Source organism: Nyctereutes procyonoides, unplaced genomic scaffold (genome assembly GCF_905146905.1).
Source record: "Nyctereutes procyonoides isolate TBG_1078 unplaced genomic scaffold, NYPRO_anot_genome, whole genome shotgun sequence".
In the NCBI taxonomy this organism is placed as follows: Eukaryota; Metazoa; Chordata; class Mammalia; order Carnivora; family Canidae; genus Nyctereutes; species Nyctereutes procyonoides.
Genome location: NW_026575051.1, coordinates 17,611,605 through 17,683,693, shown reverse-complemented (window position 1 = coordinate 17,683,693; position 72,089 = coordinate 17,611,605). Strand labels below are relative to the sequence as shown.

At 35.4% G+C, this 72,089-nt stretch overlaps 1 protein-coding gene across 1 annotated transcript; it reads left to right on the top strand.

The window, feature by feature from the left end:
- The first annotated feature begins 12,394 nt into the window (after nt 1-12,394).
- On the top strand, nt 12,395-56,838 carry CRISP1 (cysteine rich secretory protein 1). The gene is made up of 10 exons (XM_055330419.1): nt 12,395-12,481; nt 18,350-18,446; nt 21,265-21,303; nt 30,313-30,380; nt 36,820-36,948; nt 46,001-46,091; nt 47,201-47,355; nt 50,312-50,409; nt 52,533-52,621; nt 56,711-56,838. The coding sequence occupies exons 1-10, from the start codon at nt 12,395-12,397 to the stop codon at nt 56,836-56,838; spliced, it is 981 nt and encodes a 326-aa protein (XP_055186394.1).
- The last annotated feature ends 15,251 nt before the right edge of the window (nt 56,839-72,089 follow it).

The following is a 72,089-nucleotide window of genomic DNA, read 5'->3' as shown; positions in this document are numbered from 1 at the left end:
CATTAGGATGGCAAAGAAATAAAAACACTCCCTCAAGAAAATTCTTCATTTTTAATTTAACAGTCTTAACATCCCTTACAATAAAAAGAAAGAAAACACATTCTACTGTGGGCACACCATATTGCCAGTTATTGCTCAGTATGCCAACTACTCCCCTCAGCAACCCAGAGGGTTGGTACATATATGAATTCATACATCCACAGGTGATAGATAGAGCTGCTGTTTTGTGTGTGTGTGTGTGTGTGTGTGTGAAGATAGATAGATGATAGATAGATAGATAGATAGATAGATAGATAGATAGATAGATGATAGATAATTTAAAATCTGCCCGAGACATTAGGTCACACAGGTACTGCAAAAACACAGAAATTCTTTTGATGTTAAAAAAGCATTTTCAGAACCTTATTAATTTCATGATTTGTGTTCCTTATGGTAGATTTTGTTGTTAACATATAAGCAAACAAATGATATCTAACCTACAATCTTAATAAGGAAAACAAATTGCAAAACATGTCCTCATAATACTATATGAACTATGTCATCACAAAATTAAAGAATATCAATTGCATTCAGTAGTCATTTTCATAATTGATTACTTAATAATCATTTATAATGTTCTTGTCGAATGCCTGCCTTGACAGAATATTGTCACTTCTAATATAACAGATTGAGTCAGATTTGGTTGGTTTCTTAATTATCCTTTACTTATATCTTTGGGATTTTTTTTTCCCTTTCCTTGACTATAAGCATTGAATATTGGCATAAACTCCAAAGCTATCTGACCTTACATTTGTACTGGGTAGCTACAGAATAATTTAGTGGTAGAATTGGAAATATAATTTTGTGAGCTAAGCAGAAGGCTGAATCTCTTCTCAAATCCGCATTAATCTCATTTACCAGTAGAAAGAAATAAAGCTGTGGAAGATAAAGCATTGTCTCTACCATATTTAGTTGTAGTCGTCAGCCTGCCTCTGATCCCCCTCTGTCTCACACAAGCTAAGAATGTTTTGTATTTGGTTCCTAGAAGATACTGCAAGGCTGTTTCAAATAGACCTACTTGTGATTCCTTGTTCTGACAAGGACCAGAACAACAGCCGTGGTGTCCTTCTCATCATCAGTATCACTGTCAGGGAAAGAAGAGTGCCAGCACTGAGCAGGCTGCTCAGGCCTCTCTTGGCATCAGCAGCCGTGGTGCTGACAGCTTCTTGGCTCACTGAACATTTCCAACATACCACACAATCCAGACCCTGAGGGCCTAAATGGGCTGCACTTAATGTTTTTCTTCTTATTTAGCATTAAGTAGAGTCATGTATGCACAAATGATTTAACAAATGTTCTGTAACCATTTAATCTATTGCAATAAATACATTCTTTAATGAAAAAATAGTGCTCCAATGGTCATCTATCAGCTGACTTTCTTTCCCTAGAAATATTTTCTAGATGGAATAGTAGTGGCCCAGTTAGCATGGAGGGCCCTGCCGGTAACAACGGATGGCCCTAGTTAGGCAGAAGGCTGAGATGCATGGCTATTTCAAGTAGATGACTGTGGAGATCTTAGATATTAGAAAACCCAAGTACATGGCCATTTTACTTGACATTGAAATAAATCCTTGAGATATGCTCTTCTTTTCCTCTTAGCTCTGGTCTTCATAGAATAGCTCATACCAATGCAGGCTTTTAAACAATATATTTAAATACAATTTAATTGACATATAGTGTATTATTAGTTTCAGAGGTAGAATTTAGTGATTTATCAGTTGCATATAGCACCCAGTGCTCATTATTACATCAAGTGCCCTCCCTAATTCCCATCACCCAGTTAACCCATCCTCCCATCCACCCCCCTGCAGTGACTCTCAGTTGGTTTCCTACAGTTAAGAGTCTCTTATGGTTTGTCTTCCTCTCTGGTTTTATCTTATTTTATTTTTCCAATGCAGGCTTTTCAGAGCATCGATATATTAAGGGGTGTTAGTCTGGATTAGGAGGAATTACTTCACTGATATAGGAAATCTTGACATATAATCTTAGTGGTTTATTTTTTTTATTTTTTGTTCTACCAGGCAGAGTCAAAGCTTTATTAAGGGTGTTTTAAATTGAGGGTTGTTTAGTGTATAATAACATTGTGAATCCTTGGCTCTTTCATGATAAAATCAACTCCATCCATTTAATCTTGAATGAGCTGAAGATTCCTTAGGCAAGTGAGGGATCATGCATTTGAGTGACTATATTTCCTTGTTTTTGAGATTACTAATGTGTTCTTTTTCAAATTTCCAACAGTTCTTGATACATATCCAACTGTTTTTGTTTCATAGCCTTCTGTTTATTTTTAGAATGCTAGTCATATTTTTGAGAAGCTTATTTAGCTTTATTTTAATTCTTTTTTAGATTACTCTTTTATTTATGTTACCTCAGGAGTAATTTCTTATTGGGATCCTTTCCATTAAATTAATTTTTCTTATGACAGCCATATTTTGGGAAGAAATTTCTTGGCCGGCTGGTTGTTTTCTCTCCACACTTACTCCTCCATGTTTGTTTGCTCTGCACTTGTTTTCTCCAGAGCCCCAGAGTTCTTATATGAAAACCAGCTTTTATATTTCTGATTCTGTGTTGTCATTTTACAGAAATACAAACAATCCATTTCCAGAGTTAGTAAGTCATTTGGCCCAGTTCATGATTGTGGTATTGTTACTGCCCTTCCTTGACATTCCAGAGATGTTGCTTATCATAGGTTACCCATCCTAACTAGAGTCAAAACTACTTCCAGTCTCCACTTACAAACCCATGTTCTGTGCCTTTATAGTGGTGGAACATTGTTAAATCTGCTCCTTGTAGGAGTTGAACACAAAGCTGCTGCACATTTTTATGATGTCCTGTAAGCTTGCCTCTTTGAGTTGCTATTTTTTGTTTTTTTCATACTATTTCTGTCCCCCAGATAAAGTTAACTGCTTTTGACCACAAGTGTGCTTTTTAAAATGTGTACTAATAATGTTTCATCTTCATGTGTGTTTTTTAGTATTGGGATTCAGTGCATTATCTCAAACATATTTATCAGAAGACCTTTCAAACGTATTTTCTAAAATATATATTTATGTAACCTTGGGCAGGTTTATAATCAATTATGTTCACTACAAAATCCAAAGGTCAGAAAAAATACAGAATATATTAGGTCTCAAATAAAAGCAGGATATGTATTTGAGCATGAGGTTCTAGACACAAGTGTGGAGAGACCTAGATTACTTTTAAGAGTGGTATACAGAATATTTTATAGTTTTAATATATTTATATTAAGTCAAAACATACCTATTAAGATCTATTAATATATAAATTATATTAGTCTTCAACAAAATACATGCTCAGAATGTTATCAATATATACAATTGACTTTATCTTGTACAAATCTTACTCCATAAAATATCTTAAAGTATCATCAATCAGTATTTGACACAAAAGGTTTTTTTAAAAATCTAATATTTCATTAAATGACCTTATTGCCTCAGTACAAAAATATACTTAAATTGGTAATATGAATATTCAGAATAAACATAGCATAAATCAAATTTCTTATTAGTTTATTCAATTTAAAACTGCAGAAACAAAATGAGGAAATATACATGCTATTCAGAAATGGATAGAATAATTTTTTCCTCCATTGGAAAGAAATTATTTCTTACAAATATTTATGTATTAATTTTACCAATGCTAGTAACACTAGCATTATGCCCAAATTTAGCATTGTGTCAAAATTTAATTGTGCCCAAACTCTCAAAAATTTATGTGCTAGTCTTCCTATGAAAATGGGGGCAATATATAAAAAATAAATAAACTTGAACCATTCTTTCACTTAGTCAAAAGTATTTGGGAGCAAATACTACTCTGTAGAGAGCATGGCTAAGTTCTATGTGGAACACAAAATAAATCACACTTTTTATCTCTTATTTTTATTTACACCACATCGTCTTCTTTGAGGGATTTTCTAGCCCATAGTGCATCTGAACCTGGAATATTATCTTTCAATGACTAGGGTTCTATCAAGATTTACTAAATTATGTCATAAAGATTCATTCTTACAGTGTGTTTTAAGTCAGATGACAAATGTAAAGAACAAGAATTTGAACATGTAAGAAAAAATATATACTTTATGGAGAGAAGAAAGCCATGAAAATAATTACATTATATCTGATATTTTAAAAATAGTTTTCTAATAGTGAACATAAGAAACAGGCTTTTACATTAGAAACGACAAATACCAACCATTTGCTTCAACGTGGATGGAACTGGAGGGTATTATGCTGAGTGAAACAAGTCAATCGGAGAAGGACAAACATGATATGGTCTCATTCATTGGGGGAATATAAAAAAATAGTGAAAGGGAATAAAGGGGAAAGGAGATAAATGAGTGGGAAAGATCAGAAAGGAAGACAGAACATGAGAGACTCCCAACTCTGGGAAACGAACAAGGGGTGGTGGAAAGGGAGGTGGGCAGGGGGTGGGGGTGACTGGATGAAGGGCACTGAGGGGGGCACTTGATGGGATGAGCACTGGGTGATACGCTATATGTTGGCAAATTGAATTTAAATTTAAAAAATACATAAATTAAAAAAAAAATAGGGTATCCCTGGGTGGCACATTGGTTTAGCGCCTGCCTTTGGCCCAGGGCGTGATCCTGGGGACCCGGGATCGAGTCCCACGTCGGGCTCCCGGTGCATGGAGCCTGCTTCTCCCTCTGCCTGTGTCTCTGCCTCTCTCTTTCTCTCTCTCTATCTCTCTGTGACTATCATAAATAAAAATAAATAAATAAATAAATGTACAGATTTTTTTTAAATTAAAAAATAAAAAATAAAAATAAATAAAATTAACTTTGGTAATATTAGCTTAAGGCCTGGGTGTTCAGTAGATTTCAATAAATACTTGTTGACTTCTGGATGAATATATAAGTAAAATCCTAATTAGTTTTTCTGTATAATTTCATGTTCAAATAAATAATTTGATTTATTTTGGTCAAATATTCCAGGTATTTGTAAGCATGAAATAAAACTAGACCAATGATTACTAGCTAATAAATAAGACTTAGTTTGGAAATAAAAAAAAAAGAAACAGGCTTTTATATATATAAAAGCCAGTGGTAAGAAATTGTCAGGCATTCAATAAATGCTTTTTGAATTTAACAGACTACATTCTGCAATATTCCATTTTGGGGATTCTTAGTATTCTATTTTAGGACAATCAGCCACCAGGTCCTCACTTCCCTTCTCTTTTCTCTCTTCTAAACTTCTGTGCTCTATCCTTAATAACAACTTTGAAGTATGTATATAACTTAAAGATATATACTGTGTTTTGTTTCCGTTTTTTTTTATTATATGGCATCTGCCATCACTCCATATTTGTGTAAGGCAGTGTCCTCCTAAGATTGACTCTGACAGTTTTTGGGTTTTTTTTTTTTTTCAAGTAAGTTCTAAGCCTAATTCAGGGCTTGAACTCACCACCCTGTAATCAAGAGTTGAATGCTATACCAAATGTGTCCCTGAAAGGGACTTTTTTATGTCAATATTTCTCCTGGTTGCCCCAAATTTTATCCTTTTCATTATCTGTTTACTTAAAAACAAGACATATATTTATAAAGGGGGTTGTGTTGAGATTTCTAAGCATATTAGAAGTCTGTTCTTTTCTTGAAAATACGAAGGTATACACATCTGCATTTAGTTTTACCTCCTTGCTTTCATTATCCCAAACTTTCACATATCAATAAAGCTGGTTCCCATTCTAAAATGAAAGGTAAATGTGGATGGCAAGAAATAAAAGACACCATTGAGTTGATCATAGCATTTTGTTGGCTACTAAAGGCTATACTATTTTGTGGAGTTGTTTTAAAAAAAAGAAGAGGACTCAGAAGTCAAATGGAATTCATTTTTAATGCTTTACAAGATTATATCTTTTTATAAATATTTATCTTTCTCAAACAACACTCATAATAAATACTTCCTATACCCAACCTCTTATTAATTCATTATCCTGCCATTTCTTTCCCTTTTATTGTCATGCTGAAGGAAGAGCTAAAATTACATGCAAATGTGTCACTGCAGTAACCAAATTTCAAATACCGTGTTGGGAGATAATGTGATTTGATTAGTACACTAATAGTGAAACCTAAATCAAAAGACAGTAGAAGCTTTCTGTGCAATCTGATCCATACAATGATGTGAAAAGTTGGTGCTCACTAGTCAATCTGGGCACTATTAATAACCAATGTTACTACGTAGAGGTTAAATATTTTAGGTGTTAATGCGCTTTATAAACTTGCTTTAAAATAGGGAGAATAGGACAGCCTGGGTGGTTCAGTGGTTAAGCTCCGCCTTTAGCCCAGGGCCTGGTCCTGAAGACCCAGGATCAAGTCCCACATCAGGCTCCCTGCATGGAGCCTGCTTTTCCCTCTGCCTGTGTCTCTGCCTCTCTCTCTCTCTCCTCTCTGTGTATTCTCATGAATAAATAAATAAAATATTTTTAAAAATAAATAAAATAGGAGAATAAATCTCATTAGGTGAAAGAAATCCAACATGTTTGCAGTGAACAAAATTAACTATGCATTTCTGGACACCTGGGTGGCTCAGCAGTTGAGTGTCTGCCATCAGCCTAGGACTGATCCTGGAGTCCTGGGATCGGGTCTTGCATCGGGCTCCCTGCAGGGAGCCTGCTTCTCTCTCTGCCTGTGTCTCTGCCTCTGTGTGTCTGTGTGTCTCTCATGAATAAATAAAAACTTTTTAAAAAATTAACTACGCACTTCCTATATTATATGTTTTGATGTCTATGTCAATTCTTAATTTATTAGTGGAAAGCATGGCTCTTTGACTTTCATGAAAATATTGGTATCTAGACCAAAAAGCCTAATTTGAGAAAAATTTCCATAAGATCAGATCAGTGTCATGCCCTGGAAAGATCATGAGCAGAGAAATACAAAACTCTGGATTAGAATCCTAGTTCAAAATTTACACAGCTATGTTTTTGGATAAGAACATAACCTCTTTGTCTTCTGTAAAGTGAACACACTCCAGGGTTGTTGTTAAATGGCTAGGTGAGCATTTGGCAGTAAAGATACAAAACGAGAGATGACATCATAGTCACTATTATCTTAAAAACTACTTTAACAGTATATGTTATTTCTTTATTCCTTCATTCAAAATTCAGACAATGAGGTATTCTGAATATATATTTTGTTCACAAAACGTTTTGCAAAGTGCTTGCATATTCAAGACTGAAGACTAAAACCTTTACATTGTAGGTATATTCATAAAGACAGGTTTGTTTTTGCTCTCTGTTTCGTTTTTAGACAAAAGGGAGAATGGGAACAAGGGGTGGAGCAAATGGAGAGGAAGAGAGAATCTTAAGCAGACTCTATGCTGAATGAAGAGTCCCACACAGGGCTCAATCTCATCACCCTGAGATCATGACCTGAGCCGAAATCATGAGATTAACACTTAACTGAGCCACTCAGGTGCCCCTAAGACAGGTTCTTAACACTAAATGTAAACTAATGAGTCTTCATCTTACCATCTAAGTTCAGACATGGTGAACATGTTTTTTGAGTTACCTATAATGAAGAGTAAGAAACATATTAGAAAGTTGGTAAATAAGAAAATCCTTCTGAATAGATAGGCAAAGTTTGGTTGATTACAAGAACAAATGTCATGTAATTTTTTTTCTTAAGGCTTTCTTAAAAATAAGTCTACAATGTCATCTGTGGACTTACTCATTAGATATGAGTAGATTAGTTTCAGTTCTTTTACTTTATTAAAAAATAAATATCTATAGCAAATTATGGATGTTTTTACTAGTGAATTGAATCCATTTAGCAAGCATAATCTCACATTTTATGAAAAGTACTTTAGAATGGATTCCCCTAAAATAAGTGATCTTATTATAACCATACCTATATGTCTATAAGTAGAAACAAGTTTCACTTATCAAAATAATGGCACAGATCCACCAGATGTAAAAGGACCAAATAAAATATAAAATTAAGAATTTAATATTCTGTTTAGAATAAACTTCAACTTCATCAAGTCAAATGGCTCCTCTTTATCCGTAAATCCTCTTAAAAGATGGCTTACACATAACATAGGTGTTAAATACAGCCTATTCTTTTGGTTATTTACTTTTAGGGTTAGATATATTCATTGGCCTAAGAAGCCTTGACACCTTATTGGTTAGTGAAGAACAGAAATTTTAGAGGGATATTTTAGCCTAAGCCAAGGTTAGCATGCCTTGGCTTCTATTACTCAAAGAACTGCCAAATCTATTTGGGGATATGACCTGCCATTGTGTCATCACCTCACATCTGCTAGATGCTGACAATAACCCATTTTGGGGCTAATATCCTGACAAACAGCACTCTCTCATGATTTATTTTTGGCATGTTTGAAAGTATTCATGAACATTGCCAGGAAAATAAGTTATTCCTAAAGGAATTCCTAGAATTAAAATTAATTATTTCCTTGGTTATGATTATCATATACTGATAGAAAGTTATGAAGCAAGAAATTTTGTGGGCAAAATAAGCTCTTAATCAAATCAATTACATATTCATAAAGTATTAGCCATATTTTCATAATGTGCCCTTGAAATCATAAGAAAAGCTCAGAATTTTATAAGAAGCAAGGAATACATTCTCATGAATGTATTTTATGTAGAGTGTTTAATAATTATAAATAAAAAGTGACTCTTTGCTATTCTTTATTTAGACTCTGCATGAGAAAGAGAGATTCTGCTGGAATTTTGCTAATTATGGATCCTGATATGACTAAAACCTGGTTCTTAGGGATCCCTGGGTGGCGCAGCGGTTTGGCGCCTGCCTTTGGCCCAGGGCGCGATCCTGGAGACCCGGGATCGAATCCCACGTCGGGCTCCCGGTGCATGGAGCCTGCTTCTTCTGCCTGTGTCTCTGCCTCTCTCTCTCTCATTCTATGTGACTATCATCAACAAATAAAAAATTAAAAAAAAAATTAAAATAAAAAAAAAAACCTGGTTCTTAGAGACAAAGGAGACAGAAATTTCCAACATCTAATTGGCTGTTTCAATTGTTCATGTTTTAAAACCAGGAATATAAAGTCTCATTGTGTTAAGTGAAAAGCAGAGTAATTTACAATTACCTATAAAAATAAAGACATATAAATGTCAGAAGTACTTCCTTAAAAATCTGTGATTTGAAGACCATTAAGTGAGAATCCTTATAAAAAACTAAAATAGATTATAAAGGATGAAATTATATACCTTAAAGTATTTGAAAATTAGGTCAAAATTTCCCCTTCCACTTAAATACTTCCTATAATTACATGACGTTTTAGGCAAATTATATCATGACAATATTCTTGAAATCAAAACATGATTTTGTTGGATGTATTTCACTAACACTAAATACTCATTTCCCCATACTTCTCAGCCCTCATTCATCTCTAGCCATTACAAATATAAATACAAAATGAATTACTTCTGATCCTAAGAATATAAACATTATAGTAAGCAATACTCCAACTGTTTCTTCCAAAGGCAAAGTGATTCAAGAATTCACACATTGCAAATGATAAGCTTAAATTATTGTCTTTACCATTTTGTGCGCATGTGTGTTTCATTTAATATTCTCATGTATAACACTATGGGGTAATATTATATACATTTTATGAATTAGGAAATTGAAGATAAAATCTGTTGCCACTGGCCATGATGGCCATAGTGATTAAGATCATGGAAGACTCCTAACTCTGGGAAACGAACTAGGGGTGGTGGAAGGGGAGGAGGGCGGGGGGTGGGGGTGACTGGGTGGTGGACACTGAGGGGGGCACTTGATGGGATGAGCACTGGGTGTTGTTCTGTATGTTGGCAAATTGAACACCAATAAAAAATAAATTTATTATTAAAAAATCTTTAGAAAATAAAAAAATAAAAGATTACTGTAAAAACAAAACAAAACAAAAAATTTATGTGTTAGTCTCCAGAGTTGAGAAATCACTGTTCCTGGCTTAGAAGGTCAAACTTTAACATTTTAACTACTGCGTTTTTAATAATAAAATCATAGAAATGAAAAAAAAAGAATTTATGTGTTGACGAAAAACTTTCAAGTCCTTTCTTTGCCACTTACTTCTTACATGATCTTGGCCAAGATATTTAATATTTTATATTCTCAAATTCTTCATCTGAAAAATGGAAATTATTTTAGGACCTCCTTGTAGAATTGTAGTGAGAATCAAGTGACATTACATGTTAAGTTCTTAAACATTTACTTATGGAGATGGAGAACTATTTTTCTTATCACAAACTCCCAAATTTGACAACTTTTAATCTTTATATAAAATACATATATAATTTAATATATATTTATTTTATTTTATATAAGTAAATATTTATTTTAATAATATATATAACTTAATATATATTTTATTTATTTAATCTTTATATTTAATATAACTTATATTGTATATAAACAAAATATTATAATATATATTTAGGTAAGAACATTGAGAAAATCAGTTTTTTATATTTTTTAAGATTTTATTTACTTGAGCAAGAGAGAACACAGGCAGGGGGAGGGGCAGAGACAAAGTGAGAAGCAGACTTCCCACTGAGCGAGGACCCAGACATGGGGCTGTTTTCCAGGACCCAGAGATGATGACCTGAGCTGAAGGCAGACACTTAAACTGACAGAATTACCCAGGAACCCCAGAGAAAATCAGGGGCGTTTCAGATGGGACATTTTCATATCACAGAGAATCAAATACAATCAAGTTTGCCAGCATGGCACAAAGATATAAATTCCTTACATGAATAACATTTTTCTTTGCTTCTTCTTCTTCTCCTTCTTCTTCTACTCTAATGTGGACAAAACACTTAACTACTCTTGTCCTAGGAATAAAACTCTGCAGAAATACAAATTATGGGTCCCATAGTAAGTTCTTTTAAAAATATTTATTTTTTATACTTTTATCAATCTTAAAAGAAGCACATTTTGAGGTAGGAAGATGGAGATGTGAGAAGAGGTCCATTGTTAGGATTCCTTTGTTCAGATTTCAGGAGTCTGAACAAAATTTATATGTAAGAATATCATGAATGATAAAGGTGATCTTTCTAAAGTGATTGTCTAAAGCTGTCAATTGCCTGAGTAAACCTTTCAGTGTTTTAATTTCTTCAATAATTAGATTTAAACTTTTTAGCATTTGGCTATTTTGACTTGCCCTCAGTTGATATTTATTTATTTATTTATTTATTTATTTATTTATTTATTCATGAGAGACACACACAGAGAGAGGCAGAGACACAGGCAGAGGGAGAAGCAGGCTCCATGCAGGAAGCCCAATGTGGGACTCAATTCCAGGCCTCATTCTGGGACTCCTGGACCACTCCCTGGGCCGAAGACAGGCGCCAAACTGCGGAGCCACCAAGGGATACCACACTCTGTTGATTTTTCAGGCCTATCCTCATCTTGGCTGAAGTTAAAAGTTCAATCGAGCTATGTTCAATTTCTCAAATGATCCATACACATTTCTCCCACCATTGCCAGCCAATGAAAAAGTCCCTATTGCAGACCTGGGGATGATCGTTTTCCAGGAGAATATAACCTGTTGGAAGAGTCATTAGTAAAGAAATTATTTGGAAGGTAAAGCTTCCTGCTTTCTAGACAGAGGCTCAATGAAGACAAGCGAACCTGAGAAACGGAAAGAGAAGGAGAAAAGGCATCAGAGCTTCTGGATCTAGCCATATATGATGTCAAAACCATCCCATCTGACTTCCAATCTGCAGACAATGAATATATTTCTTTCATTTGCAATTATACTTTATTTCACACATATTTTCATTGTTTCTAATTCTCCCCATCTATCCTTAAGATGAGGACCCTAAATTTAGTATGAATAAGAATCCCTGGAGAAGCTTGTTATTGACAGAAACCTGTCTATGTCTTCACTCCTAGAATTCCTGATGTAACTATTTCAGGAAAGAACTCAGGAATTTGGATTTTTAAAGCCAATATCCTATGTGTTTCTTATACATCTGAAGGTTTTTATGCCTTAAGGAAAGCTAGTTTTAAGGATTAAGAAATTACCTGTTTTGGTAGTGTTTGAGAAACATCAACAATGCTGCCTAGTGCCAATATTAGGTCTCTTTATCCTGAAAGAATACATGCAATGAATCAGTGGCTTTAGTCAATCGGATTGCTGAAAATATGAAATCAATGACTATTTTTACAGAGGTATCCTCTGATCAATGACCATTAGTGGTCTTCACCTAAACTTCCATACCAGTGCACACGAGTAAATGATCATTGAAATTAATGACTTCATATTGTATGACGTTCAGGACAGCTGTTGTAGAATTTTCCAAAGTGAACTTGTACTTCTCACTGCTGATAGCTGCCATGGCCTATGTCAGTGTACCATCTGCTCTGTGCTCATGCCCCAGCAGCTGCCATTCTTGCTTTGGCACCATCTGCCTGGCTATCTTGGTATCCCATCTGTACCACTCTTTGGTGCTGCTAAAATTACAGCACATTTCCCCTCTACTCCTAAACAGAGGAATCCCTGAGTCATTTCTCTGTTTAGACTCAGGAAAGCCCTTTGTAGAACATGTAGAGGGCTCCCTTTAAATATCCTTTTTTCTCTCACACTTAAAAGGTTTGTACTATTAATGATGTTTTTAAATTCAGAGAGGAACTCAGTCTGGTTTGCCATAGTAGAAATGCAAAGCTCAACAAATGCAAGTATAAAAATACTTGAATGATGATGCCTGTGCTTAAAATAATAATAAAAATAATTAATAATTTTAAAAACTCAAAATATCTTACTATATATAAAAGAAGATAATAAGCTCTTAGAGATTTTTGCAGTTTATAGGTATAAACCAATATGGTGACTATAAGCTTATCACATATTTGATCAACAAACAAATATGCCTACTAGTCTTATTGCTGCTATCAGTGAGAAATATAATATTTTTAAAATGTAAATTTATAGCCTGGTCTGGAAAACACAAATATATATAAATATTTGATATACAAGAAATAGAATAATTGATGAAAGCCTTTATTTAGAAGAGCAAAACCTCTCCAGCCCTTCTTCAGTGCTCTTCTTTGTCTCTACAGCCAGATCCCCCCACACACAGTGAAAATGAGAGATTTATAGATTGGAGAAATTGAACAAAAAAGCTTGGGATTCAGGAATGCAAAATGAAGCACAGAGCAAGAATAAATTATAAGAAAAAAATAAAAAGATGTTACACAGTAATCTCTATGTACTAAGTCAGAATTCTAAATTCTAATCTTCCTCTTTGTTTCTAGAATACCAGCAGCCAATTCTATCACTTACTCTTTAAATTAAAAATTTTTCCCTTGGGGAGGGAGGATTGTCATATTTTGACATTTGTGGTGTTTAAATATTTTTGAGAGAAAATTATGGTTCTTATACAAATGTAATTACGTCAAATCAGTAACAAATCTGGGCTTACAAAAACAGATTCAAAAAGATTATTATAAGGAAGAGGGAGAGATTTTTGCAATGGGGGAGAGACTAGAACAAAGGCAACTGAATTACTCTGAAGTGGAGAGCTGTAGGATTTTTAAGGTCCAAGGTGAGCTAGAAGAAAAGTAATGGACAAGATTAGAGGGAGGTCATATGTTGCCTCAGTTTGCTAATTGTTTTTTTCCAAAATAAAAATAAACTTCTCAAATCTTTATAACAGAAAGTAATTTTATAATGTGGAGCAATGCACCCTGTCACAATTAGGCTCCTATGTCTCACAGAGACAGAGAGCTAAGTATGTTAACTCCTTCGAAATAATTAAAAATATTTCTGGTAAGAAAAGGAATCTTCATTATCTAGGCATATTACATAGAAGGTGAATAATAATCTTTCCTAATGGAGAGGAAGGCATTTACCAATAAAACAAAGAAGGAAGCCCATTGAAACCAAGAAAACTTTGTAAAAACATTAATCTATGTCATGGCTTCTTCTCCAATTCAACTGTGATAAAATAGTTTTGCCTTCTTTGTATATTTCTGTCAGTGTTGCTCCTCATATAAACTTCACTAACAATATTATTTATAACTTTTAATCAAAATAACCTTACTTCTATTGTACAGAGAGGAACATGGAAGGTATAAAGAAGAATTGAGTGTCATACACAAACATGTTGAGAGATTAACTGAACACATGTAATTGTGAATGTTAAATTTTATCTGAGCACTGTTTTCCTAGAACAACAGTCAAGGAACCCCCCAAACTGTGTGTTCCGAGAAAAGCCTCATCACAAAGGACCATCCTGCTCTCACATATTTAGAGATATGACAATTTTCCTTCCTTCTTCATGACTCTCATACACTGATGACTCCTTTGTTTACCTGCTTCTAAAACCCCAGACTCATCCTTTTCTTTGAGATGTTCCCCATCCCTCTTTCCTTATTGTAATAGACTGAATAAAATTATTTCTTTAATTGTTCTGTGCCCTTCTCTTTCACATAGCACACTTTGTACAGTCATGCACATCCCTTTTATAAGAATTTACTAATAATTTTTGGAGGTAGGGACACATTCCATAATCACACAATGAAAATCAATGCTTTTCTTGATTCTAGACATATAGACTCACAGATGTGCAAATACATCCAGAGCTTATAGCTTCAGTGCTACAACTTCAGCCAGAGGTCACAAGTAAACAAACACAAAACCTCACACATTCCTTCACTAGAAGGCATGTAATTATTCATCTATCTGAGCTTGCAAAATGACAAATAAATGAAAATTACTAACAAACTGGATTCTCCATCATCTCTCACCCAGTAGACAACAGATTTCTATTCTCCATCAACCAAGAACACCAAATGATCAGAAGAGAAAATTTAATTCTCAATTATTGTTACCACCCACCAATGTGGAATAATTTACTGACTGTGCATGAATCAGAAACAAAAATCAAGGGAGCCTGGGTGGCTCAGTCGATTAAGCATCTGCCTTCAGCTCAGGTTATAATCTTGGGATCCTGGGGTAGAGCCCTTCGTAGGACTCCCTGCTCAGCTGGGAGTCTGCTTCTCCCTTTCCCTCAGTCCCTCCCCACTGTGCTTTCTACTCTCTCTCATGCTCTCTCAAATAAATAAACAAAATCTTAAGAAAGAAAAAGAAAGAAGAAAGAAAGAAAGAAGAAAGAAAGAAAGAAAGAAAGAAAGAAAGAAAGAAAGAAAGAGAAGAAAAGAAAGAAAAAGAAGAAAAGAAAGAAAGAAAGAGAGAGAGAGAAAGAAGAGAAGAGAGAAGAGAAAGAAGAGAAGAGAAGAGAAAGAAGAGAAGAGAAGAGAAGAGAAGAGAAGAGAAGAGAAGAGAAGAGAGAAGGGAAGGGAAGGGAAGGGAAGGGAAGGGAAGGGAAGGGAAGGGAAGGGAAGGGAAGGGAAAGAAGAGAAGAGGAAGAGAAGAGAAGAGAAGAGAAGAGAAGAGAAGAGAAGAGAAGAGAAGAGAAGAGAAGAGAGAGAAGGGAAGGGAAGGGAAGGGAAGGGAAGGGAAGGGAAGGGAAGGGAAGGGAAGGGAAGGGAAGGGAAGGGAAGGGAAAGAAGAGAAGAGAGAAGAGAGAGAGGAGAGGAGAGGAGAGGAGAGGAGAGGAGAGGAGAGGAGAGGAGAGAGAAGAGAAGAGAAAGAAGAGAAGAGAAGAGAAGAGAAGAGAAGAGAAGAGAAGAGAAGAGAAGAGAAGAGAAGAGAGGAGGAAAACAGCAAGAGTAAAAAGTCATAAGCATTAAAATTTCATTGTTGATTGGAATTCACTTTGGAAACCAAGAGAAGCCATACCTGGACTTAAGCATCCCATAAGATATCCTTCGCCATCAACACAGTTTACCTAACTCTGACAGGTAAATTGCTCAGTAGCTCAGGGTGACCTCCAAAATAAAAGCCCCTCTGAAGTGTGATTACTCTATGGTCCTTTAAGGACTGCTAACCTCCGCCCTCACATACTATGCTTCCAGTCAGCATTTGCATGGCTTCATTCTCAAATATGAGCTGACAGCCATAGATCAGCAAATATTTTGGCATAAAATAAAAGGTACCAAAGTCAAAAACAGGAAAAGTAATTATACAGTAAAAAGAGCCAATTAAGTTTACAGGTTTTTTTTTTAATGGAGAAAAATGACTATATGTTAAGTAAACATGCTCCTTGTGTTATCTCATCCACCCCCTACCAGAAGCAGCTAGGAAATGATTTACTCAACAAACAAAAGCAGGGATTTCCAAATGAGGTTTAAGAAGTTACAAAAGCAAATTGGAGCAAAGAGGTAGGCAGGTCCAAATTTTGAAGGAAGTAATTTATTAACTAATGATATAAAATATATCATAAAATCTATGAAGACACACTGGGGGATTCCACTGGGACACAATAGTGTAGGAAGTGTATTCAGAAGTTTTGACATTATTGAGTCAAATACATTACAGGTTTACTTCATGATTTCGTAGTGCACATCCTGAGAAAAACCAAATGCTTAAAACAAGGCACAATTTACCTCTAAGTCATTTTTTTTGTAGAAGTTAGAGCCCGTATATTCATCTAGATTCTAGATTTTTAAAATGTAGGAGTACTGATACTTGTGCTATGTAATCCATGTGGGAATGATCTTTCCACTTGCCAGGCTTAGTTAGTAAAGGCTGATGGAAGACGGGCCTCGGGAGAAGTACAAGGGAGCAAAAAGCAATTCTGTAAAGGCCAAACACAAGAGATGAATTAGGAAAGGACTCAATCTGTTTAATTGAAAGTGCAGAAAAACTGGAAGGTTTTTTTTCTTACATTTCTAGTTAAAATCAAATGTCACTACTCTTAGAAGGTTATCATTTACAGTTTGAACTTTTCTGGCAGAACACAAAGAAAAAAATGTAATTCTTTTGAGTGTTTTCAGTTATCTGAAATCAGATGGGTTTATTAAAAAAAAGAATTTATAGCATTGAGCATTAATATCTGCCTTAAGAAACTAAATTTTTTTTAGTTTTTTTTAAAGGATTTAATTTCTTTATTCATGAGAGACACACAGAGAGAGAGGCAGAGACACAGGCAGAGAGAGAAGCAGGCCCCCTGCGGGGAGCCCAATGTGGGACTCAAAACCAGGATCCTGGAATCATGACCTGAGCCGAAGGCAGATGCTCAACCCCTGAGCCACCCAGGCATCCCATTTTTTTTTTAGTTCTAACATTATGAATTGCCACGTTTAGTTTTCAAGAACTGCTGAAAAATAATCAGATAATCTGTCATTGGTAGGAAAACATGTATGTTAGTTTCATGTTTGCTAAAGCGCCATCATTGACTAGAAGGGTGCCCCTCTCATATAGTTATTTTTTCCTAACGAGACAACTTCGGGACTGTGGGGAAATGCTAAAAATTCAACATGATGTATTTTCAAGCAGAACACTCTGTGGAGCATATATTCCAATTTCTTTATTTTAAAAATAAGGAAACCAAAGTCTATTGAGGCCAACCAACTAATTAGTTATAATTAGTCATAAATAGGTATTTGCTTGTGGCTACCAGTCTGAAAACCTTTAAAATATATTAGTAGCTCACATTAATGGTTCAGTCCACTAAAATTAAATTATTTAGAGAAATGAAATCTGGAGATGAAGGGGGTTTCCATTTATATTTTGTCACCTGTGTCTGCTAAGATTTAAAAACAACTTTAAATCTTCCATCTACTGTTAGGATAATTTCATTACAAATCAAAACTTTAATAACAGTATAAGTCGGACATATTAGGAAAAAGAACACTCTTATATTTAACATAACTGAGTTCTCAGTACATTGTCCCTACTCATTTCTCTTTTTGCTGTTGAATAGTATAAACTTCATCCTGAAATATCATAAGTCTGACCACACACATATAGGAACAAATTTAAATAGTGTATTCCCTACATACAGAAAACAGCTCAACATGAGGATATAGGAGGAATTTTCAAGCTCACTATTTAGGATGCTCTCACAATGTCCTGGTGACCTATTTCTAGTTCATGTTCTTCAACATGGATTATCACCTATCTTATTGACTTCTTGTGTAGCATCCTTCTTTTTGTTATCATTATTGTATCTGTTTCCTGAAGCCATGAAATCACTGTAATGTACTCTCCATTCTCAAAGGGTGGCTATTTGGTGCACAACCATGTCTTCATCATTTCGTAGGCTACCTGGTATGGAATTGTCACTCAGTGTTCATTAAATGAATGAATGCATCATGTTGGAAGGAAAGCACCAAATTCTGTTTCTACATAGTAAATGCACATGTTATGTTTCCCAATTCATGATATTTAATCATCATTTCAAACTGAAGTTTCCTGTATTTTTCTTGCTATCTTTCTTCTTTCAGGTTGTAGGCCCTCTCATGGATATTAGATTTATGGTAATGATGACAATCAGAATAACTAATACTTACTTAATGCTTGAAACTCATCACAGTGCTTCAGGTATGTTAAAATAATCACTAGAGAAACCCTGAGAGATGGGCATTGTGATTACGTGTTTATGGAAATGAGGACATTGGAGCACAGAGATGTTGAGTGATAATCATCCTAGTAAGAAGCAGCCACAGGATTTGGACCCAGCCATCCTCACTCCATAATTGACTTCTCATCCATTCTACCCTACAGGCTTTAAGCACTTGGACCTACTTCAGGCAACCCTTTAATTTCAGGTTGAACTCTACCTTTAACTCTTCTTCTCTCTACACTTTAGGTCCTATTTCAGTCCTTGTTCCACATGAGTGAAATATATCTGTATGCAGTGTGAGTCATAGTAAAAGAATGGATGTTGACATATGTCTATGCAAACATGTGGATGTTGTTGGGAACACAAACTAAGGTTTACACAGACTACCTAAAGCACAATTTGGGAATTGATTTGAAGCAGAACATAATTCCCTTCAAAATCCAAGAACAGGAAATGTGATTGGATCTCACAGGGAACTAAAGTTAAGAAAGTAAAACACACATGTTTGCATAATTCCGGTATCCGCAGTTTTTCTTGAATTGGGCTTCAGGTTGAGTTGGCCAAGGTTAGGGTGTTTATTCCTTCATCTCCCTCTCTGAAGGATTTTCACACCTGGCTGTGTTCCTACACCCAAGAGTACAACTCCCTGTCAGGCAGCCCTTTTCCAAAGGCTCTCTTTCTCCCTTTCTGACTTCCTATAACTCCACTTTTCCCTAATCCATTCAAGCTCAGTGTGATAAATTTACTTACCATTACTGGCTATTGCATTGTCCATAGTGGTCTCTTTACAGCCTACCCAGACCTTCAGAAATTCTCTTTATTAAGCTCTCTTCAAATTACTCTACTTGGAAATGCCTTTTGCTTCCTGTTGGCCCCCTGACTGATACAAATTAACTATATCTCAATCTCTATAGTAATATTTTAGAGAGATCTATACAATTTTGGCACTTTGCATTGCTTAGGAAGTTTTTCAGTGGGTTATGGGTACATTTCATCTATCTGTCCTTCCTCTGCCATTTAAGTTAAAGACATAATGTTAAGGACTTAACTTCTGAGAAAGAAGCCACAGACTTTTATACCTTTAACTTCCTACTGATGTCTATCTGAAAACTGGAGAGAAATTACAAACCTTTAAGTTGGAGACAGAAAAACTGGATATAGAATTAGAAAGAGCATGGAATTAGGGGTTTGCTGCAGTTACTTCCAAAATGGCTCCAGCAATCCTGTTACCTACATCTTTGTGTGATCTTGACTGAATCAGGGCTAGTCTCTGAGACCAATAGAATACCATACTTTTTTTTTTTTTTTTTTTTTTTTTTTAGGAAGGAAACCGAGACATGATTCTTGTCAGCAAAGACCCAACAGTTTGAGAGAACAACTTTTTAAAGGTCACAGTTTGAGTATTTTTTTTAAGATTTTATTTATTTATTCATGAGAGATACAGAGAGATACACGCTGAGGGAGAAGCAGGCTCCATGCAAGGAGCTGGATGTAGGACTCGATCCCGGGACTCCAGGATCACGCCCTGGTCCAAGGGCAGGTGCCAAACTGCTGAGGCACCCACGATGTGTATGAGCCACCCAATACCATAGTGTGTGACTTCCAAGCCCATCATACGAATTATTTCAGCTTCCCCCTGAAGCTGTAAGGGCTTTCTTTTTCTTTCTTTTTCTTTTTCTTTTTTTTTTAAATTTATTTTTATTTTTATTTTTTTTATTCGTGAGAGACACACAGAGAGAGAGGCAGAGACAGAGGCAGAGGGAGAAGCAGGCTCCATGCAGGGAGCCCGACGTGGGACTCCATCCCTGGTCTTTAGGATCAGGCCCTGGGCTGAAGGCGGCGCTAAACCGTTGGTTGAGCCACCGGGCTGCCCCTGTAAGGACTTTCGCCAATCCATAGAACTACCAAAGGTTCCCACCAACAATCAGAAGCAACCTGAAAGTCATATGAATGAGTCAACTTGGAAGCAGGGAAGCCACCAGAGAGATAAATGCCTACAACCTGTAGATAATTGCATCTGACTATAATCAATGGGACACCCCAAGCTAAAACTGTTCAGTGATTCTGTTCTCAAATTTCAGATCCCCCAAAACTGCGAGGGGTCATATTTATTGTTTTAAGCCACTTACCTTTGTGATAATTTATTATAAGGGTAAAGAACTAAAATGAAGCTGAATAGAAGAGTGTATGCAAACTTTCATTCCAGATTACGGAATTGAGGGAGGCCGAATATATGACTCCAAAATGTGTTTTGTCATGTGGTTTTGAGCTGAAGGCAATTAAGACCCAGCAGACTCTGGAAAACATTTTGTCTCTCTTAACTGCCTAAAGGAATTTAGATAGGGGACCTCTAGCAGGAAAACAGCTATTACCATAGATAACTTTTTATATCAGAAAGACTTATTTGCATGGGCAGGGCAAACATCTGTTTACCAAATATTGCTTTTGTGTTGTTTCCGTGACTTTTCTTCCCCTTTGAAGCCCCAGACACCTACCTCCTTGCCATTAGCTCCAGATGGCATCTAAAACCTCAATTGCCTATGAGGCTCATATTTTTATGGGACTCAGTACACAGAAATTTGTTTTTCTCCTGTTAATCTGTCTTATGTCAACTTAGTTATTAGACTAACTAAAGAAACAGGGGAAGAAGGGAAAAGTTTTCCACCCCTAAGAAGCTAAATTATTGGACAAGAAGAAGGGGAAAGTTCAAAGGCTGTGACATCCAAGAGGTTGCTTAGAATAAAATTCAAAAAATTAACTTGAGTTTATTCTGTATGACACATATTTGGATTTCAGAGTCTAGAGAATTTCAAGTGGTGGGGCCCAAGATTCCAGGTAAGTCTAGAGTTGTTGAGGCCTTGCAACAGAAAAGACTTTGAAGCATAAGTACAATTTTCCTGAGTGATGTGAAAAAGGAATTAGCCTCATAAGATTTCAGCCATGGTAGAAGAGAAAAGAGAGGAAATCTGGGGCCAGTGGAAAATGAGAGTGAAACCTCTGAATTGGAAATGGTGTGTGTGTGTGTGTGTGTGTGTGTGTGTGTGCGCGCGCGCACGCGCGCGCACATGCATGACAGCATAAATCCCACACAGGAGATATTACCAGGTAGACTCTTGCCCTTAGGGTGTTATAGCCATAATATATGTAACTGTTCTTGTACAGGCATCATTTTCAAATCATGTTTAACACATAGATCTTGGTTTCTTCCTTCTCTGTGGTTATCTGTTTTATGTTTTCTAAGTAAATAATTGATTTTTTAAAGTTTTTCTTAAATGCATATATTTTCACAAACATCATGTGCTTACAAACACATTAGTCTTCATCTATCTCTTGAGAGTTTTCTGGGATAGTTCCAATTAAAAATATTCCATCATGTTGTTATATCATATGTTAGACCAATGTGTCTTGATTTTTTGTTTTAGAAAAAAAGTCATTGCAGATCATTTCTTACTATGCTAAGAAGCTTAAACAGAAAAAGAACAATGTATGAAAATAGGAGAGATGTGAACAGAAGCAGCCAACTGGCATCCATGCTTGGGGCTCACATGCAAATCAAGTTATTCTTTGCTTTCCAACACTTCCCAAATTCCTTTAAAACCATATTTGAAGCTGGTTAGCAACTCTATATGAAGACATCAGTGATATAAATATGGGCAGCATTGTGTTGGGTAGAGCAATGCCAGGAATTGACAGGACCAGCAGATAAAACCAAAGCAATTAAGTTTCCATAAACACTTGCTATTGAATCAACAGTCTTCTTTATAAACAACAGCACAGCAAGAAGTCAATGACAAATTATACATTTCCAATACATAGACCATACTGGTTTGATGAAGCAACAGAATCCTTTTCAATTTTTCTTTTTAAGATGTGGGAGGAAAAAAAGTTGCTCAGACATTTGTGAGCTTTACTTCAGAAGTCATGTGAAGTTTTCTGTCTGCAAAATGTTAAATCTCTCACCAACAGCAACAGAAATATTCCTATGAAACAGTGAGCAATTTTTGAGTGATATTTAATCCTCCTTTCCCACAGACCATTTTCCAGGTACTCATTATGAACTCTTTGATGAGACCAGAAAATTCTGTCTCCAGGGCCTCCAACTTCTGTTATTTTTTATTTCATATCTCCCACCTCAACACATAATACAAAATAGCATATGATTATACACTTTTTACCTTATTTTGTTCCCTGTAGATATTCAACTGACCTTTCTCAGGAAGGATCCGAGGAAAACTTTATTATTAAATAACAATGTCTTCTTTCTTCCAGAGAACAAAGAAAAAATCTGCAATGGGGAAAAGGAGAGAAAAAGAAAAAGATGCTGGTTAGTCATGTAGATAGAGACTTCAACATAAAATGGCCACGCACTCATAAATGCAGACATTTCCCAAATTTTTAGAATAATAAATCAAAAACATCTGATGATACTTAATTTTAGAGTGGCTTTTCTACTATCATAGCTGATTTCTGTTTGTGCCATTCTTTTTTGCTGTTAAGGTCCTATTTGTTTATTGTCATCTTGCTCAAATAACATCTGGAGTATTTCATATTTTACTATTTAGTATGTAGTATAATATGATTTAGTATATCCAGATTTTTCAGTTAGTTGTTTCCACATAACTTCTGGACAGATTTCTGATACAATGCTCCCATATTACAGGCAGTTTTCCTATTGAACAAGAAGTTCCCGAGAAAAATAGATTATCTTTTCATTTCTAGAACCTCAAAGTGCCTAGCATTCATAATACATTTGCCATAAACACACTGACGGTACTGTATGCAGGGACTGGAGTGCAAACTTCATAGGATTGTGCAGTTTAAATTTGGTTGTTCAATGTGTCTCCAATGTCTACAAGAAGGCACAGTTCCTAGTAATACCTCAATAAATATTTATTGAATGATTACATGCATGCATGTAATAAAGCTGATAAATTGTTTCTCTTATCTGGGCCACGGGGCCACTTTCCCTTTCAGTGTTCTGGTTATCTGATTGCGGCTTCACTGAATCATGCAGTTAATCTTTACAACTTGTTCAACATGTGGAAGTTTAAGACTGGTGGGGTCCATTGATGATGTGGTCTAGATCCTAAACTTGAAATGCATACACAATCATGACTTGCAATCTTCACAGTCTTTAGATTTGTTCTCATTACTATGCACTCATGTTCTTTTTCTGCTGTAAATTCCTGGATCTCTTATAAGCATTTTCTTTGCACTGACTTCCTCATAGAGCAAATCTTTCCTGCAGGGTATTGTTTAAAAGCAAGAGCACACCATACAGCCAAATATCTGGTTCTCATTCAGGACACTGAATTTTACACACTGTATGAACTTGGTAAGTTGTATACTGTCTTCAAGTGTCAGTTTACTTATTTGAAAAGTGAGGTTAATGACAAATGAGTATGTAATCACATTGTCACAATGTAAAATAAGAGAGCATACGTGGTCTTATTTTAACACCATCCATTAAATCTAAAAGTAAATGCTTGTTATTTCCATGCTTTTAGTAAGGGATTAATAATCCTACACATACATACAAAGGTAAGGTAATATTAGTAATTCAGATTATTCCCATAAATTTCTTGTAGTAGACTGAAGAAAAACTATTTTTCATGTAGGGCCAATTACCATGTAGTTACACAGATCCTAATGTATCAAGGTAGGTCTCTTCTATTTGAGAAACTAAATGACACTGCTGCCAAAATAACCCGCCAGTCAAACTCAAACAAGCAATGACCCTCTGTCTCTCTTCTAAAGGTAGGCTGTTTTCAAATTTTACCTTGGGGAGCCACCAGGTATTTCATGAGTTGTCATAAATCAGGTAAGTGTATAAATGAATCTGTTTATGTATTCCGTTGTATTACCTTGGTCCATGTCCATACTTGTGCCTCTAGTACTTGGTCTTAATTACTACAGTATTATAGTAAATCTTGATATCTTACAGTAGAAGTCTCCAACATTCTCACCAGTGTTGAATCAAGTTTCTAGAAGAAAATAGTTTCATGACTCATGACTTTGAGATGATGGAAATTTTTTAAATAGGATCTCTCTTACTCTCTCTCTTTCTCCCATATGTACACACACACACATGCACACACACACACATTAACCATAAAAAAAGAAAGACAAACCAGACATACTTAAATTAATATCTTTTGTTTAACAAATGATACAATTAAGACTTCAAAAAATAAGCCACAGACTAACAAGATATTTGCAACACAAACATTTGACAAATACTTCATATCAAAAACATATGGAGAATCCTTACAAATCAGTTATAATAGTAAAAAAGACAATCTAATTATAATAACAGGCAACAGATTTGACAGAGACTTCACAAAAGATAATATATAAAAATTTATATCAAAGTGGCTAATAATCATATAAGGATGCACTCAATATCATTAGTAATTAGACAAATATAAATTAAAAACTAAGATGAAATACTATTACAAAAACATAAGGGATAAATTAAAAAAAAAAGCTGAGAATACCGAGTATGGGTGAGGATGTAAAGTTGATAAAAGTATAAATTTCTAGAATTCCTTTGGAAAAGTATTTAATAATACCTATTAAAGGAAAACTCATGTATATCATTTTCCCCAGTAATTTCACTCTTAGGTATCTATCCCCCTCACCCAAAAAAAGTGAATAATAATATGCACCAAAATCGGCAAAATGTTTATGTTTTATTCATAATAGATCTAAACTGAAAATGAATGACCCTTCCATTAACAATAGAATGGCTAAATAAATTGTATTGTCTACACACAGTAGGATACTGCACAACTATTAACAAAAATAAACTTTGCATGCAACATGAGTGAATCTCCCAGGTATAATATTAAGGAGAAGGGGTTAAACACCAAAAATATATATATTCTACCTACATGAAATTTCAAATTGATATAATTAACCCACAGTTATGGAAACAGAATGATTTTTACTCTTGGAACTTAACTGAGTAAAAAGGGGAATGAAGGATCTTCCTAGTTGCTTTGATTGTGGTCGCACAGGTATATACGTATTCACAAATTTGTCAATTTGTACACTTAAAATTTAGGTACTTTACTAAATGAAATTTTTACCTTATTAATTTTTTTAAATTGACAAATTCACAGAAGCAAAGAGGATAAAAAATATTGATGTTATATTCCTTATAGAGTTTATTCATATGACTTCTTTGGTTCTGACAATGAAGGGACTTCATGTAAATGCTTTCTGGGAAGGTCATGATCTAAAAGTTAATATGTGAGAAAGCATTCCCAAGGGCATGTTAGAAGGCCATAATCCATTCTCCTCAGTCTTTCCTTCATTCTTGATCTTTCCTCTAAAAATTTGCAAATATCCATGTTTCAGTTATATATTAAGAAGAAATACAATCAGAAAACAGAAATATAAGGAAAACAAATTTAAATGATCAATGTATCGAGTTTCTGGTATTATTTTCTGAAAATATTTTAAGAGTTTTGGCTTAACATTGCCTACTGCATGTGAAATGATTGTGTTAAGTAGGTACTGATACTGAAGTCAGGGAGGTGATATATCTGCTGTTCCCGTAATACTTTTGTTCAGAAAAACTGCCCTTCCCTGAGTCTATGCATCTAAAATTCCTTGGTTAAAATGACCCACTTGGTTCCTAGGTTTGCAGTCCTTCAAGCAATGGACAATCATTCAGACCATTCTGGAGGTATAGCCCTGGTCCAGGCCATAGGACCAATCCTGTTATAATACTCTAGTGAGGGATCCCTGGGTGGCCCAGCGGTTTGGCGCCTGCCTTTGGCCCAGAGCGGGATCCTGGAGACCCAGGATAGAATCCCACGTCGGGCTCCCGGTGCATGGAGCCTGCTTCTCCCTCTGCCTGTGTCTCTGCCTCTCTCTCTGTCTCTGTGTGTGACTATCATAAATAAATAAAAAAAATTAAAAAATACTCTAGTGAATATGCCTCAGTCTTGATCCCCAAAACCTCTCACTCTGGATGCACTTACTTTTCCCACCCCTACAACCTCTACTTTACCTCTGAGAAATGCTCTCCAATTCTAACCTCTCTGTCTACACCTTTGTACGGGATTACTTCTGCAGGATTCCCTGTTTGCCAAAATCTCTGCCTGTTGCCTGTGCTTGACCCTCAAATTCTGTCTCTACAGACCCCAGATCTGTACTTCATAATAATTCTTGGCCAACAGAGTTACCTTCATAGTTACCTGCATTCAATCCTCATCCAAAAATGCTTCACATACTACTGATGCCCAAATGTAAACCTTTACCTTTATGTTTTGATTCAGTTGCTCCAAGTGTATGTCTGACTCTTAAACAAAGGTACCCTCCTCCTTTCCTTGTAGCCTCTGTTCTCTGAGGAGTTTTTGGTTGAGTGTGCACATTTTACCTATTCATAAACCTCAAGCCAAAACTTGGACTCAAAGACCTGAGGGTTCTGTTTTAGCACTTACCCTCTGGCTTAGTCCCCTGAATTTTGAGTTTGCTTTTGTTTGCCCTTACCTCTGCTAAGCGAAATAAGTCAGATGAAGAAGGACAAATACTTCATGATTTCACTTTTACACAAAATCTAAAAACCAAAACAAACAAAACAAAACCTAGAGTTGTAGATATAGAAAACAGATTGATAGTGGCCAAAGGGGAGGTCGTGAGGGGTGAGTGGGGATGGTGAAATGGGTGAAGGAGATTAAGAAGTACAAATTTCTAGCTGTGAAATGAACAAGTCTTAGGGAGTAAAGCATAGGGAATATAGTTAACATTGTGTTAACTTTGTAAGATGACTTTTTGTAGTGACCGTTTTATACTGTATACAGATGTCAAATCACTATGTTGTATACCTGAAACTGATATAATATTGCATGTCAATTCTATATCAATAAGAAAATGAAGGATGTTTTACACAGCCACCAAGGAAGCTATAGCTAGTAATTAATAAATTATATGCTACTGAAATAAAAAGTCAGAGTTCCTTGGAGGAGCTAAAAATGCTAAGGTAACTAATTTCCATCGACACTAATTTTCCTATAATTATTCTCAAGAGTCCTGATAGTTATCTTGTGATTGCTTTCAATTCTTGCTTAGGATACAGATCCTGGCATTAAATCATCCCTACACAGGATTGTATCAAATTCCTTATGCATCTTATACCATTAAATAATAATTTTTTAATTTGTTTATCACAGAAGAAAGATAATATATTTGTATATAAAATATCTTGGGTGTATTTATATATTTACAATAACGTGGGCAGTACAGTATGTTTTCAAAGACCTTCTATCATAATTAATTAGAATCTGCTTATAAAATATGATATACTCTTAAACTTGGATTATGAAGCCCATTAAGCAGATTGCAGCATTCTGAAAAAAAAATTAAACTCTAAAGAGCTGATTGTTTTTTATAGTCCTGATATGCCATCTGTATTTCCAGCATATTGGATTTCATTCTAAACAAAAGGAAATTGATTTTCAGAGAATTTTCCAGCATCATAAATAATAGGAGATCCTAGGATAAAACTGTAGTATTTTAGCTCAAGGACCAGTATAAGTTTTATTATATTGCACTATAGTGAATTATTAGATTGTGTGTGTGTGTCTGAATTAGCCAGTTATTTCAACTGTGCAAAACTAATTTATTAAATATCTATTAAACACTATTATGTATCAGGTACACTTAAAAATAAAATTAGATTTATGTCATCTTTAAAAAAACTCTAAAAATTTCAGTTGATTTCAAATTTGGAGTGCAAATCCTGTGATTATTCTTAAAAAAAATCCTAAAAATGGCTTGATATTTGTTTTAAAATATGCATAAGGTATAATTACAATGAAGTACAGTATAATAATTGAAATTCTGGGAAAAATAGGATACAATATTTTATATAAATTATTTTCTATGTGTAAATCTAAGTACTAAATTTGTACATAAGGAAAAAAAATACTTGAAAGATAAAATCTAAATTGTTAATGCCAATTGTTCGATTGGTGTGAAACAAGTAACTTTTTTTTAGTTCTTAAACCTTTTATAACAGCTTTTTTGAGGTATAATTAAGGTACATGTTAGTGTATACTCAAAAAAAATTATAACTATTAAGACAATGAGAATATACACATCACCACCTCATATTACCCCTCAGAAAACACAACAGAAGTTATAGACAGCTTCATCATGGGGATCAACTTGAATAATAACACTTAAGTGTGGGTGGGGTATAAATATTAATGTGTATGTGAAATATATATCAATCTATATTGCAGAAGCTCTTTTTAAATTTTTTTTCAGTTAATTCAGAGGGAAAATGTCTGTTTTACTGGATGTTTTGAGGATTAAGTAAAAGAATGGAATTCATATTTCATGATTTATGTTGCTATATTACTATGAATCTAAAGGTTTTGAGGGTATATGACATTTTAGAAGGAGAAAGTGAAGAAGGGAAAGAAAGAGTTGAAAAAAAAAAGAGTGATAAAGAGGAGACTGTTTGCATATTCATGTTTCCTGAAAGAATTGATTTACAGAATCCCCCTCTTTGGCAGTGGGCAGGAGAAGCTTGAGGACAACAGCAAATCACATCATGTATATTATTCTGCACAAGTCATTCCATCTGTTTTTTTGTTTTGTTTTGTTTTGTTTTTTAGTTTTTCCCTAAAATATGAGCTAAACTATTGGCTTTTAATGCTTTCTACTCAGCAGGATGAATTCAGAATAAGCTTGGCAGATTGCTAAAAGAAGGTGCTAACCAAATTTAATAACCTATACTAAGTAAATTTCATAACCTATAGTCAGAAACCTTATCAAACAGAAATAAAGGAGAGGGTATATTAGCTCTGATTTTCCTGTCTCACAATGACAACCATGCTTAGTAGAGTGATCATATATCCAGAATATCTCTAAGTCATGTATATAAGTTACTAAGACTATGATCACATCTCTTCTCTATAGGCAATAGAGAACTCAAATATAATCTTGTTATGTTTTTATATTAGTTTCGTATTGTGACTGTAACAAATTACTATAAACGTAGTGTCTTAAAACAACACAAATTTATTATCTTAGAGTTCTGGAGGTCAAAAGTCCAAATGGGTCTCACCAGGTAAGCTAAAATCAAGATTCAACAAGGAAGCACCAGGGAAGAATTCATTTCCTTGCCTTTTTCTACTTCCAGAGATTGCTCACATTCTTTGACTCATGTTCCCTTCTTCTGTCTTCAAAGGCAGCAATGATGGGTCCAGTCTTTCTCATGATTCATCACTGACATTAATTCCCTCTTCTAAATGTAAGTACCCTATAAACTCACATGGATATTCCAGGATAATCTCTCTACTTTATTTGCTTTTAAAGATTTATTTATTTTAGAGAGAGAAAGAGAACATGTATGTATGCAGTCATGCAAACAAGTTGGGAGAGGAAGAGAGAGAATCTTAAGCAAACTTCCCATTGAGCATGGAACCCGAAGTAGGGTTCTATCTCAGGACCCTGAAATCATGACCTGAACTGAAATCAATAGTCAGACACTTAACCAACTGAGCCCCCCAGGCACCCCAACCTCCCTACTTTAATGTCAGGTGATTAGCAATTTGAATTCCATCTGCTACCTTAATTCTCTTTGTCCTATAATGCAACATATTCAAAGGTTCTGGGCATTAAGACATGAAATCTATCCTTCCCACCACAGTTCTGTCTTCTTCTGTTGGTTCCACTGACTAACATATTCAATTTTGTCTTGATCCTGAAGATTTCTTTTTGCAGGAAATGCAAATACACTACACAAGTGGTTTGAAAAAAAGGCTTATTATAAAACACAATCCCAGAAGTTGACAATAATCTAAATTTATGTTTTCTTTTCAGGGGTGACAATGAAATACTTCTTGTATTTGGCTGCTGCTGCTGGCTTCCTGCCTATTTCGATTATAAGAGTATGTGAGGATTGTATGTTTCAAAATTACTTTCCAGAAAAGGATAAGAGCTATCCCTGTAGAACTCATTTTGTTACAGACACTGTTGTGAGGACACTTAACCCATTATTCACCTCGGTCTCACCATAGGCCATGTTGAGCAAGTACTATTCTTAATTTCCCATTGCAGAGAAAAGAGCCAAAACACAGGGAGGGGAAGCAATTGGCCAATATCAGATAACTGGGAAGTGGAAGAACATGAAAGTTAACCTAACCAGTTTGGCTTCCTGGACTCATGCCAATTTAATTATAGCTCCTCTGGATGATTCAAAAAAACTGAGAATGTAGAGCAGGAATAACTTCTTTATAATGTACCATGCATCCCTCATGACTAAATGGGAAAAATACTGTTGTGGGTTTTTTGTTTTGTTTTGTTTTTTACCCAGAAAAACAAGTATTCCATAAATATCCCAATTGTACTATCTGATTTGTGACTATAACAAAAATTTATCACATCAAAATTAAATATAAAATGAAAGTGTGAATAGCAAGAAGAGAAGTGTGAGGAACTGTAAGCCATGGAATCAATATATGAAGCCTGCCCCTCACTACTTATTAAAGACAAGAACTTCACCAATCACAAAATAAAAACAAAACACTCAATGGTGTAAAGAAGAAGTCCTTAATATTTTTGGTCACCCAATGATATGTACCTCTAAATAGCCTCAATGACACAAATATTACATTTTTTCAGAATACCCAAAATATTTTTATGATGAACTGAAGTCAATAGCTTTGGTACAGAAAATGAGTGATTTTTATGTTTTCATGTGCTAGATAGGAGTCAAAAATGGGAGGCATTTACCTTTATAAATTAAAATCTATATACATTTAATTTTATAAATTAAAATATACATACATCAGACTATTGGGGTACTGATTTGGGTCTTATCACTCACCTCTCCCCCAAAGAACCGGGTAGAACTCTTATCCAATAACCAATAATACTCAAATACATGGAAGTATAGTATTAAAGAGTTCTCCTTCCTCCCCTTTGGCTCTATTCCCATTTTACTCCCCCAGTGTGTGTTTGTGGGGCAGGGGGGTGGGTGTCTTCACACTTCACAGTAAGGAAAAGCTAACCTGAAGTATAGACACTATCAGAGAGAAAGAAGAAAGTGAGAAAGCAACTTTTGCCTTTCAGGCCTAATCAGTACTTGGCTGGTGTATGTCACTTAGCCCACATTCGAGGAGACAGCCTGGTATCTGGCATCACTTGGTAGAGCAAGCTGAAAAAGTATACTAATGAAGAGAACAGCCTTGAGCAAATATTCCAAGGCAGAATAGAAACTGGCACATTACAATGATTAAAAGAAAATCACTGAGACTAAAGAATAGTAGGGGAGCATGTCTTCAATAGGGGCTGAGAGGTCAGCAGAGTTTTCATAGGCCTTGTAAAAAAATAGTTTTTCTTTCTAAGAAATTATTGAAAGACTTTTAAAAGGAAAGGGATTCCATCATTTCAGTATTTTGAAATGTTTACTCTGGTGGATGACTGGATAATAAATTGTGAAAGACTGGATAGGGGAATAGGAAGGAAGGTATAGAGGTGATAGGGTGTATTTGAAGGCTAGAAGGCCAATAGGAGGCCAGGCTATAGCTAGTCAATCCAGGTGAAGAACAAGAAGACTGAGAGATAGGAGAAAAATTAGAAGAATGTGTTGTCCCTTAAATGGAAAGACTATTTCTACACTGGGAGCTTAGGCATGGGAGTTAGCAGCCAACAGATCAAATAGAATGAAACATTAAAAAAATATTGAATTTATAAATTAAACTTGTTAGTGACCTTAATAGGAGTTGTTTCAAAGCAAAGTATCTCAACTTCAGAACTACCGACACTTTGTTATGGAATAATTCTTTTATTAATAATAATTCTCAGGGAGTCTTTCCTGAGCCTTTTAAGGATGTTTAGCAAAATCACTGGCCTCTATCAACAAGATGGTGGAGTACTCATCCTAATTCAGTCATGACAACCCGAAATTTCTCTAGACATTGCTTATTGCATGGGAGAAGGAAGAAGTTACTTAAGGAGGAGGTATACCATTCCTGGTATAGAACGTTGGTTTTAGTGGAACACATAGGGGAAGGATGAATGTAGACAATATTACTTAGAGGGTGGGAAATTAAAGACAGTCAATACTTGGAAATATTCCAGGAATTTTGGTAGGGAAGAAGTAGAAAGTCCATGATGCAATAGGGAAGTGAGATAAATGAAGAGTTTTGTTTGTTTAAGTTACAAGCAACATTATCATGAATAAATGCCAACAGAAAGGATAAAAAAATGGTTGGAAAGATAATGAGTAATAGGAGATTAATTATAATGGAAAAATAATGAGTAATGTGAGATTTGGGGAAATGTGGAAGAAAATGGAGTAAATAACATTGGAGAGAAATAGTTTTGTTTGTTTTGTTTTTTTAAGATTCCATTTATCCATTCATAGAGACAGACAGAGGCAAAGACACAGGCAGAGGGAGAAGCAGGCATCACACAGAGAACCCGATGTGGGACTCGTTGCGGGGCCCCCAGGATCACGCCCTGGGCTGCAGGCGGCTCTAAACCACTGCGCCACCGGGGCTGCCCGAGAGAAATAGTTTCTGAAAGAATGATCTGCTTTTAATTTTTTTGAGGAACTGTCCTACTATTTTCCATTATGGCATATTTTCCATTACGTCTTTTTTTTTTTTAGAACCACATTGATTTTATCTCCCCTATTGTATGACAGTTTAATTATTGCAGGCAGATTTAGTTAGAATTTGCTTTACAACTTTCTAGACCAAAAAAAAAAAAAAAAAAAAAAAAAACCCACCTTTCTAGACCAAGAGTTGGCAAACCACAGCCAGTGAACCCGCCAAAGAATCCAGATCCTTCACCAAACAACCAAAGATTGATTTGCTTACATGAGTTTTTACCAATTCTTTCCTTGGTGAAGAGGAAATACATGTTACTTTATATTTTCTGGATATGATTATGGTTTTATCAGTCTTTATGTTGCACTTATTCTCCATCCTAACACTATGTTAAGCTTTTATACAGAGTGACTCATTTAATCCTCATATAAACCCAACTTGGTAAAGACGATTATTCACATTTTATAATTAGAAGAGTGAGGCACAGAAATTTAGGTCACTTTCCCATTATTTCTTAACAGTTTACAGGGTTCCCTTTTCTCCACATCTTAACAACACTTGATATCTTATTTTTAATAATAGCCATCCTAACAGGTATTTGGTGATATATCGTGGTTTTCATTTTCATTTCCCTGATGATTAATGAGGTTAACCACATTTTCATATATATATTGGCCATTTATTTTTTTTTTGGAAAAATGTCTGTTTAGGTTCTTTTTTTATATAGAGTTATTTGTTTTGCTGTTTTGTTTTGTTTTGCTGATGAGTTCCTTTTATATTTTGGATATTAACTCCTTATCAAATATATAGCTTGAAATATTTTTCCCATTCATTAAGTTGCCTTTTTATCTTTCTGATTGTTTCCTTTGCTGTGCATAAGCTTTTTAGTTTGATACAATCCTACTTGTTTATTTTTTCTTTTATTGTCTGTGCTTGCTGCTTTTTAGTTTGATACAATCCTACTTGTTTATTTTTTTCTTTTATTGTCTGTGCTTGCTAAAATAAATGTCAAGGAACTTTTTCCTTATTTTTTCTTCTAAGAGTTTTATGGTTTCAGGTCTTACATTTAAGTCTTTAATCAACTTCAAGTTAATTTTAATGTATGGTGTGACATAAGAGTCTAATTTCAAGCCTTTGCATGTGGAAATCCAGTTTTAAATTTGCCACGAGGGTAAATATTATATTAAATGCTTTTACAACATACACAAGATAATAATAATTAATTGTAAAGAGGGCAGGAGGAAACATTGAGAGATATTGATACGTTTATCTTTTGCTTGTCTTGATGGTGGTGATAGATTCATAAGTGTATACTTACCCAAACTCATTGAATTGTTTACATTAAACATGTATAGCTTTCACATGTTAATTATACCTCAATAAAATGGTTTTAAAAAAAAACAAGAAAGTATGATCTGTTCAGTAGTACCACAAGAGATAAGGAGGAAAGAATGAGAATAGATAGAAGCCGATAGGTAGACCGGCCAAGAGAAGTTGAAACAGCTGCCCTCAGATAGCATCTCTTTACTGAAGAAAGGAGAAAATACCAGAATCTATTGAGGGAGGTTAATGTAATTGGGGTTGAGTGCACAAGTTTTGCAATAACACTGTGAAGACAAAGTGAGTTAACCAGATAAATTAGTAGAATTGATGAGCAAAATTCAGGGATAGTTTGAGATTAGACATCAGGATTTGGGATGATATGCCAATATCTGGCATTTTGTGGGATATTTATCTGCCAATGTTTATCTTATTCTGTGCAGGCAGGGACATTTTTGATCCCTTCCAAAGTGGGAGTGTTCTTAAATGACGATGAACAGAAAAGTATTCATTATTTTAGCAAGAAAGTTGTTGAAATAAGAGAACATGAATAGAAAAGAAAGAAAAGACAATATTGAAAATAGAGAAAATGAAGAATGAACTAGAATGCTATATTATGTTGAAATAGAGTGATGACCTTAGCTATCTGGAAAGCAGGAAATCATGATCAGATAGGGAAAAGTTTGACCAGGTAATTTGGCATTTGGAGTGATTATGAGTTGTAGATTGTGACCATCATGGTGGAGACTAAAGAGATTTGGAGGAGAAGTTTAAGAGAGGAAGAATTCAAAGGTCTGAGATATGAGATGGCTGGAATCATCCATGTGAATGCTGAAATCCGTTGAGTTAACTACCAAAATGGAAGTAGGCAAGATGAATTTGTTTCAGGAGACCCAATTTCAATGAATAAGAAGAAGTGACAGGAAAATGTTAGGGGAATAAATGTTCAGGTATGAGATGGTAGAGGAATATGTTGTGAGTTTCCCTGGAGCAGAGTTCAGAGGAGCAACGAAAGTAATAATCTGGAAATGATAAAGGGATTCTTGTGGTTCCCCACTTCTCCTCTAGTCTAGACCAGAGCTTCTTGAAGTAGGGAACAAAATAGTACCACATGAGTATGCTTTGAGGAAGTAATACCCACAAGAGACAGTCTCTAGAGGGATCTTCTGGATTCCATATTTATGTTTTTTCCCCATTCCTATTTTATGTTGATATAAAATAAATGACAATAACTACTATAATCAAGCAAGGTTGGTACTGGATCCTATCCATTCAGAAATTACTAATAGCCCTATGGTACTTGAGGAATAGATACTACTCAAATTATACTACACATGTTTTGCCACTTTTTAAACAAAAGTAATGAAGTTCATGTGATATAACACACACACACAAGAAGTTGCTCTTTATAGCAATTAATACTAACTTAAAATATTAAGGCTGTTTAGTTTTCTTCTTAGTTGCAAGATAAAGGGTAAACAAATTAAAATAATAGTCATGAATTCTAGATTGTAGCTGATCTGAATTCTATTTTATACTTACACATATGTATGCAAATGTGAATGTTTTTTCATATGCAATAAGACAAAAAGGTAGAATCCAAGTTGAAGACACTGGAGGCTTTGTACTCAATAATGAATATCTTAAGTTAGACACATCTTTTAACCACTTTTCTCTTTTTTTTAATTTTATTTATTTATTCCTGAGAAACGGAGAGAGAGAGAAAGAGAGAGGCAGAGACACAGGCAGGCTCTATGCAGGGAGCCTGATGTGGGACTCGATGCCAGGACTCGATGCCAGGACTCCACGATCACACCCTGGGCCAAAGGCAGGAACTAAACCGCTGAGCCACCCAGGGATCCCCCAGTAGCCACTTTTCAAGTGCAAGTGATTTATCTAGGAAGCAAAGAGAACATCTGCAGGAAATGGGGTGGGATAGGAGCCAAGAAAAGGAGTTAGTCAGTAAAGGTGTGATATCAAGATACCTTCCACTGTGGTTTATATCGCTTGATAAAAAGTCCTTTAAGATGGCCCAAAGTACCAATTACAAATTTGAAAAACCCTAATCACAGAATATCCAGTACTTATATAATGCCAGATGACATTCAGAAACTCACAAGACAGGACACTGGGTGGCTCAGTGGTTGAGCATCTGCTTTCAGCTCAAGGCGTGATCTCCCTTAGGAGCCTGCTTCTCCCTCTGCCTATGTTTCTGCCTCTCTCTGTGTGTCTCTCATGAATAAATAAACTCTTAAAAAAAAAAAGAAACCCACAAGACTAGCACTAGAGAAATGGAAATCAATCCTTTGAGCAATTGTAAATTTTTAAATGCTAAATATTATTATCTATTCAATATAAACTATAAATTCATGTTGATATAGGCCTACAAGTAATGTACATGAGGAATTACACATAAAAGAAGTAAGACTAATAAATAATTTTCTGATCACAGGCAAAACTAGCTTCAGTTCCATATAATACACTCCTCACTGAATTGGCAACTGCCCAAGAAGAAATCCTGACTGTACATAACACTCTCAGGAGAGGAGTAGTTCCATCAGCCAGCAACATGCTGAAGATGGTAAGATTAATTCAACAGCAACAACAATGTTAATAATAGCAATAGTATTTACTTACTTTTTATTAAGTTCTATTCACTTTCAGTATACTAAAAGCTTGATCTTCTCAAACAAACCTATGACTTAGCAGCAGAAGAAATGGAGACACAGAGGTGGTAAGGAACTCTCCCCAAATCACATAGTTGTTAAATGACAGAGCAACAATTCCAATTCAGGCAGTCCAACTGCATTTATAATTTACCCCAGGACAGTGCTTCTCAAACTTGAGCATACTAAGAATTACTTGAAGAACTTGTAAAGCACATTCCCCTGGGCCCCACCTTCTGAGATCCTGATTTGGAAAGTCTGGGGTGGAGACCACTACAAACTCCCAACTGAAGCTGCTGCTGCTGCCAGTATTGTCAGCATAGCAAGCTTTAAGTTAGAGAGGCAATTCATAACTGTCTTCATTGGGCATCCCAGAGGCTAGACACTCATCTGAGAATCAAAATGTCCAGATTCTAAGTCAGGTGGTGCTGTGGATAAACCAATATTGACAAACGTATTTCCCAATTCCCCTGCAGCCTATAAAAAGAGAGAATTATCTTTCAACTATAAACCTGGTGTGTTAGCAGACGAAGTGCTATAAAACAACAAATTTAGGAAAGTCTCAAGAGTACTATGTGATACACTGCATATATATTATCTCCCAGAAGAATCTCTCAGGTTTTTGGGCAACCTTATCCTAGTCCCTTTAACCTTGGACTGGCCTAGAAATAACACTGGCTCTGGAGAGTGATTCCCAGGGATAGCTTCCTCATGTAAATGATGAAGAGTGGGAAGCAAGTGAGTAAAAAAATTATTTTGAAATTTATCTCTTGGTGATCTTAAAATAGAAAAGGTTTTTGAAACAAAACAATATAAGTCAGTAGCTATCACAGGCCTTCTTGCATTGTGAGTGTTGGTACCTGATGTATGTATTGCACTTACAGTTGACAGGTGCTCTTTTAGAATCCCCAGCAGTGCAATTGCTGGATCATAGGGTAGCTCTATTTTTAACTCTTTGAGGAACCTCCACACAGTTTTCCAGAGTGGCTGCACCAGTTCACATTCCCACCAACAGTGCAAGAGGGTTCCCTTTTCTCCACATCCTCTCCAACATTTCTGTTATCTGTCTTCTTAATGTTCACCATTCTCACTAGTGTGAGGTGATATCTCATTGTGGCTTTGATTTGTATTTCCCTGACGGCAAGTGATGCAGAGCATTTTCTCATGTGCATGTTGGCCATGTCTATGTCTTCCTCTGTGAGATTTCTGTTCATGTCTTTGGCCCATTTCATGATTGGATTTTTTGTTTCTTCGGTGTTGAGTTTAATACATTCTTTACAGATCTTGGATACTAGCCCTTCATCTGATATGTCATTTGCAAATATCTTTTCCAATTCTGTAGGTTGTCTTTTGGTTTTGTTGACTGTTTCTTTTGCTGTGCAGAAGCTTTCGATCTTGATTAAGTTCCAATAATTCATTTTTGCTCTTGTTTCCCTTGCCTTCATAGATGTATCTTGCAAGATGTTGCTGTGACCAAGATCAAAAAGGGTGTTGCCTGTGTTCTCCTCTAGGATTTTGATGGAATCTTGTCTCACATTTAGATCTTTCCCCTTTTTGAGTTTATCTTTGTGTCTGGTGTAAGAGAATGGTCTAGGTTCATTCTTCTGCATGTGGCTGTCCAATTTCCCCAGCACCATTTATTGAAGAGACGGTCCTTTTTCCAGTGGATAGTCTTCTCTGCTTTGTCGAATAATAGTTGACCATAGAGTTGAGGGCCCAATTCTGGATTATCTATTCTGTTTTTGTGCCAGTACCACACTGTTTTGATGACCACATCTTTGTAGTAAAACTTGAAATCCAGCATGGTGATGCTCCGGGCTCTGGTTTTCTTCAATATTCCCCTGGCTATTCGGGATCTTTTCTGATTCCACACAAATCTTAAGATGATTTGTTCCAACTCTCTGAAGAAAGTCCATGGTATTTTGATAGGGATTGCATTAAATGTATAAATTGCCTTGGGTAGCATTGACATTTTCACAATATTAATTCTTCCAGTCCATGAACATGGAATGTTTTTGCATCTCTTTGTGTCTTCTTCAATTTCTTTCAGAAGGGTTCTGTAGTTTTTGGGGTATAGATCCTTTACCTCTCTGGTTAGGTTTATTCCTAGGTATCTTATGCTTTTGGGTGCAATTATAAATGGGGTTGATTCCTTAATTTCTCTTTCTTCAGTCTCATTGATAGTGTATAGAAATGCCACTGATTTCTGGGCATTGATTTTGTATCCTGCCATACTGCCGAATTGCTGTATCAGTTCTAGCAATCTTGGGGTGGAGTCTTTTGGGTTTTCTATGTACAGTATCATGTCATCTGCAAAGAGGGAGAGTTTGACTTCTTCTTTGCCAACTTGAATGCCTTTTATTTCTTTTTGTTGCCTGATTGCTGAGGCTAGGACTTCTAGCACTATGTTGAATAGCAGTGGTGAGAGTGGACATCCCTGTCGTGTTCCTGATCTTAGGGGAAAGGCTCCCAGTGTTTCCCCATTGAGAATGATATTTGCTGTGGGCTTTTCATAGATGGCTTTTAAGGTGCTGAGGAATGTTCCCTCTATCCCTACACTCTGAAGAGTTTTGATCAGGAATGGATGCTGTATTTTGTCCAATGCTTTCTCTGCATCTATTGAGAGGATCCTATGGTTCTTGTTTTTTCTCTTGTCGATATGATCTATCACGTTGATTGTTTTATGAATGCTAAACCAGCCTTGCATCATGGGGATAAGCCCCACTTGGTCATGGTGAATAATCTTCTTAATGTACTGTTGGGTCCTATTGGCCAGTATCTTGTTTAGATTTTTGCATCTATGTTCATCAGGGATATTGGTCAGCAATTACTCCTTTTTGGTGGGGTCTTTGTCTGGTTTTGGAATTAAGGTGATACTGACATCATAAAATGAGTTTGGAAGTATTCCGTCCCTTTCTATTTTGGAACAGCTTTAGTAGAATATGTATTGTTTCTTCTTTAAACGTTTGATAGAATTCCCCTGAGAAGCCATCTGGCCCTGGACTTTTGTGTATTGGGAAGTTTTTGATGACTGCTTCCATTTCCTCCCTGGTTATTGGCCTGGTCAGGTTTTCTCTTTATTCCTATTCCAGTTTTGGTAGTTTGTGGTTTTCCAGAAATGTATCCATTTCTTCTAGATTGCCTAATTTATAGGCGTATAGCTGTTCATAATATGTTTTTAAAATCATTTGTATTTCCTTGGTATTGGTATGATCTCTCCTTTTTCATTCTTGATTTTATTAATTAGTCTTTTCTCTTTTGTTTTTAATAAGGCTGGCAAATGGCTTATCTATCTTATTAATTCTTTCAAAGAACCAACTCCTGGTTTAGTTGATCTGTTCTACAGTTCTTCTGGTTTCTATTTCATTGAGTTCTGCTCGAATCTTTATTATCTCTCTTCTTCTGTTTGGTGTAGGTTTTATTTGCTTTTCTTTCTCCAGTTCCTTTAGGTGTGAGGTTAACTTGTGTATGTGAGTTTTCTAATTTTTTGAAGTTTTGAAGGATGCTTGTATTGCAATGTATTTCCCTCTTAGGACTGCTTTTGCTGTATCCCAAAGATTTTGAATGGTTGTATCTGCATTCACATCAGTTTCCATGAATCTTTTTAATTCTTCTCTAATTTCTGGATTGACCCTTTCATCTTTTAGCAGGATGCTCTTTAACCTCCACGTGTTTGAGTTTCTTCCAAATTTCTTCATGTGATTGAGTTCAAGTTTCAAAGCATTGTGGTCTGAAAATATGCAGGGGACAATCCCAGTCTGTTGGTACTCGTTGAGACCTGATTTGTGACCCAGTATGTGGTCTATTCTGGAGGAAGTTCCATGTGCACTTGAGAAGAATGTGTATTCAGTTGAATTTGGAGGTAAATCTGTAAATATCTGTGAAATCCATCTGGTCCAGTGTTTCATTTAAAGCCCTTGTTTCTTTGGCAATGTTGTGCTTAGAAGATCTGTCATTCGCAGAAAGCACCATGTTGAAGTCTCCCAGTATTAGTGTATTATTATCTAACTAAGTCTTTACTTTGGTATTAATTGATTGATATACTTGGCAGCTTCCACATTAGGAACATAAATATTTATTATTGTTAGGTCCTCTTGTTGGATAGATCCTTTAAGTATGATATAGTGTACCTCTTCATCTCTTAGTACAGTCTTTGAGATAAACTTTAATTTTTCTGATATGAGGATGGCTACACCTGCTTTCTTTTGAAGACCATTGGAATGGTAAATTGTTCTCCAACCTTTCGTTTTCAGGCTGGAGGTGTCCTTAGGTCTAAAATGAGTTTCTTATAGACAGGAAATAGATGGGTCTTGCTTTTTTATCCACTCTGAAACCCTGTGCCTTTTGATGGGATCGTTTAGCCCCTTCATGTTCAGATTTACTACTGAAAGATATGAATTTAGGGTCACCATAATACCTATTCAGTCCTTGTTTATGTAGATTATTTCTTTGGGTTTCCTCTTTCTTTTACAGGGTCCCCCTTAATATTTCTTGCAGACATGGTTTGGTGGTCACATATTCTTTCAGTTTCTGTCTATACTGGAAGCTGTTTATCCCTCCTTCTATTCTGAATGAGAGCCTTGCTGGATAAACTATTCTTGGCTGCATGTTCTTTTCATTTAGGACCCTGAATATAGCCTGCCAACCCTTTCTGGGCTGCCAGGTCCCTGTGGAGAGGTCTGCTGTTAATCTAATGCTTCTTCTCCCCATATAAGTTATGGATCTCTTGTCTCTTGCTGCTTTAAGGATTTTCTCTTTATCTTTGGAATTTGCAAGTTTCACTATTAAATGTTGACGTGTTGAACAGTTTTTATTGATTGTAGGTGAGTACCTCTCTATTTCCTGGATTTGAACCTATTTCCCTCCCCAAATTAGGGAAGTTCTCAGCTATGATTTGTTCAAATATGTTTTCTGGCCCTCTGGCCCTCCTGCTGCTCTCTGGAACCCCAATTATACGTAGATTTTTTTCCTTCTCAAGGTGTCATTTATTTCCCTTAACCTTTCCTCATGGTCTTTTGTTTTTCTCTTTTTTCCTCAGCTTTCTTCCTTGCCATCAACTTGTCTTCTATGGCACTCACTCTTTCTTCCTTCTCATTAACCCACATCATTAGGACCTCCAGTTTGGATTGCATCTTTTTTAATTGACTTTTAATTTTGGTCTCATTAGATCTAAATTCTGCAGTCATGAAGTCTCTTGATTCCTTTATGCTTTTTTCCAGAGCCACCAGTTGCTTTATAATTGTGCTTCTGAATTGGCTTTCTGACATTGAATTGTAATCGAAATTCTGTAACTCTGTGGCAGAGAGTACTGCTTCTGATTCTTTTGTGGTGAATTTTTCTTTCTAGTCATCTTGTTCACTCTTGTAGAGTGGCTGTATGAGTGGGCTGAATTAAGAGTATCAACCACAACCTATGTAAATTTTACCCTAGATGATTCTGACAAGGTCAGAGACCGGAAATTGAAAAACAAAGATCAGAATGAAATAAAACACAAAGACCACTAAAGTGAATAACAAATTTTACAACAAAGTAGTAAAAAATAAAAGGCCAAGAATCCTAAAGAAGAAGAAAAGAAAAAAGAAAGAAAAAGATAAAAGGAAAAAGAAGAAGAAAAAATGGGAGGCACTGGGAGATGGTGGTGGTGACAAAGTTGTAGTGGAGGGGAATGTAGTTTACCTGTGGGGTCCTACAGGGTGATCATCTTGGTTCTGAGTGTATTAAGTTCTGTATGTTAGAAGATGCTCAGTTGCAAATTTATATAAACCAGAAATACTTGTAGAAAGCCCCAACACTGACCACCAAAACCTAAATGAGATAAAAGAGGGGGGCAGAATGGGACTGAGGAATCTTACAGAATGAACCAGCACTGTATACCACTTGGTTCTGGGTGCATACTGGTCATGTTTTAGAAGATATTAACTTCCACCAGTGTAGAACAAAATGAGGCAGAGAAAACAAAAAACAAAACAAAACAACAACAACAAAAACATATATTGTATATCTCACAAAATTAAATTGGGTATATTAAAGGACTCTACAAGTGGAAAATATATCTAGGACCTGTAATCGTAGAAATATGAAAGTCAAAAAGGAAGAATCTTCAAAATAAAAAGCTGGTAAAATATTGTAGTAAGGTGGGAAAAGAAAAAAATTGGAAATTTATAGTCTGATATAAAAAGGAGTTGTACTGGAAAAAGGAAGAAAAAATAGGAGAAGTACCCTCTAGTTCTATATACTGTAAATCCCTCGACTTCCCCTGGAGCTTTCCAGCGCTGCTGGGTCCAGAACTTGCTCTTCCCCTGTCCTTCCAGCTGGTCTTCTGGGGGAGGGGCTGCTGTGCTGACCCTCAGATGTGTGCACCTGGGGGAGCTGCCCTTCCCCCCACTGGGTGCCAGGCTCAGTGGGAGCTGGTTACCCCTCATGGGTGCCCCCCACCCTCAGGGCACAGGGTGACACCAGGAGGAACAACCCCATGGCAGCGGCCAGCCCTCCAGCCCTCCAGCCCTGGAGTCAGCTCCTGCAGTAACTCCCGCAGCTCCCAGTCCGCAGGGGCCTGGATGCTCCGGGGCGGGGGAGCGCTGACCTGCACAGCTCGAGGACGCCCTTGGCAGGAGCGTCCTCACCGTCCCGTGTCCTCCCCGCTTCTGCCTGTCCCAGGGGGACCACAGGATCCTGGGCTGTGTCCCCCGCGCCTTTGGTCCAGGGCCTGCGCCACCGGCATCACTCCCGGGGCCGCGGCTTGAAGGCAGCAGGGCGCAGCCCCCTCCGCCTGGAGCCCCCCACCCCCTGCTTCTCCCCGAGGCCCTGCCAGGCGCTCCAGCCCTTTACCGCCCTGGGCCCCGGGATGTGGGGCCCTGTCCCCAGGGCACCTCCTCTGTTAGTGACCCCAGGAGGCTGGGGGCCCCACCGCCCTTTGGTCCTGCCCGGGTTCCCAGCTGAGCACCTTTCCCTCCGGGAAGAGTCCGGTGCGGATTGTTAAAGTTCCTGCTTCTCTGGGGCGGACTCTCCTGTCCTGGGCTCTCTTGTCCAGGGGCATTTAGATCTTTCATCCATTTTGAGTTTATCTTTGTGTCTAGTATAAAAGAATTGTCCAGGTTCATTCCTTTGCATGTGGCTGTCCAATTTCCCAGCACCATTTATTGAAGAGACTGTCCTTTTTCTAGTGGATCGTCTTTCCTGCTTTGTCAAATATTAGTTGACCATAAAGTTGAGGGTCCGCTTCTGGATTCTTTATTTTGTTCCATTGATCTATGTGTCTGCTTTTGTGCCAGTACCACACTGTCTTGATGATCACAGCTTTGTAGTAAAACTTGAAATCCAGCATGGTGATGCCCCTGGCTCTGGTTTTCTTTTTCAATATTCCCCTAGCTATTCAGGGTCTTTTCTGATTCCACCAAAATCTTAAGATTTTGTTCCAACTCTGAAGAGTGTCCATGGTATTTTTATAGGGATTGCATTAAATGTGTAAATTGCCTGGGTAGCATTGACATTTTCACAATATTAATTCTTCCAGTCCATGAACATGGAATGTTTTTGCATCTCTTTGTGTCTTCCTCAATTTCTTTCAGAAGTGTTCTGTAGTTTTTGGAGTATAGATCCTTTACCTCTCTGGTTAGGTTTATTCCTAGGTATATTATGCTTTTCGGTGCAATTGTAAATGGGATTGACTCCTTAATTTCCTTTCTTCAGTTTCATTGTTAGTGTATAGAAATGCCACTGATTTCTGGGCATTGATTTTGTATCCTGCCACATTGCCGAATTGCTGTATAAGTTCTAGCAATCTTGGAGTGGAGTCTTTTGGATTTTCTATGTACAGTATCATGTCATCTACAAAGAGGGAGAGTTTGACTTCTCCTTCGCCAATTTGAATGCCTTTCTTTTTGTTGCCTGATTGCTGAGGCTAGGACTCTAGTACTATGTGTAAAAAAAAATAAAAAAAAGTGTCATCCAAACTTATTCTAAAGAGTAAATGAATGATTTGTGTCAAAGTCTGTAGTGAAAAAACAAAGTCTACAACTTTTATTGGTGATGTGTTGTATGCAGATAATTGGACAGTCTTTTAAGTGGATGTACACAATGTGTAGATTATAAAGTGTTAGGGAGAACATTTGTCAGTCCCAAAACTAGTGAGAAACACTTTCTGCCTTCCAACTTACTTGGGGATACACCTGACAAAATGCTTCAACTCAGCATAATTGACACACATTAAGAGTTAAGAGCACATATTATGAAGACAGAATAACCTAGATTCTCATTCTTCTGGGGGTTCTTATTGGTTGTGTTATCCTTAGAAATAATGCAACATCTCTCTGCCTCAGTTTCCCCATTTGCAAATGGAGCTAATAATAGTACTTCCCTTGTAGAGTTGCTGTGAGTCAAAATAAGAAAAATATACATACAGAATTGGTAACAGATGTTGGCATATGGTTTGAGCTACTATTTATTATTATTACTTATAATTTTATATGGAGATATGTGACACAATACATAGCCATTGTCTATTTATTGAGCACATAGTATAAGATTTGTCATATCACAGTTGCATTTCATGAATTATTACATTAAAACTTTAGAACAAACTATTAGGCATGAATGATGGGTCTCATTTCAAAAATAAGAAGAGATTCAAAAAGATTAAATAAAACTACTAATAAATAATGGAATGGATTTCCAACCCTGATCTGTTTTACTGAAAGCATTTACTTAAACTCTTTCACACTTCTGAGAATGTATATATGAATGTTATTATCAGATTTTGATTTTGATTTTGTAAATTCAAAGGTTAACATAGTGAGTTAAAGGTTTTATCTTCCCCTTCCAATCAAGACATTTAATATTATTATTTAAATTGTTAGCTTATAAAATAGAGGATATTGCTAGCCATGGATTTTTAGAAAGAACAAACTAGAATACTGTAATGAAAATGCTAATAAGACCAAGTGCTTCTATTTTACTCTTCCACTGTAGAATTGGAGTGAAGAAGCTGCACAAAATGCCAGAGTGTTGTCAAAGCAGTGTGAATTAAGAGAGAGCAGCTCACTTAAGAGGCGAATTACAAGTAGGTATATGTCTACATGACTCACCTCCATACTCAAAAGTCCTTAAGGATATTAAGTAACCTGGCAAGGTAATTAAGTCATTCAGTCTATGACATGGCCCCATAAATAGCAGTGGATTGTGGCCCACTGAGCTCCTTTCTTGTTAATTTTTAAATTTGGGTATTCAAGTTTCAAATTCCAGATTCTGATTGTCAGAAACAAGAATCAAAGCTCTCAATATTACAGAATAGTTGAGTAATACAATGATAACTGGTGGACAACTGGATAACTAGAAGCTTTCCATTCTACATAGTTATTTCAGCTACACACAATATCACCCTAGGGTTATCTTTGGCTCTGAAATACTAATACAGTTGAAAGGTGAGTTCTATTCAACTCTACTGAGCTGTACATGAGAACGAAGGTGATCAAAAATGTGTCCATCTCATGGTATATATATTAGGTGGATCACTGTTAGTTTCCAGTAAAGCTATTAGTACCTCCTACACAAGGAGACATTATTAACGCTTATGGGATCCTTATTACAAAATATTTTTAAAATATTAATGAAACTTCCATATTTACAGGTTATTGGACATCTTTGCCCAATGTTGTTGACCCATGAATAAGCAGTGTGAGTTTTTCCTGCCCCAGAGAAAGGTAGATCATTCCTGAATACCATTTTTTATCAAGAACCCACATCACAAGTGGATGGCTAAATGAACAAATGTTTATTTTAAGGTCTTTGCATAATGAATACTTCTGTGTAGCTGTTTTCAAGTCACGGGTCCTGTTACAACCCATAGGCTACTTGGATGGGTTTCATCCTCCTCAACAGCTTGAAAGTGGCAGACACTGAAATGTTGACCTGATTTCCAAGTTTGCACATCATCTCTTGCTGTCAACTTCTTACCAAATTTATCACAAATTCACTCATCAATGAGAAAGATGAATGCCAGCAGAGACACAGCTGAGTTTGCTTTCTTTTATAAGACATTGCTAAAAAAATAAAAAAAGACATTGCTTGGATGACCAACGAAATATTTGTAAAATGAAAATGAACAAAATATCCTTGTAATATATTTCTAAGTTTCTTCGAGTATGATCCAGACTTTTTTCTCCCTTTCAGATACTTTTTGTGGAGAAAACATGCATATGACAACTTATCCTATCTCATGGTCAAATGTAATTAAAATCTGGCACAATGAATCTAAATATTTCAAGTATGGGGAATGGACACCAATGGACAGTGACATTGAGCATTATACTCAGCATTATACTCAGGTAACCTGCAGTAACATTGAGCATTATACTCAGGTAACCTGCATACTTGCAAATATACACATTGTTTAAGTGGCTATAAGTATGCATGGGAAATAGGTGGCTGAGAAAATCATTCTACCCACTTATCACAAACTTACACTTGACCCACTGAGTTTCTGTTATAATTTGGAACACAAGAAAATGTGATTCCCTCAATAGATGACTTGGAAAAGCTGCTTAACTGTTTAGTCTTCTTTATAAATTTGGACTTTGGGGAATTAACAAAATCATAAAACATCAATGTCACTTATAAATTGCATTTAAATCTTTGTAAAGAATGAAAACAATAGTACCTTATAATACAGAGAATCCTCTACATTTTTTGTTTGTTATTGTGGTAAGATTATATGTATATATGCATAAAACATATACACAAATTATTTTAATGTACATATCTATCACTATATAACACACAATAATTATTTATATATGTATATATGAATATGCTTTATAAAATTTGCCATTTTAATCATTTTAAAATTATGTAGCATTAATGTTCAGTAGCACTAACTACATTCAAATTGTTATGCAGCAATCACCACCACATATCTTCAGATCTTTTCACCTTCCCAAACTAAAACTCTCTACCCATTAGACAATGACTTCTCATCCACCCCACTGCTCTGGCAATCATCATTCTATTGTCTGTGTCTATGAATTTGATTACTCTAGATACTTCATATAACTGGAATCATACAATTTTTGTCCTTCTGTCTCTGCCTTATTTCACTTAGCATTATATCCTCATTTGATGTTCATCCATCTTTCACATATGTCAAAATTTTATTCCTTTTTAAGGCTGAGTAATATTCCACTGTATATGTATGACACTTGTTGTTTACCTATTCATCCACTGATGGATATTTAGGTTGTTTCCACCTTTTGACTGTTGATAATAATGCTGTTATGAACATTGGTGTGCAAACATCTGTTCAAATCCTGCTTTCAATTTTATGAGTATATACCAGAAGTAGAATTGCTAGATCATATGGTAATTCTGTTTAATTATTTGATGAATGGGCATACTGTCTTTCACAACAACTGTATTATTTAACATCTCCAACAGCAATGAAATTTCTGATTTCTTCACATCCATGCTGTATTGGTCTGCTTGGACTTCCATAACAGAATATCATAGGCTGGGTGGATCAAACAACAGAAATTTATTTTCTCACAGTTCTGGAGCCTGGAAGTCTGTGAACTTCTGCAGCATAGTTTTGTGTTTTTCTCTTCCTGTCTTCTTTTCACTATGTCCTTTCATGAAACTTTATTTCCTTTCCTCTGTGCATGCTTGCAGAGAGAGAGAGAAAGAGTGAGAGCATGAGTGCCAGCACTCTGGTGCCTTTTCTTATAAAGACAAGAATCCTATCAGATCATGGCCCCACTCTTATGATTTCATTTAACCTGAATTACTTCCATAGAGGTTCCATCTCCAATTAGAGTTGCTGGTTTGTATCGAGTTGTTTGGATTTTTGTTATTGAGTTGTAAAAGGTCTTTATATATTCTAGGTATCTATGCTTTAGTAGGCATATGATTTGCAAACATTAATTCCTAGTACATAGACTGCATATTCACTCTAATGATAGTATCCTATGAAGCAGAAAGGTTTTAAATTTTGATAAAGTCCAATTTATCAATGTATTTTTGTCTTTTCTGTCTACTTTTGGCATCATATGCAAGAAATCACTGCCAAATTCAATATCATGTTGTGTTTTCCTTATGTTTACTTCCAAGAGTTTTTTATGGTTTCAGCTCTTACACTTAGGTGTTTGATCCATTTTGAGGTTTTTTTTTCTTATATGGTGGAAGGTAAGATCTAACTTCATTTATCTTCATGTTAACATCTAGTTTTTCCAACTGTATTTGTGGTAAGACTGTCCTGTTCACAGTGGATTGTCTTAGCACCCCTGTTGAAAGTCTTTTGACCATATTTATGAAAATTTATTTCTGGGCTCTAGTTTATTTCCTAGATTTATGTTTATTGTCCAGTACCACTGTTTTAATTACTATAGTTTTGTGTTAAGGCTATTAGAAAGCATACAACGTCCAGCTTTGTTCTGCTTTTTCAAGACTATTTGCCTAGTTAAAAATCATATTTATGGACATCAATGCAAATGTTCTAAATAAAAGACTAGCAAATAGCATTCTTATTGTACAAAAAGATACATTCTAGGAATCCAAGAATGCTATAAAATTTCTATTCATGTAATTTACCTTATCAAACAGTGGATAAAAATAAAATGATCACCCAAAGAGATAAAAATCTGACAAATTTGTAACTTCAATTCCTACTGTTTACTTCTTTTAGATAATGATGGACTAACCCCACTATTTACGACCAGACCATTTGTTCCATCACATTAAGATGGTAACTTAATATTTCTGCTTCTAAACACCTAAAAAATTTATTATTCAATTTCCACAATACATCTAGGATGTAGAAGATAGTATTATTTTATTCCATTTTGCAAATTAGAAAAAAAGAAATTTCAAAACATAAAGTAAATTGGTAAGTACCATACAACCTGTAAGTGATAGAGATAGAATTTGAACCTGAGTTCTTTAGCCTCGATGGCCAACTCTTAACTCTATACCATGCCTATTCTCTGATTGAGTAAAGTTCCTCCCATGCTTTGATTCTTATATAATCACCAAGCAGCTTTCATCATGTTACCTGATTTTTCATATAGATTTGATAATAGAATCAACCAGGATCAAGGACAGCCAATAAGTGTACATATATGTGTGTGTTATCCAGACACATGGAAATCTTTGTTTCTAGGACTTCCTAATAAGCCATGTTTAAGGCATCCTAAAAACAAGCATGTTTATTTTCAACCCCGGATAACAATATTCATATTGTAATCATTTAGCAAAAGTCAAATTATTAATTAAATATTCTCTTTATCATTACAGGTTGTTTGGGCCACTTCTTATCTCATTGGCTGCGGAATATCATCATGCCCCAAAAGAAAGTTGACTCAGTATCTCTATATTTGTCACTATTGTCATGAGTATGTATTATGCAGCTTGGTTTTTCACAAAGCCTTTAGAAATACATCTTTCTTCATAACTCAGTTTCTCAATCCATATAAAAGAAAACTCAAATAAATATTTCACTTCAGTTAAGCAGAACTTTAGAGATAAATGTCATTTAGCCAATACCTAAAATCGTTACACACACACACGCAAATTTTTGTTATATTTTTAAATAAATTTATATTTCATTAATAGAATGTCTAAATTCAAAGTTATTGCCAGTAGTCTTGCTTTGTGCTATTAGTCAGCATAAGCAAAGAAACAAGGATATTTATTTCAACAATTCAAGAGTATATTTAGAATGCTAGAGCAGAAATACTGTGGAGTATTAAGACTAAACAAACAGAAAAATTGAAGTGTTCTTGTATTTAGCTTTTTAGTCTAACTATTGGTATATGTCTTTTCCTTAGACATTAAATTTACATGTTATCAAGATATGAGTAACAACTTCTAGAAGAGATCATCTGATTGTTTCAGTGAAGAGCAAGTGGACTCTTTTACCCTATCAACTGTGGTTATATAATAAGATCAATTTCAGATAAAGGTGATTGCAGAAGCCCACAAGAGCACACTGTGTGATCCAGTAGTAATGATGAGAAATTAGAGATTGTTCAGAGCTGGATATAGTCCCATAATAATTCACTACAAATGCCTGTTTAAATATACTCTGCTAAGGAAAGTTAATGAATAGTCTGCATATGTGTCCTTCAGCTATCTGTACTTAAAGAGTTCAATATGCAAATTTTTCATAATAATATGAGCTCCAAACATGACACTTAACTACTATCCCCCATGTGTGTTGCAAAACAAAAGATAGTCAATATGAATCAGTTAAAATTATTTATCTGTTAATATGCTGCATATTTATACATTAAATGAGGTCTGTTGTATTAGAATAGATTCAATAGATATATTTATATAATACTTCTAGATATTTTCTGATCTTATCATTTCTTGATTTTAGTAGTTAGTATTTTTTATTATTTTATCTATACAATTAGTACTGAAGACAGTAAAATCTCTTTGCATCCACAACACATCAGTTGTACTAAATCCTGGTGGTGGTCTCTGGTGAACTGACAATTACACAAAAGTAAAACATACATGGAGCTGTGATAGGAGAATTTTCTACAGCAAAGATAAGGTTAAGTGTCTGACAAAATCCCTTAATGAATTAACTAATATATTTCTTTTATAGAGTGAAACTTTGGGCACCTGGCTGGCTCAGTTGTAGAGCATATGGCTCTTGATCTCAGATCCATGAGTTCAAGCCCCACATTGGACATAAAACTTACTCCAAAAAATAAAAATAATAATAATAATGAAGGGAAAAAAATAAAGTGAAATACTAAGAATTCAGATATCAAATGGAAAAATATCAACTAGAATACCGTTTTAACCAAAACATTTACCTTATTTTTCAAGCATATTAAGTAAGAATAAGCTATAATCCATATTGTTTTCTTAGATATCTGCAGGTAAGACTGTCATCTCTGAATTTCATATTAGCTTAGAACTAGAAATTCTCATCTACTCTCTCCCCCTCAACTCTACCACTTTAGATTTAGCCATACTGAGGGTTTTTCATCTTTTATAATGCTCCATGTGTTTCTGAATGAGAGTAACATGTATCGTTTCTCATGATATCATACAAAATGAAATAGAACATCTCCAACTTGACTCACTTAAAATTTTCTTAGCATGACTGCCTACCAAGTTCCTATGGGCATAAATAAAGAAAAATGGGTATAAATAAAGAAAAATGACCAATTATCAACAAGCTCTTCTGCTTGTTAAGACCTGACTGTTCATAGGTACCAATCCTGTTAAAACTTAACTCTCTGAATAGGGTAAATTCTTTCAAAACATTTTCAAAACCCACTGTTGCCTGTTATACATTCAAAAAAGATAAATTGCCATCGTTGCAAGTCTAGAAATCTTAAAGCTATCTTAAAGATTATCATCATTATCTAGAAGTGGTTTTCAAAAATTGTTTTTAAAGTTGATTAGAAATAGTAAGTAAAATTTTATATTCATTGTCCAAGTATCAATTTTATTATATCACTTTTTCTTATATTATTTTTTTTATTATTTTAAGGGGAAATGATCCTGCCAAAAGGAATGAACCTTATAATGCAGGAAGTCCATGTGGAGACTGCCCAAATGACTGTGAAAATAAACTTTGTAGTAAGTTTTACATTCAATTTGCTTAATATAGACCATTGACCCAGGAACCATGTATCCTTCAAATTAAGCAATTGAAAATATTTCACTTTTCTATAACTTTTTCTGATTCATCACACAGGAAAGGTCAACATTATTTCTTACCTCGCCTCCCTGAATTACCAAGGTGATTAAATCTATTGGAATGGATATTAGAATGTTTAGGCCAAAACTCAGCTTACCACCACCACCACCCAAAGTTTAATGACACTCATAGGAAAAACCCGGATAAGATGTTAATATAAGCATACATTTTACTCTGCTCTATTAAAAAGTTTCTGGGCTCTCTATTGCAGCCCTGAAATTAGAAATATTGTTTTCAGGATATCAGTGTTTTCAGCTTACTTGCTGCTCCATAACTCCTCTACCTTCCTAACCACTTTTTAGGGCATATAATTTATTACTGAGTGACCCTTATTCTTCTATGTTCCTACTGACAAATCGGAAGATATTGGCTGATGGTCACACTGTCCCCTTACAGCATTTCCTTTTATTTCTTAAATAAATCTAACTACAATGTAGTATTACTCAAATGAATTCCAATTACATGTTCATTCTACTAGATCATGAAAGTTCCTTTTCAGAGCTTCCTGAAAACATAATTCCTAATCCCTGAGTATAAATTTGATAAAATAATTTTCAATAAGTTTGTAGAGAAATAACTAACCCAGGAAAAATACCCTTTAACTTCAGGCTTGGAAAGCCAGAAGACTTATTTTCCTACACCTGACCAAGTCAGTCTGTTTATTCTTAAAGTAAAGAAAATAGATTTTCTTTCTCAAATTACCTCTCTCTAGATAAATAGATAGATATGTAAATGCATGGATAAATAGATATTCTTCTTTTTAAATCTCCTTTATTCTTTTGCTTTCTTTTCTTTCCCTTACTTTCAACTTCACTTTTTGCACCCCACTTCTGAAAAGAACTGTAGCTGGAGAAAAATAAAATATCTACTAACTATCTATGCTGGGTTAATGGGGTAGGTTTTTAAAATCCAAGATATAAAAGCAATGTCTATAGTGGTATAAAAAATGTAATAGAAGTAAAATCAGAATAGGAAAGAGAAAGTATTACTCAAGATGATTAAATCTGTGACATAAAGATGCATATCTTAAACTTTTTGCCCATATCTATAAATGCATGAGAAGAGAAATATTTTTTAAAATCTCCAATTTGTTCACACTGGAATGGAGACAATGCTAAAAGCATAAGACCTAAATGTGCAGACATAAGCAGCTTAGTGTAATTCAAATAAATTTTATAAAAACAAAATTTATATTATAAAATAGGGGAATTATATATAAATATAATTACATATAAATTATAAATTTATATATAAATTACATATAAATTAATAAATTATATATAAATATCATTATATGTAAATATCATTACAGATAAATGACATAGAAAAATCTTTAGCTTTAGTCACACCTATAAAAAGAAGAAGTGGAAGAGGAAGAGGAAGAAGGAGAAGAAGAAGAAGAAGAAGAAGAAAGGAAAAGAGAGAGTAAAGGACTCATTAAAAAGAAGACATTACAACTGATACATGCAAACAAAAAGGGGCATAGGAGTATGCTATGAACAATTGTATGGCAACAAATTGAACAACTAATTGGAAGAAATACACTAAAGTTAAAAATAGACAACTTACAAAGACTAAACTATGAAGAAATAAACATAAAACCCACCAAGATTGAATCATGAATAAATGGGAAATCTGAACAGACTAAGTACTAGTAAGGATATTGAATCAATAATCAAAATCCTCCCAACTAAGAAAAGCCCAGGACCAGATGGCTTCACCAGTGAATTCTACCAAACATTTAAAGAAGAATTAATACTAATAGTTTTAAAACTCCTCCAAAAAATAGGAAAGAGAGGAACACTTCCAAACTCATTTCATGAGGCCAACATTACCCTGATACTCATGTCAGACAATTACACTGCAATAAAAATTAATTACAGGCCAATATATCTGATGAACATAGATGCAAAACTCTCAATAAAATTTAGCAAACCAACTGCACCAATACATTGAAAAGATCATACAATCAAGTGGAATTTATTCTAAGGATGCAAGACTGGCTCAACATCCACAAATCAGACAATGTGAAGAATAAAAATCATATAGTTATCTTAATAGATACAGAAAAGCATTTGACAAAATTTGACATTCTTTCATGATAAAAGCTCTCAAATTTGGCACACAAGGAACTTACTTAACATTGTAAAGGTCAGATATGAGAAGCCCACAACAAACACCATATTCATGATGAAAAGTGAAAAGATTTCTAAGGGCCTGGACAAGACAAGAATGCCTACCCTTACCATTTTAATTCAACATAGTATTGGAAGTCCTAACCAGAGTAATTAGGCAAGAAAAATAAATACAAGTAACTAAAATCAGAAAGGAAGAACTAAAAGAGACTCTACTTGCAGATGACATGATAGTACATATAGAATACCGTAAAAACTCCACCAGAAAATTATTGGAATTAATAACTGAATTCAGTAAAATTCCAGGATATAGAATCAATATACACAAATGATTTTTATGTGAACTACCAACAGACTATCAGAAAAATAATTTTTTAGAAAATCCTAGTTGTAATTGCATCAAAAAGAAAAAATATATCTAAGAATAAATTTCACCAAGGCAATGAAAGATCTATATACTGAAAATTATAAGATATGGGTGAAAAATAAGAAGATACAAATAAATGGAAATATATTCCATGCTCATGGATTGGAAGAAATTATATTTTTTTAATGTCCGTACTACCCAAAGCTATCTACAGATTCAGTGCAATCACTACCAAACTCCAAATGGCATTTTTGATAGAACTAGAATAAATACTCCTAAAATTTGTATGGAACAACAAAAGACCCCAACTAGCCAAAGAAATCTTGAGAGAGAAGAATAAAGCTAGTGATATCACACTTCTTGATTTCAAACTGTATTACAAAGCTACATATAGTCATCAAAATAGTATGGTATTAGCATAAAAACAGACACATAGATTAATGGAACAGAATGGAGAGCCCAGAAATAAACCAATGCATATATGGTCAATTAATTTATAACAAAGAAGCCAAATACATACAAAGGGAAAAGACAGTCTCTTCAATAAAAATGAGACCACATCTAACTAAAAAGCTTCTGTACAGCAAAGAAAACCATCAACAAAATTAAATGACATCCCATTGAATGGGAGAAAATATTTGCAAATCATATGTCTGATAAGATGTTAATCTCCAAAATATATAAAGAACTTATAAAGCCTAATAAAAAATCCAATTAGAATATTGGCAGAACTAAACTGATATTTTTCCAAAGAAGACATCCATACAGCCAACAGTTACATGAAAAAGTGCTTAATATCATTGATCATCAGGGAAGTGCAGGGATATACCACATATTCGTTAGAATAGCTATCATCAAAAAAGAGATAAGTGGGGGTGTCGGGGTGATGAAAAGGAAATCCTTGTGCAATGCTGATGGGAATGTAAATGGGTACAGTCACTATAGGAAGCTGTTTGGAGCCTCCTCAAAAATTAAAAATATAACAGTCATATGATCCAGCAATTCTACTTCTGGATATCTATCTGAAGAAAATAAAAACATTAATTCAAAGAGATATTTAAACCTCTATGCTCAGTGCAGCATTACTTACAATAGCTTAGGCATGGAAACATAGTCCGTTGGCAGATGAGTGGATAAAGAAAATATGATATACATGTATATGATATATATACTATGTATACTGCTCAGCAATAAGACAAATGGAAATCTTATCATTTATGACATCATGGATGGATCTTGAAGGCATTATTCTAAGTGAAATAAGTCAGATATAGAAAAACAGACACCGTATGATCTCACTTATATGTGGCTAAAAAAGAAAAAAAAACTCAGATACAGAAAACAGATTGCTAGTTTTCAGAAGCACAGAGGGATAATTCCTTTTATGTCTTTAAGGAGATTATCTCTTTCTTCAGCAATGGTGAATTTTTGAGATAATATTTTGTAAACATGTTTTTTCCTTCCAGCTAACCCCTGCCTCTACTATGATGAATACAGTAACTGTCAGATACAAAAACGTAGTTTCGGATGCAGCGCACAGTCAGTTCAACAATTCTGCAAAGCTAGTTGTCTCTGTGACAAGAAGATAAAGTAATCTTTGTTATTTGCAACTATCATGTGCTTTTGGGAAAATGTCTATTGGATTACATCTTTTACCTTACTTTGCTTCAATAGCTTCTGCTAAGTTTCATTTGGTTTCAATTATACTTGAGATCCTAAATTTTTCTAATCATATATGGGCATCAATAGATTTACATCAATACCACCCACTCCTATCCTGACACTTCCTGAAACACTATTTTATTTATTTTTTTATTTTATTTTTTAAAAGATTTTTTTAATTTTTATTTTTATAATAAATTTATTTTTTATTGGTGTTCAATTTGCCAATATACAGTATAACCCCCAGTGCTCATCCTGTCAAGTGCCCCCCTCAGTGCCCGTCACCCATTCACCCCCTCCCACACTCCTCCCCTTCCACCACCCCTAGTTTGTTTCCCAGAGTTAGGAGTCTTTATGTTCTGTCTCCCTTTCTGATATTTCCCACACATTTCTTCTCCCTCCCCTTATATTCCCTTTCATTATTATTTATATTCCCCAAATGAATGAGAACATATAATGTTTGTCCTTCTCCGATTGACTTACTTCACTCAGCATAATACCCTCCAGTACCATTTGCTTCAACTATTTTAAACTTCCTTACTCCAGAAGTGAAATGTCCAGTTCAACACCTGCCTCATGTTAAAATCATGTGATTTGTAGCTCTCAGGTTGACAAAATTCAACTGATGGTATAAATGGCCACCTTGGCAAGGACCTCTGTAAGAGGAGGATCTATTTGTCCCTGTTAACTCCTTCTCCTACTTTCCTGTGTCTCCAATCCCCATAATGTTTGTCTTACCAGCCTGGCTAATATGCAGTGTAATTCTTTATTTCATAACTTTACTTCTATTTTAAATTGATCATTAAAATTATTCACAAAGCAAACAAAAAGTCAAGTCTTATTACTTGCAAGTCTTATTATTTGCTTAATTGGAGGTGTTTAAATGCCTTATTATTTCATCAGTATGTCTATAAACATTTGTGAAGTGGGAGGAAAATTGTGTTCCTTAATTTAACAAAATGTGTTTTCAGCACTGATAACATACAAAATGTAACATATATGTAGAGGATATTGTCTCCTTTATTTCAAATGAAGATTTAAATATCAGTGAATCTGAACATAAAAGAGAGGACAATATAGTTCTGACATCAGAAAAATACAAAGAAAACATCAGGAAGTAATGAAGGAATGAATTCATCTAAGTGGTAAAGTAGAAAGGTAGGAGAGATCATATGATAGATTAAGTGCACAGTGAAACTGTACATTGCAAAGGGCAAAAGGGAGCTGAGCTCTTCCAGGAACAATGCACAGGTCATAGTAATAAGCTGATAGAATTAGCAGCAGTTAATTAAAGGAACAGGACTAGAACTGAAAAGACAAACACAACAGCCAGGCAGAGGTTTTTTGTTTTGTTGTTGTTTGTTTAAGGAAAAAAACTCAATGCATAGGGTTAGGATATGATAAAATAGAACCACTCATTAAGACCAGAATTTATGTCTTACTACAACTGTGCTAAACATGGGTGTATCACCTAAATATGAGTATCATGCTAACATTAACAGAGGTAATATCTAGAGATCTTTTTTAAAGATATGTGAACTGTAAACTATATAATCCATATTGCAGGTAATTTGCCCAATAAGATAATCAGACTCTGGTAAAGATTAGCATGCATAATGTTTCCTGGGGGAAGATCTCCAGTTTTATATCTCCTTGTGGAGGTACTGAGAGAAGCAAGATTGGAGAAGATGAGTTAGGATGGAGTCAGAGACCTAACAGCCCCCACAACAAGATACACAAAAATATATATTGCTTGCCATTTACAGTTTCCATATTAACCTGTCTTGAATGTGGATTTTCCCAAGGAAAGGATTGCTTATGGTAAGTCCAATTTTAAGAGAAAATCGACAGTAGAGCTATTTGCGGTCAGGACTTCCAGCTGCTGGGGGAGTGAGTCTTTCAGTGCAGAAAGGGACCTGGGTAATGTATCGTAGCATGCGCACATGCATCATCTTTGAGTTAGGCTGATAAATTCAGATCTAAGCATTTGATAACCCAGCCGTAATGGGCAAGATTTCCTTACTAGTAAGTACATTAGTATTATTACTCCCAGGAGATCTTAACCCTGGAGGAGGTGTGTTCTCTCATCTGTACTTTTCGGTTACATATAACCTTGACAGAAATATGTCTTTTTGTACAAAATAAGTAAATGCTGCAAAATCATGTTAGTACTCTGTGTCGGGCTATTGAGTAATTCATCTCATGACAAAATATTCCATAACATGATGGGTAATCCTGGAACTGAGCACAAGATGGCAGCATACACATATGATAGCTACATTTTTATTTGACGCCAAGGAAAATAATTAAGCTCTATTAGTTGAATATCCTAAACTTATTCTAAAGAGTAGATGGATGATTTACAAAAAAAAGCTGATAGTAAAAACAACCTCCACACTTGTTGGCAGTCTGCTACCATCCTTCAAGGGGACATACGCAATGAGGGGATGAGAGTGTTAGAGAGATGATTTGTCCCACACCTTCTGGTAAAGGGTTTCTACCTTTCATCTTACCTCTAGAGTAGCTGCTGCTGGGACACCTGGGTGGCTCAGAGGTTGAGCGTCTGCCTTCAGCCCAGGGCATGATCCTGGAGTCTGAGGATTGAGTCCCACATCAGGCTCCCTGCATGGAGCCTGCTCCTCCCTCTCCCTGTGTCTCTGCCTCTCTCTCTGTGTCTCTCATGAATAAATAAGTAAAATCTTAAAAAAAAAAAAAAAGCTATTCCTGACACCCACCTGATAACATCTGTGACTCCATTTCCTCATTTGCAAATGGAGATAATAATACTGGCACCTCCCTTGTAGAGTTACTGTGAGGGTATAGTAAGAGGAGAAAATATCTATTGAATCTATAACAGACCCTGGTATGTTGTATTAGTTATTAACTTTTATTACACACAATTTCCCAGTAAGATGCCTGATACTACACTTAATTCTAATCTAAACTGTAATTTATTGATTGTGCATGTAGAACAAGAGTTAGCATATTACAGTTGTATCACGCAGGGTATCTCATTAAATATTTGGAAAAAAATGGGGATGTGAATAAATGGATCACACAGATGCAGAAACTGAGTACAAAGAGACTAAATATTAACATGTTTGAGGTTAATAAATGACTAGGATGGATTTTTTAAAATTATTTATTTGAAAGAAAAAGAGAGAGAGAGAGAGCACAAGCAGGGGGAGCGGCAGCCAGAGGGAGAGCGAGAAGCAGGCTCCCTGCTCAGCCCTGCACTTGACTCAGGGCTGGATCCCAGGACTCCAGGAACATGACCTGAACCAAAGAACAGACACTTAACTGAATGAGTCACCCAGATATCCCAGCAAGGATGGATTTCTAACCCTCAAAAACCCAGAAGATTTTTGCTTTTACAGAAAAACAAAACAAAAATAGCATTCAGTATTCTTTTTTCATTAACCTTTTTGAGGCAGTGCCGACCTGGAGCAGCTCCAAGCTCCTTCCCAGGAAGAAACTCAGCATCTCCACATCAAGCTACCATATCTCTGAACTGTTTATGAGCATCTGGGCTTTATCTCCATTTATTTTGTACATCCATTAGCAAGGTGCATCCTAAGGTATCAGGAAATTCTAGGAGGCTCTTTTTTAGATCTGGGATTGCTCAAAAATTTTTCCACATAAATTAATGGTAATGTTTCCTCCTTTTACACTATTTCTGCTTATGATAGTTTTGTAGAAACTCTCTACTTTCAGATATCAGGAGAAATCTGTATTGTTAGCACTGGATTTTTAGGGAGAAGAAAAACCCTAGAATCTTATGAAAATATTAACAAGACTGCTTGTTTTTTGCTCTTTTACTGCAGAATCAATTGAAAATGCATAAAATTGGGGATCCCTGGGTGGCGCAGCGATTTGGCGCCTGCCTTTGGCCCAGGGCGCGATCCTGAAGACCCGGGATCGAATCCCACGTCGGGCTCCCGGTGCATGGAGCCTGCTTCTCCCTCTGCCTGTGTCTCTGGCGCTCTCTCTCTCTCTCTCTCTCTCTCTCTCTCTGTGTGTGTGTGTGACTATCATAAATAAAAAAAATAAAAAAAAGAAAATGCATAAAATTCTAAAATACTGTCAAAGCAATGTGAGAACAACACAAAGAAGTGGCAAACTATTACTAAGTGTATGTCATTTGAGCCAAGTTTGTGTTCAGAAACTACCAGGAATTATCTACCAGGAATTAATTAAGTCACATGGCAATGATGATGACGTCAGCCATCCAGTCTATATTTGCCTCTGCACCCATTTATGACAGTGAATGTGACCTAATACACTGTTTCATGAAATTTTTTAAAGATTTATTTATTTATTTATTTATTTATTTATTTATTTATTTATGATAGACACACACAGAGAGAGAGAGAGAGAGAGAGAGAGAGAGAGAGGCAGAGACACAGGCAAAGGGAGAAGCAGGCTCCATGTCGGGAGCCGGTTGCGGGACTCGATCCCGGGACTCCAGGATCGCCCCCTGGGCCAAAGGCAGGCGCCAAACTGCTGAGTCACCCAGGGATCCCCCTCATGAAATTTTTTCAACCTGAGTATTTAAATTTTATAGATCTTGATCACCAAGAGAAAAGAATCTAAAAGAAAAAGCTAAAAATTATAGAACACTTGAAAAATACAATGATGACAAGATTGAGGACAGATAGATGGTAGATTTCCACTCTGGGTAATTTTCTCAACTGCAGAGATTTCTTTTGCTTTGGTAAATATGTGTTATGCAACCATACTAAAAGCTGGCCATAAGAACAATTTTCATTGATGTAAAATGACTCCATCTCATGGTGATACAATGACCACATAAAAATAGATGTTTGCTGCTTATTTCCAGAAAAGTCATCATTAGCATTTAGCACATTTATGGCTTTCCCACTGCTTCATTTACCCACCTTGTAAATACATAGAAAAAAAATGAACTCTTACAGAACTTTCGAAAGTATCATTGTGCGCAGAAGCCAGAGATTCATGTTTTTATGAGCACCAAATTGTTAAACCTTCCCATCAGGTAATAGTAATAAGACATAGCATCATGAACATTTTACTACTCCAGAATTTCAGCAGAAATATGAGACTCCAAATCTTCCCAAAGCAAAAATGCCTAGAGTCTGAATGAAAATGGAATCAATCTTAGTAAACATTGAATCTACCTCCTGCTTCTGTGGTAGAAATGGGCGTTAGAAATGTTTCCTTTCATCAATTTATATTTTAAAATTATATGTGTGGATATTTAGCTATGTAAAATATCCCTGTTTATAATGATATTAAGTGCATCTATAGAATATTACATGCCTAATTATACAAACACTACGATAAATTCTATGATTTTTTTAAAAAGCAGTATCAACGGTGCTTTGATATGTAGTGTTTTTTTTTTTCTTCACATTGTTCCTGGTGGTTCTGTCCCTCACCATTTAAATATTGAATACATTTACTGAAAAAAAAATCTACTGCTAAAATAACAAACATTGACGAAGCGGTTATTTTATATATTTTATTGGGGAAAAAATGGTATATACAGCAAAATGAAACAGAAAACAATATCCCACAAATACAGAGAACTCAACATCCCTTGCTCGAAACTTGACACAACATATAGAGAAAATAGTGTCAGTATAAAGGATGTAACACTGTCAGTTGTCCAAGCACATCGGACATTTGTTAGATCCCTAACCAGTATCAGTAGAAAACATGATGCTGCTTTGTTATATGCCAACTTGAATAAGCTCATTTGACCTTTATTGAACATTTAACCAAATCAACAGAAAACATGAAGCCACTTCAATATGGATGAACTTGAATAGACTGAAGTACACTTCCCATAATAGTCATTCTTATGAATGTCCGGATGCTTGGGGCCAGGAGGGAGATTCCTGTGGCAGATTTGGAAGGCAGAAGTGAAGTGGGAGCCATTTTGTAGCTCTTGGATGTTGCTGCTGATCCACCGCTTATTAGTCAGAAGCAGCAGGTGGGTGGATGGCAACTGCTCCATCTTCCTCTGGATCCTCCTTCATCTTCTACAATATCTGGGGTGTAGGAATAATTAACCCCAAGATGAAGGGCCTCAGCTCTCTGTCAGGCATCTGTACCGCTATATAAGTGATATCAAGAATGGACATGATTTAGTGTCCATCCTGGTGGATTTTCAGATCTCAATGTTGGCTCCAGTTTGTCCTGGGTTTCTTTCAATCTCTTTAATCCATTGTCCTTCCCAGCCGCCTCTCCAGTAGCTTTAATCTCCAGCAGGAGTTGTGAAGAATAAGTCTTACAGAATGAACCTTTTATAAGCTAAATTCAGCCTTTCAGCTGAGACTTCAGTCATCTCCACAATTGTGTAAGATCAAATACCTGCAACAAATTGATCTGCATATGGCTCTCAAATACAAACAAAAAACAAAACAAAACAACAACAACAAAAAAAGCACACACACACACACACAAAAACAACCCTCTCTGGTACTGTACACACTCTTTTTCAGTACTGTCAAGGAGGAAGATCTTCTTCCCTTGGGCCCTTCTAGTTGGACTTAGAATCAAATTGACATTAGAGACAGATTAATGAAAATCAAATTGAATGGGTGAACATAAAGGCAATCCACACAGACATGGAATTCCAAAGACAATGAGGTGGCATGAAATTTATATAAGTTAAGGAGAGGGGTAGAGCCTGAGGATTCAAAGGAAAGAAGGTCATTAGCAGGAAGGTGAAAGGAAATGTTTTGAAAATCAAAGCCTGACCTATTATGCAGTTTCTTAAGTAAAGAGAGGAGTCTCTGTTAATAGCTCTCTTTCTGGTATAGGTTCTCCATTCCAATGTAAGTTTAGGCAATTGAGTGGAGGCAAAGAGCTTTTCCTGCAGCGAGTGTGTTTTGATTACTTTAACTCAAAATAATCCTACAGTACACATAGATACTTATCAAGGTGGAACAAATTCTGGTCCCTAAAAGAAAGTTTCAGTGCTTTAAAACAATTTCAAAATATGCAAACTACACTGATCTCTAATATAAAAACAAATTAAAATCAATTACAAAAACATATCTGGAACAGTCTCAAATTTTGTAATCTAAATGATGCACATCTAAAAATACATGGGGCCTAGAATTCTAATAGAAAATTAGAAAGCATTTTTAATAAAACAAAAAAAATGTATATAACATTCAAATATCTGCAGGATGCAAAGAAGTACCTGTGAAGAAATTTATTAGACCAAAAAATGCCTATGTAAGAAAAGGATGAAATTATTATTATTATTATTATTATTATTATTATTATTATACTTCTAGGTAATCAAGACGGCATTTGCATCAAGATACAGAAATAATCAGTGGAACAGAAGAGAGTGCAGAAATAGATATATGTAATCAATTTATTTTCAACCTAGTTGCATTTAGTGGGAAAAGCACAGATCTTTCAACAGATGAGGTAGGAATATTGGATATGCACATGTGTAACAAAATTGAACTTTGACTCATATATGGAAACTTATTAAAAATTAACTCAAAATGATTACTTGGTATAAATGTAACATGTGAAATTCTAAACTGTCTGGAAGAAAATATAATACCTGGAACCTTTGTAAACCAATATTTGTAAAGATTTCTCTGGAAGAAAAAAAAATATTTGTAACCTCTGGTAGGCAAAGATTTCTTAGAATCAATACCAAGAACAAGATTTATTTTTAAAAAATTGATCATTACTCTTTATCAAAATTAGAAGTGTTTGATTTTGAAATGGCACTATTAAGTAACAGAAACACAATTCAAAAATGATATAAATGAATTCAAAATTGCATATGTAATACTGGAACTGTATCCAGATTTACATAAATATTCTGATACACCAACCAAAGACAAGAAAAAATTATAATTTGAAAAGTTTTGAACAGACAATTCACCAAAGAAGATATACACATAAAGAGGGGAAAAGCAAACAAGAGAAGATGTTTTATAACAGTCACCATTAGAAACATCCACACTAAAATCAAACAGGATACAACTATACACCCTTTGGGATGACAAATTAAGAAGATCAGATGACCATGAAAATGTGGAGTAACTAGAACTCCGTGCTCTGCTGAAGGAAATGTTAAATGGTAAAACCCCTTTCAAATCAGAGAATGACAAACATTATATGTTCTCATTCATTTGGGGAATATAAATAATAGTGAAAGGGAATAGAAGGGAAGGGAGAAGAAGTGTGTGGGAAATATCAGAAAGGGACACAGAACATAAAGACTCCTAACTCTGGGAAACGAACTAAGGGTGGTGGATGGGGAGGAGGGCGGGGGGTGGGGGTGAATGGGTGACGGGCACTGAGGGGGGCACTTGACGGGATGAGCACTGGGTGTTATTCTGTATGTTGGCAAATTGAACACCAATAAAAAATAAATTTATTTAAAAAAAAAAAAACCAGTTCAGCTGCTTCTTAGAAGTTAAACATTAACCAGCCATGGGACTTGACCACTCCACTCTTAATGTATCTAACAAGGAGGAATAAAATCATAGTCCATGCAAATGTTTTTACAGGAATGTTCATAGCATTTTTTTTCTATTGGTCCAAAACTAGAAATCACTCAACAGACTATCAACAAGTGAATAAGAAGCTTAAAATTTTCTACATAATATAAATTTTCAGAGTTATGAGATTTCTTTTAGTTCAATTGAAGAAAGATTTGAAAAATTACTGGGTACACAGTACAGTAGTGGAAGTACAGATAGGACAAAACGACAGCCTGTCAAAACTCACTACAAAGCTACTGTTTGGGGTTAAAATTGGGGTTACAATAGCCTGTTGGTAAGGCCAGGATATCCATGAGTCTCCCCAAGAGTACAACATAGAAAGTAAATAACAAAAAAGCAAGCATGATTATGTATACAGGCACACCTCGGAAATACTGTGGGTTTGGTTTCAGACCACTTCAATGAAGTAAATATAACAATAAGGTGAATCAAATGAATGATTTGGTTTCCCAGTGCACATGAAAGTTATGTTTATGCTGTAGTCTATTAAGTGTACAATAGCATATATCTTAAAAAGAGGTACAGATCTTAACTTAAAATATTTTATTGCTAAAAATGCTATCCATGATCTCAGCTTTCAGCAAGTCATAATCACTGATCACAGATTACCATACCAAATCTAATAATAATTAAAAAGTTTGAAATATTGCAAGATTACCAAAATATGACACAGAGACACAAAATGAGCAAATGCTATTAGCAAAATGGCACTGATAAGACTTGCTAGACACAGAGTTGTCACAAACCTTCAATGTGTAAAAACCACATTATTTGCAAAGCAAAATGAAGACAAGCCCACTTTTAAAAAAAAAGCTTATATGCAGAATACCCATTAGAATAAAAATTAGCATGCTTACCACTGAATAATTATAACATACTTCAACAAAAGAGAGTGGTTCAAATAAATTTTTGGTAAAATATCAGCAGAAGCAAGATGAGTATGAAGATATTTTACAAGACAACAAAATAGTTTCATTAAATTCATGTAGGCCTGGTTTTCATGCATTAGTAGACATTTTATATACAATTGTCTCAGTTCACCTTATGACTATATGAAATGTATGAAAAATAATTCCATCTGTGATAACAGTTCCTGACACCTTTCACTATTCTTGCTTTTTAGGATACTGACCTCATAGGTCCAAAGGAAAACAGTATTGCTTTAACCAGATATTTACTCAAATTTTTCCAAGGATTATAGGGAAAGAAAAATTATTTTATAAAAATGGCGATACATTTGCTAGTGTCTGTTCTCAAGATCTTGCATAGGATATCAATTTGGAACTACACAAGCAAATCACAGTAATGTTACCTAATGCTCTATGCATGTTCTTAACCTAAATAATGGCTTTTCAAACACAAGGACAAAGAAAAATTATGTATTTATGTGTAACTTCCAATTCTTGCCCAGATTCTTGTCAATTATACCAAAAATATCTATTCTTAAAAGATTTCCTTCTGAGATAATTAGTGAAATAAATATCTTATTCATATATTAAGATATACTTTAAGTTGCTTGTGGATTCTGAATTCCATTGCACAAGATTGCAACTTATTGAAAAATAGCAATAGCTAAACGTCTCTAGAGAGTTAAAAACACCTTCTGTGACATCTCCCCTGATCAGATGCCCCCCGCCCCCAAACATGGGGCAATGACTGGGGAGAAGCCAATGGTGCTGGCAGCAAAAGAATTCACCTGAAGCAGAACAAAGGAGATAGAAGTTTATTGAATATGCTGCAAGGTTGCTGTGGGCAGGACAGCTGAGGAGAGGCTATATGTCATGAGGCAGTAGTTGGGGGATGTTTTTAAAGAGGAAAAGTGTGGCAGTGTGGGGATATATGGAAATTTCCCTTTCTGGGTAACTGTGTCTGGTTGTAAGTAGCCCACTGGTCATTTAGAGTCTATGTATATTTTGAAGTGGATCACTTGCTGGGCTTGCCTATATTCAGATGGGGGTTGCTATGGACCCTTTTGCCTTGCTCTACATTCCATTGCTCAAGCCTGTTCTATAAAATGGCTTGTACATTCTATGCTTTTAAGACTGAATTTACCTATCATCCAAAAAAATTTCAAATTACGTATCCACAAATTTTCCATTTGGGAATGAAAATGAGGGAAACAACTACAGGAAGGTAAGAATGAAAATATTTGAAGGACAGTTTCTGACTCTTGATTGCAGTATTTTCAGGGGGTAAACATTTTTAATATTTTATCTTTAAATTTCCCCTGTCCTCCAATGAAAATGGTGAGCAAAACCATTGTGTGAACACAAGAAGTCAAAAACCCATGTCCAATCTAGATTGAATGTAAATATTTCCCAACTCTTTTTCAAATTTATTTCTATTTGTTTTGCTTGGCTGCAGTCTCATTAAACAGTAGCTTATGTAATGATATTGACAGAATGTAGTTTCCCCATATGTACTTATTCTGGGTGGCAAAGCCAGGTAGGGGCTTCAGTAAAAGCCTTTGCACTCAAGAATTGATCATGACCTAAGCAGACAGGCAGACGCTCAACCACTGAGCCACCCAGGTGCCCTGAAAATGGCAATCTTAATTAAACAGCAACAATGACGCCAATAATAGTAATAGTGTTTACTGACTTATTAAAAGTTCTAAGCACTTTTAATATATCAAAAGTTTGGTTTTCATAAACAAACTTATAATGTAGCAGAAGAAAGGGAGACACAGAAGTGGTAAGCAACTTTCCCCAAATCACATAGTTATTAAATGACAGAGCAACAATTCCAACTTAGTCTAATTTCATTCATAATGTACCCTAGGACAATGCTTCTCAAATTTGAGCATACTAAGAATTACTTGAAGAACTTGGTAAAGCACAGACTCCTGGGCCCCACTTTCTGAGATCCTGATTTGGAAAGTCTGGGGTGGAGACCACTGCAAACTCCCAGCTGAAGCTGCTGCTGCTGCCAGTATTGTCAGCATAGCAAGCTTTAAATTAGAGAGGCAATTCATAACTGTCTTCATTAGGCAGCATCCTAGAAGCTAGACACTCATCTGAGAATCAAGATGTCCTGATTCTAAGTCAGGTGGTGTTGCCAGATAAACCCATATTAACAAACCTATTTCCCAGTTCCCTTGCATCCCATAAAGGAAAAGAGAAATTGTCTTTCCACTATAAACCCAATGTGTGGGCAGACGAGGTGCTATAAAACAAAACAAATTTAGAGAAGTCTCAAGTGTACAAAGTGATACACTACATATGTATTATCTACCAGAAGTATCACTCAGGTTTTTGGGCAACCTTTTTCTGGTTCCCTTAACTCTGGACTGGCCTAGAGTACAAGGGTTAGAAATAGAGCAGGCTCTGGAGAGTGATTCTAAGCGGCAGCTTCCTTTTGCAAATGACAAAGAGGAAGCAGGTGAATAGAAAAATGATTTTGAAATTTATCTCTTGGACATCTTAGTCTAAAATGTTACTGGAACAAAACATTTAAAATGAATAAATGTCATAAGCCTTCTTAGATTGCAAGTGCTGTAGCTGACACACATATGGTACTTATTATTGACAGACACTCTTCTAGAACCTTCTTACATTAACTCATTTCATTTCTTCAATAATCTTATAATGTAGATGATAACATCTTTATTTTAAAGATTATAAATCTTAAACTCAGAGAAATTAGGTAGCTTATCTGAAGTTATAAGTACTGGAACCCACATACAAATGCAAATGGACCAATTCCCAGTACCTACTCTTACCTATTTATCTTTCTTAGGAAAAATAGGCCCCAAACCCCTTGGTTTCCAGATGAGCCGGTAAGTATGACTAGGAGATGCTTAACAGGTAAAAGAATGAATGGACGGTATAGTTTCTGATTTCAGAAACTTGCATATTGGGGATTAAATACAAAAAAATTAAAAATGAATTGATTTAAATGTTAAACTATAAAAAAAATGAGATGGATGAGATGAAACATTGTGTACTGGTAAAAATTCCTTTCAAAAGGAATATGAGAGCTGAGCTGGTCCATAAACAAAGTATATAGGATAAAGGTATAAAATTAGCAGCTGCAAATTGAAGGAACAAGAATAAGACTGAAGAGACAAGCACAATTGCTAGGCAGAGATCTTCAGAAGAAGAAAAAAAAATGTCAATCTGCAGGATTAGGAAATGTGAAACTAAAACCACCTGTTAAAGCCAGATTTCATGGCTTATCACAACAATGATAGTGATAAATTGTGATTTTTTTTTAAATTGTGATTTTAATCATGGATGAACCACACAAAAAAGGAGTATTATAAGAGCATTATAATGCCTCCATCAAGATCCCAATGGCATTTCCTACAGAAGTAGAAAATATTGTTTTAAAAGATTTTATTTATTTATTCATGAGAGACACATAGGAGAGAGAGGCAGAGACACAGGCAGAGAGGGAAGCAGGCCCCTCAGGGAGCCCGATGTGGGACTCAATCTTGGACCCCGGGATCACACCCTGAGCAGTAGATGCTCCACCACTGAGCCACCCAGTCCCTATAAGTATAAACAGAATAAAGAGGCTGGGGGAGGCTGGGTGACTCAGGCAGTTGAACGACTGACTCTTGATTTCTCAGGGTCATGAGATGGAGCCCCACACTCAGTGGGGAGTCTGTTTGAAATTCTTTTCCCTCTGCTTCTCCCCCTGCTCACATGCTCTCTCTCTCTCTCTCTCTCTCTCTCTCTCTCTGTGTGTGTATCTCATGAATGAATAAATACATCTTTTTAAAGATTTTTAAATATTAAAAATAAAATCATTTTATTTATGTATGTATGTATATATATTTGGAATACTATTTATTTATTTTTATTTATATATATTTTAATATATTTATATGTGTATATAATAATATATTATTATTTTATTCATATATATTTTTTATATATTTATATGTATATATGTATATGGAATATATATAATGCATTCAGGATCCAGCCGTGTAGTCACAAATGACAGGATTTCCTTCTTCTGTATGCCAGAATAGTATTCCATATATATTCCATATATATATATATATATATATATATATATATATATATATATGTATATATGTATATATACACAAAAGAAGGAAATCCTGTCATTTGTGACTACACGGCTGGATCCTGAAGGTATTTTGCCAAGTGTCATTAAATCTGACAGAGAAATACAAATACTATAATACCCCACTTATATGTAGAAACTAAACAAACAAACTCATAGAAAAAGAAATCAGATTTGTAGTTACCTAAGGATGGGGAGGGGTTCGGGGATTGGAGGGAGGTGTTCTAAAGGTACAGACTTCTAGTTATAAGATAAATCAATCTTGGGGATGTCATCTACAACTTGAGGACTATAGTTAGCACTGCTGTTGGCATGTTTGAAAGTTGCTGGAGAAGTGGATTCCAAAAATTCTCATCACAAGGAAAAAATTTTAACCACATCTGAAAATTAATGTTAACTGCACTTACTGTGGTGATATTCTCTAATGTATTTATGTCACCTTATTGTGTGGCACACCTCTAACTTATATTGAGTTGTATGTCAATTATGCCTCAATAAAATTGGGAGAAAAAAAAAATATATATATATCACCCAGCATTTACAGTTGCCGCATCTATCAGTTCTTGAATATGAGTTGCCCCAGAGAAGAGTTTACTGCCATAAATAAGGACAATTTTTAGAGAAAACAGACAGCAGAAGCTGTCTGTGGCCAAGACTTCCAGCTGCTGGGGGAGTGAGTCTTTCAGGGCAGAAAAGGATATGGATAATGCATCACAGCATGCATGCATGCAAGCATCCCTGAGTTAGCCAATAAATTTCAGATCTAAGCACTTGATAACTTGGTCGTAACAGGCAAGATTCGCCTCATGGTTCAGAAAATTCATTCACATGAAGGTTAATCCTAGAACATGACCACAAGATGGCAGCATATACATATGAGAGTTAAACTTTTTAGCCATCAAGGAAAATTACTGAGACTGATACCCTAAAATTATTCTGAAGAGTAGCTAAATGATTTCATAAAAACTTACAGTAAACAAACAAAAACTTCCAACACTTTGTTGACAGTCTGTTGCAGTCCTTCAAGGGGACATACACAAAGAGGGAAATGAGAGTGTTAGGGAAGTGATTTGTTCCACACCCTCTGAGAAGTTTTATCCTTATCTTACTTGTAGAACAGCAATCGCTGACACCCACCTAATAACATAACTGTGCCTCGGTTTTCTCGTTTGCAATTAGGGATAATAGTACTAGTGCCTTCTTTGTAGGGAAGCTGTGAGAATAAAGCAAGGGAAAATATGTACTGAATCCATAACAGATCCTGCTATATAGTATTAGCTATTAATTTTTATTTTTCATAATTTGTAATTGAGGTGCCTGACATTGTACTGTTTTTATAAATAATATAAGTTACATAGTTTCCACAATTTTTCTAATATAAGTTGTCATTTATTAATTGTGCATGTGGCAAAAGATTCAACATATCACGTTTGTATTTCATGGCATATTACATCTTTGGAACAAACTTTGGGTGTGAATGATGGGACACGTCTATAGATGCAGAAACTGAGATACAAAGAGATGAATTAAACGTGTCTAAGGTAAAACTGTTAATAAATGTCTGGGCTGGGTTTCTAAACCCTGCTCTGATTGGCCGGCATCATTTCTGTCAACTCTG

Coding starts and splice junctions, on each gene's coding strand:
- CRISP1 (XM_055330419.1), top strand. CDS start 12,395: ATGGCCTATGTCAGTGTACCATCTGCTCTGTGCTCATGCCCCAGCAGC. Junction 36,949..46,000: donor CCAGCAACATGCTGAAGATG/GTAAGATTAATT, acceptor CTTCCACTGTAG/AATTGGAGTGAAGAAGCTGC. Junction 47,356..50,311: donor ATACTCAGCATTATACTCAG/GTAACCTGCAGT, acceptor TTATCATTACAG/GTTGTTTGGGCCACTTCTTA.